Raw genomic sequence first — 71653 nt, 5'->3', positions numbered from 1 at the left:
CCCCAGATAGCAAGGACGTGTTGGGCCAACACATGGTATTAGGGTTGGCCCAATGTTGGTTGATCACGTTGGCCCAGCTTGGATCTGCTCATCGGGTTAACATTGGCCCACTATGTTGGTAAAATGTTGGGCCATTGTCGAGTCCCTACCTCGGGCCAACCTGAATTCTGCAATTGGCCTAACGGTACCTTTGCGTTTGGGCCAACATCGGTCTTTCAATGTTGGTCCAGTGTTCGATATTCGTTGGGCCACAGTAGCCCCTAGCATGTTGGTTATGTTGGCGGGAGGTTGGGCCAACCTTAAAGTTGTCGATGGACCAACGTTAGTTTTAATGTTTTGCCCCCCCCCCCACACCAATGCTGAAGAGCGAAGTTGGGCCAACCTTAAAGTTGCCATTGGACCAACGTTAGTTTAACAGTTTGCCCCCCCCCCCCCGACCACTGTGAATAAGACAAACATTTCTCATAAGTTTGACCTGCAGGCCCAGGTACTCAAGAGTTCATTTTCCAAAATAAAAATATAACAAACTGAATAAAGTAGGTCACTGAAAACATAACAGTTGAGAACACTTTGATCTTTTTAAAGAATCTTTAATATAAATGGAGACCAAGAAAGTGTACTCCCAAGTATGTAAGAGAAAAATGCAACATTTATGTATTTGTTTACCTTAATGGTTTTATAAACTTCTTGCTACAACACTTTAATTATTAACTTCTTGTACTATTGACAAACATAAATCTGATTAAGTTAGGCTACAGATGAAAGGCATTTTTCAGAGTAAACAAAAGGTAAATTAATTGGTCTTTTGTCAACAAAAACTTGGATCTCTAATGTGCATAAAAGCCAGCCACTGACATGTCATAACACTATTAATTTGACATAATTTCTAATGGACATGCAAATGCTGTAATAATGAACTTTCATTATCAAACTCAAGCAACATAATTTCTGTTGTTTTAACCAACATACTTAAAAAGTTGGGCTCAAAAGTCGCTCTTTTAACACAAAAAGTGAAAACACTTGTTATCAAAACAACCTTGCTTTTAAGTTGGTCCCTCACAACAATCCTTTAGATTATTTTTAAAATCCTTCAGAGTGTACCTTGTGCATAAAAGCCAGCCGCTGACATGTCACACCATTAATCTGACACTGTGAGAATGCAAATAGCTATGAATTTTTATTTTCAAACTCAAGCAAAATAACTTTTTTTAACCAACATGCATATGGGTTAATGACGACCACAAGACCACATGGCACAAAACAATCTTTGCTTGTTCCACTTGAAAACACGTGTCCATCTGTATGGGATTTTTTTCACGACAAAAAAGTAAATATAAAAATAAAATAAAAGCTTCTTTTTTTCTAACATTACATTTGAAACTCAAGTTGGGCTCATTAGAAAAGTAGTACAAAAAACGTGAATGCACTCGTGATCAAGGCAACCTTGCTATTGAGTCCCTGATTACCATTAATGATTATGAGTTCAATCAACTTCAAACATCGAAACAAGATGTGTATAGTACAAGCTTGATGTAGTGACATACAATAGTAGAAGATTTTACATTCTCTAAGAGTGTATTATAATTCCTCACTGATCTGAACCAAAATCTCTAGCTGCATGCAGGCTCCCTGGTTTTCATCGATCAGGGACGGTCATGTTCATCACTGGAACCATAGTCTTCAGTAGATTCCTGGCTGACATTTTCGGAAGGACTAACGCTGGCCTGACGTGCTCTTCTCGCCCTTCCACCATCACGGTCTTTGGCATAGCGAAACCAATCTTTTATGATGGAATCTATCTCAGCATTTGTCGCAGATCTGACGGCTGGATTTCTGCGAACAGCTCCTGAATTAATTTGAGAAAATTTGAAAACAGGTTAACTGAAATAAAATATATACGAACAAGTGATACGCAGGGCCCAATTTCATAGAGCTGCTTAAGCAGAACAAATTGCTTAAACAATTTCTGCTAAGCAACAACAAACAGGATACCAGTCCCATTTGCTACATTTTAAATGATATTTCAGCTGGTAAACTTTTTCCTTGTAAGCATAATTTTGTTTTGCTTAGCTAGTTTCTATGCTTAAGCAGCTCTATGAAATTGGGCCCAGATCGTGTTGCCCGTTTATTGTGGTCAATCCCAATTAAGTTTTGTGCCCTTAGAAAATGTTAAATTTTATGCATTTTCTTTTAAATGAGCTAAAATAATTCCTCAAAGTTCTCTGACCTGCAATTTTGGAACCCCCAACCAAGGATCATTCCATCAAAGTACATTCAAATCCATAAGACTCTGCTGACAAAGCATTCAACCAATAACCTCTGAATGTAGCCCTTCAACAAACCAGGGCTCCCTGTATCCAAGTCTCATCTCACATAGATGGTCATACTGTCATACGGCTACAGTGATACAGAATTTAGGTCTGTGTCTCACAAAACTTGGCTACCCAAAAACGAATTAAAATTTACACAGTCAGTTTCCCTTGTGGTTATATTGCTTATTACACACAAATTGTATTAGTTTACAAGATTGTCCACAATTATAAGTCATACGTGATCTTTCAATGTGGGTAGTTTGGTAAACTAATTAAACTGTTATCATCTCTTAGACTTAGTTTTCGAGTTATATTTTCAAGTATGTTTGTTCTATATTTTCATTTTCTGACCCAACTTGCGCTTTGTGTGGCTGTTAATACTTACGATGTACAACATTCACCAGACGAAGTTTACAGAAGGCCTCCTTTGTGCCTTTTCCAATCCAATTAAACTGCTTTGCAAGGTCATTGGTCAATATGCAGACAAGAATTCGTCTGACCGTACTGCCAAGATTCTCTCCACCAATATTGGATAAGTAAGTGACCTTTAAAAAATTTGAAAACAAAAATCAGCAGATAGACAATAGTAATGATCCTGCCGTAGTGGATAACAGTGGATAATAACAATTCAGCATGCTTTCTACATTAGCGTTAATCCAAGGAGACATCAGTTTTACTGTCAACTTTCTATTCCTACGTAAAGAGTTGTGTGTGGAAACATTTTTGCATCCTAATGATAAATGCTTGGTAAAATAATTATATGCTTTCCAAAACAAAAACGTTCCGCAAGAAGTAGTTAGTAGTGTAAAAGAATTAAGAGTTTGTTTCCAAAACGCAATAAATGACAACTGTTATTTTTGTTTTTGGTAAAATGATGATGGTTGTTTTATTCGAAGAAAAAAAAAAGTAACCACAAACATGATTTAGAAACTCAGGCGATTTTACAAATTGTGTTTTATCATCCAATTAATCTATGGAAAAGAAAACAAAATTATCTTTCTTTCTGTTTTTGAAATATTGAATCTGAGCATTTTTTTGTGATTTGTTTTCTAATGGAAATTAACTCTTTGAATGTTTCCAGCATTTTGCCATGAAAAACAAAAAAACTTACCAAAAGCTTCTCCTTCTCGAAATTTTGAAGGAGGGCCTCCAGGTCTCTCACATCCCTCAACAATTTCAAGGGAAAAGTCAATCCTTCTGGCAAACCACCATTATCTAACTCCTGTTGTGACGTATTGAGTTTTCTCAGTATTTGAATGAGCAGGGTTCGGTTTTCTGTAGTTATCATGGTTGCCTTTTCTATCAGGGTCAGCAGTTTCTTCTCAGTTGCTGATGAAAATAGTATAATGAGTGCCTAACCATTATTGTATTATAAGACATTTTTATATTGTATTAAAAGACATTTTCATGGGAACAAGTGCTTTTACCATGGGTATGAGTGGGAGCACATGGGCTTCATAATATGATTGGAAATTAGTGTATGTACACACAGGACTTTCCATCGAGTGCAGGTTGGTTAAAAAAATACCAATAATAGGCCTAATACACGGTTTTTATATAGCGCTTTTTCATGGGGTGTCTCAAAGCGCTTCCGACATTATTACCCCTGGTCACTGGGCCTTAAATCATTCCTTAAACCATCTCAGCTCCCTGGGGAGTATACAGCCTGTGCGACAATTATATGCGCTACATGGCTAAACCAATGACAAGAACCATCTCTGCCCTCACAGGTACCCATTTACCCCTGGGTGGAGAGAAGCAAAGTTTATTAAATATTCACCCATTTTCTGAAATTCCCGGTAATCTGTTTTACCCTGTGTTGGTGTGTTAACCATGGTCCTGAACAAGTTATGGGTTTAGCTTAACCTGTGGATATCAATATGGCCCATCATAAATAGCATGTACAAAACTGGATTGTCCAAGGGAGCTTCAAGACACATTGGCGCGAACCAACACAATGAATGCATGCAAAGCTGTTCACTTTTGACAGTATTTTCTTAACAAGTGCTTAGTACAAGTAGAGCTCAACCGCTAAGTAAAAACAAAGTCTCTGGAATTTCAGAAAGTGGATGAAAAACCCCTTCAACAGGTTTGCATGTGTGACAGGTGTAGAAAAAACTTTGTTCAGTTACCCTTCCACTGTTTATTTCCAATTTAATCTCTTCCAGCACCCTGTACAAGTTAATTTCTAGGAATGTTCTGTAAGACAGAAGTTTTCCACCTTTTATTGCTGTACATTGAATCACTGGTCTTGCTTTTGGTCAACGCTTTGTAATCAATACAGTTGTTTTTTTAATTATTTTTTTAATGAGGAAACCTACAATTTGAGTCGCTGTCCTACTTTTTGCATTTCCTTGTGTCTTTACCCTATTCTATCCTTAGATTAATTGAGTTTTTCTGAAGTGAGTTTCCCCAACGTTTAGTTTTATTTACTTTATTCAAGTGATCCATTTTCTGGGTTACACATGCATTCATTGTGTTGGTTCGCGCCAATGTGTCTTGAAGCTCCCTTGGCCATCCAGTGTTGTACATGCTAATTATGATGGGCCATATTGAGATTCACAGGTTAAGCTAAACCCATAACTTTGTTCAGGACCTGCAGACCATGGTTAACACACAACACAGGTTACAAGCTTTTTAAAACCATCCTGTATGAGTACACATACAATACAATCTGTTTTTCCCCTTTTAGTAATAGTAGAAATAACACCACCCTGCCAGTCACAAAGAGTGAAGTACTTATTCAAAATACCTGTGCAAGCTGATGAGGACCGACTCAAACCCCCCGAAGACCCCGAAGACCCCGAGGGTGACCCCGAAAGGATGAGGCTTGGTGGTGGACATGGCAATTCTGATGGGCTGTTGTTAGATGTGGAATTCACACTGCGACGTGGCTGAATTGCAGTAACAATTTCTTCATCTGATGATGCATCCTGCTGATAGCGTGGGTTTGGCCTGATGATGTTTGTTTTTTGTGTGGTGAAAAAAGGAAACAATAAGCACTCATCAAGCTCAGAAATTCAGAATACAAAACTTTGTCATATTCATCAAGATAAAGAGTGAAGGCTTTCTAACATTATGGGATTTTCCAGAAATTACAAGAGTCACAGTTACAAGATAGCACGTTTAATTTATTTGACAAACATATTCCCAAGATGAAGGGGAAACCCCGTCAGTTGAGACACCAAGTCTTGTTAGCAAGCAAATTTCAGAGTGACACATTTTTTATTTTTTTTTAAGATTCTTCTTTTGCAATGTTTCCTTGGTTCATGAGTTACACTGCGAACTACCTTGTGCAATATCAGCTAATGAAATACATGTATATACAGCAAATTATTAGGGGTTCGTGCATCGCAGTTTTTTTAAATATTAAGGCCGAGACCTGGAACCCCTAAGTTTTCTAAAGGAAAGAACTGACTTTGTTAATTATTTAATAATTATTATTATTTTTTTTTTTATCCTTTCCTGTAATTGACGGTTGTCCGCTGTTGGTTTGGTCAATAAATATATAATATAATTGTGATTAAAAATAATAATAAAAAAAAAAAAAAATTAAAAAATATTCTGGACATGCCTTTAAGTTCCCTTATTCTATGCAGAACTGATTCTATGGATTTTACAATGGGCGGTTCAACATGATATCGATCACTACAAACCTCATAATTCTCTTGGGTGGCACTTCCGTTTCCATATCAGTTCCAATGTCTGATGTGTCTTGTGCCTGGCGCACTTTAGCCATGCCTTTCTCATAAGAGGCTGGGAAAATGAAAGAATTTCGGAAAATTAAGCCTGAAAATTTGTGAAAATGTTATTGTATAGTAACCAGCTTTGTAAAGTCTCTGTGCAGTTTTTCTGTGAACTAAATGTATTATATTAATAAATATCTTGGACAGAATTATAGATTCTGATTGGTCAAACCTGATCACATGGGGGTATGTAAACAGGTGATATAAAGACTGGCTCTGGACACTAGAGAACAAATGGGCCCCAAACCTGCATACATTGTGTACAACTAGTAGTTTACCATGTTTACTGCACACACACGCATACGTGCTGAAAATGTAATTTGTGCGCGTATAAACCTACATTTCCAGATATGGTGTTGTTTACAATCAGCAGAGCTCACAGTTGATTGTATCCCTTGAACATAAGTACAACAAAAAGGCAAAGCAAAATTGTCAAATGTTGACCATTTTAACAAATTGTTTCACAAAAAGGTATATATTAATGGAAGTCTTCACTACATGGTTTATAACCTTGGTTAATGGACCGCGCCCCAAGCTCGGTCCGTTAACAGTGGCCAGTTACCAACCCGGTAGCTATCAGGTGACTCTAAAATGTTGACAGCGGGCACTTATACCACAAGCCTTATCATGTCAACATCAACAAACGACATAAATCATATTTAGACATTAGGAACAAGAGTATGTTTTCAGAAATCTAGTTTTAATTGCCATCAACTCAAGTTAGCTACATATGGTTTGGCAAATTTTGTTAAGTTTCAAACAACACACCTGTTTTATACAGCACACGACAGGGGAACCGCTCATAATCATTGCTTGGTGGCTCGCACCTCTGTACAGCTCTGTCAATTCTGCCTTGTGTCTTGAATTTTGCAGGCCACTTGACAATGTTGTCTTCGTCCGTCAGCCAGCTCTCAGCAACTAGGGCCACAGTGCCCTCAATCTTGAACTCAACAACTGCGTACATTTCCCTGGAAATCAACTTTGGTTAAAAAGCAAGTGTTTTTTCTGTGAAAAATGGGGGTCGCTTTCAGTGAAACAGAAATTCTTGAAACCATGTTCTTTTAGACAATGAAAAACAAAAAAATAAGGTTAAGTCCCTTTTGATACAATAGACTTGTGCTATTAGTTTTACTTTTCTATATTTAGATACTCTAGGTTGCCACAAATATCATTTTAGAGAAAATTTTTCATTTGTTAACTTGCTTTCGTTGCTTAGTAGACAAAATGAATTTCATGCAACTAAGATCCGAGTGTCAAGCTGTCAACCATCAAGACTTTTGTTTTTACCAAACTTGATGAGTCAGAGCTATAACCAAGTACCCTCCTTTACATGGCAACATGGTGAATTTACACTTAATTTCTGATACTGAGCATGTATGGAGCACACCATCAAGGATAGCAACTCTGTGTATTCCTAGGCATCCAGAGGGTAGGGGATAGTCAAAAAAATTGTCTACAGATTTGAACACCTCGTACACAACAGTGACTTTGTCATTCAACAAAATATTTCGAACAACACCTAGACTGTCTTTCACTTTTATGCAGCTATCACTGGGTGATGATGAAATACTGTATGAATCAAGACGCAGTTCGGTATACTGCCGACAGTGGTTAGTGTTAGGTGGCAAAGGACCATTCATGTGCTCTTTCTTGCAGTCAGCTTTGGTTGTTTTCTGCCCACATGAACATGTTTGTCTTGGGGACGACTTTTCCTCTGAGAGACGTCGAATTACCTGTTGAAGGGGTGAGGATGGTTTTCTGATGAGTCGTTTTAACCGATGAAGGAAATTCTCGTATGGGAAACTTGAAATGTTATCAAGTGAGCCAAATTTGTTCGCCTCATGTGCCAAATGGAGTAGACCATGCACATTATATACCAGTTGATCTCTGCCATATATGCATTCAACCTGTTTGACAAATGTAAGAAGAAGCTGTTGTGCATAATCACAGTATAGTTGACACAGAGCAGGATTCAACAAAATGTGCATGGCTACAGAAAGAATAAGGAAATGCCTGTACACTTCAGTTTTAACATGCTCTTTCAAGACCAGTATTCCAGTATAAAGCAAGAATTGGCGAAACTCGGTTGCCTTCCATCGGTCAATTTCCTTAAGTGACCTTGGACGTCTCGCAAATTCTTTAGGGATGTTATTTCTGACAGCAATCAAAGCATCTGAAATTCCATTTATTTTACAGCTCTGCATTCTGCATCTCAAGGGACCTTTAATTAACAGGCGAAGTAATCGTTTGGTCACCCCCAAACACACCAAATGCATATAATCTAATGGAAAGGCAGACACCAATCCTAAACCAGTCTCCTGTAATGGACAACGTCTATGGTGATGATCCTCATCTACCATGTCAACAAACTCTGCATCTGTTCTCAGCCTGACATCAAACTTGGGATATATGACTTTTTTCAGCCATTCACCCTCTATCCAACACTTATCGCAACCATGGTAACCAGTGCATAATTTAACACATTTCACATATGCTCTTGCTGGAGCATCACAAATGACTGAAGAAACTTCAACAAAGAAATGCCTTCCATCAAAATGAAAACCATCATTCTTTAATTTAATAACTTCTTCTTTGAAATCATGTAGGTACTGGGCAAGGTTGGAGGGTTTGGTTTGCCCAACAAATAATGCAATGATAAAAGGCTCTCTACAGCTCTGCAAGCAACCTAAAATTGGCCAGAACTGCGTACTACTGCTTCTAAAAAGGGGGAGACCGTCAATATTGATTTGCAGCTTCAAAGGAGTTTCTGTGACTGAAGTGAATTCAGGATGCGAACTAAATCTGTTTTTGATATTCTCCTCAATACCAAAGTAATGATACTGCCCACCTGCCATATGTTTTACAGTGTATGAAGTCTGGGTTCGCAAAAGAGTTCTTGGATCTTTCGGCATTGAAGGAAAGTAAGGGATAAGGACATTTTGCAATGAGCTCAGAGCCGACATTGGAATTTGAAATGTCTTTGCCCACTCAGCAATGTCACTGATTATCTGTTTTCCTGCTACATCGTCAAGCTCATAGTCACTTTCTCCTGCACTATTATCACTTGATGAATGCAAATCAAAATCAATCACGTTACTTTCAATGTGGACTTCAGAGTGAGTTGATGGCTCCACTGAATTCGCATCATCAGTGACCTGTGACAAAATTTCTGATTCGTTTCTTGATGCAGTAACTTGAGTAAGTGTAGAAGAGTCCAAAATATCTGAATCATACTGAGCTTCTGAGTGACAAGAAATAAACTCAGTGTCATCAATTATGTCTTGTATGTGTTCTGCAATTCTTCCCTTTAGTTTTCGCCTTTTTGTCCAATATGATGCCCTTATCATTGTGAGTTTTTTCCTGTTAACATAAATGTATTCATTTATTTTTGTTTTTTGGTTGTGTTTGTTTGTTTATTTATCAATTTATTAATTAATTAGGCTAATTAGTTTATTATTATTATTATTATTATTGTGGGGGGGGGGGGGGGGGGAATGTATATCAACATTGAGTGTTTTTACACCCTGTACAATACCAAAATTTGCCCAGTTTATATAATTCACTGATGCCCAAGAATTCTCAGGGCTTTACTAAACCAACATGGCCAATGCCTAGGGTTAAGTGTAACGTTGCTTGGTACGTTTCCTGATGATGCCTTGCCAAGGACTCAATTAACAAAATAACTCAGTATTAATTAGATGTGCTGTACATTATTTTAAGCACTGTAACTGGGCCGCAACAAGTCTAATGGTAGACAGAAATAAGCAACAATAAAACAATCCGTCACGTTTGAAAAAATGGTAAGGAAATTCGGCAACTTACTAAATCAGATTTCTGGACACATTTTTGTTTAGGCCTACAGCAAAAAAAACACTTGCATGTAAACAGTTAAAAACCTAGAAGGAATTTTATGGATTATGTGACGGCCAATAATAGCCTTCCTTTTTTATGTTACGCTGTTCAGAGTACGTTTTTGAGTACTAAACCAAGTCTTGCCAAGTGGTAGGCCAATCGTTTTCGGTTTTGGAATAGTTCGAAAAGCCCCAATTTAATTTTATTTAGTGGTTATGAAAATGAACATGGTTTCAAGATTCACTTATTTTAAATGTTCACAGAACGTACCTTTTCAGACTTTTAACGTGAATGTAGACTCGACCAGGAAAATGCGTAAGCTTGAGGCCTGCGTTGTAATTGTATGTACAAAAAACGACCATCCCATATGCCACACAGTACACACACAACTACAACTACAACGCGCACTGATATGTGCACGAGTCCAACTAGCTGCTGCACACAGCGTGTGAGTTTTGGCGCGCTTTAGCTGGCTTGTTGCCAATAATTGTAGCAATTTTGTTTAAGCCCCGGCGGGCGTACGCATTGAGTTGTATTGCAAAAATTAATGGAGCCACAACGTGGCCCGTGTTTCTATGGGTCGCCATTGCTCCGAAAGTGTGTTTCATCACGGGTCAACACTGTGCCAACTGTTCCTCAACCGTCATCCGATAGTGCACCACTACAGGGCCAACGAATAACTATCACAGGCCCAATTAACTTGGTGGTACCAATTTAATGTGTTTGGTCAACATGGGCCAACATTTAGCCAATAATAATTTAATGTAACGGGCCAACATTGTTCCAATTTATAACCACATCCGATCGTGCACCACTATATAGGGCCACGAACAGCTATCACAGGACCAACGTGGTACCAATATTGAATGTGTGTGCTCAACATACGCCAACATTGAGCCAAAAATAATTTCATGTAGGCCTAATGGGCCAACATTGTGCCAATTTTCCCCATAACCTCATCCGATAGTGCGCCACTATAGGGCCAACGAATAGCTATCACAGGCCCAACGTGGCACCAATACTGGAATGTGTGTGTGATCAACATGGGCCAACATTGAGCCAATAATAATTTCATGTGTAACGGGCCAATTTCCCCATAACCTCATCCGATAGTGCGCCACTAGGGCCAACGAATAGCTATCACAGGCCCAACGTGGTGGCACCAATACTGGAATGTGTGTGTGATCAACATGGGCCAACATTGAGCCAATAATAATTTCAAGTTAAACGGGCCAACATTGTGCCAATTTTCCCCATAACCTCATCCGATAGTGCGCCACTATAGGGCCAACGAATAGCTATCACAGGCCCAACGTGGCACCAATACTCTGGAATGTGTGTGATCAACATGGGCCAACATTGAGCCAATAATAATTTCATGTAACGGGCCAACATTGTGCCAATTTTCCCCATAACCTCATCCGATATTGCGCCACTGTAGGGCCAACGAATAACTATCACAGGCCCAACGTGGTACCGATGTGGTGTACGTTGATGATGACGGCCCAATATTGGGCCGATTATAAAACAACGCCGACATAGGGCCAACCTTATTGGGACGTTGTCGGGCCATCGTAAGCTAATCGACCCAACCATTTGCCAATATATCATATGCTGAGCCAACATTGGCCCAACATGTGCTTGCTATCTGGGGTTGCTCTTCAGCTATTTCACATCGCATCAAGCTTCTCAGGTGTCAATATGCAACTACATGCACACTTCATGTGCAGCTTGTACCAATTCCCATGCACCTACAAGTGCATGAAGTGCGGCCACTTTTTACAGTGTACCTGTAGCTCTTGGTCATAACTCATCACTGGATGTGCTCATACCAGCGCAGTCTACCTCATCTGACCACTCCCTCAACGTTAACGATACCTAGACGTGCTCTTAGTTCATACAGGGGCACTACATCAGAAATCTGGGCTGATCAAATCAAACGCACCATAGCTTTGTTATTTTGGGGAAGAAGAGAGATATTCTCACCAGTAGTACTGGCCATGTTTCACTAGCATAGAACTGTTTAACACTCATCATACAATATGAACGCTGTATGTTATTAATTTAATAGGTGCCCGTGACTACAGACATGAAGTTCAAGATGATGACATTGATGCAGTTGATGATGGCATCTGTGTGTCTGTTCCCGAAAATGGATGCACTGCCGAATTTGAGGAAGTTGCTCAAACACTTATGATGGAGAATGGTTTGACTATGCCAGAAACACCTGCGGATGCTGTCGCTCTTTTCGCGGAGTTAAAAGTACTCATAAGTGACGGAATGTAAATTGCCACCGTTGCAATTGCGCCTTAGAAAACATGTGTTTTGTTCCTATTTACCAAGTCTCCAATTCTGTCTAGAAATTGTGTTAATGATTTGAATGAATGTGTACTTATTGATTTTTTGTTGTTGATTTACTGTTTATTAGCCTTGGTTCATATATAGCTTGCAACTTGTCATAGGCAAATTTTTGGCTACCCTGAAAGACTTAATATTTTAATTAAAATTTGTACATATTTGTATGGTAATGAGAAAGTTACAAGATTTCAGTTGAACCACGTACGGAAAGGGCAAATTTGCCTGTGTGACAGGTTACAAAATTGCACATAAATATTTCAAGTAAGTTGGGAAATGTTATGATAGGAATAGTTTTGATGTTTATGTAGAAATAGCTCATATTCTTAAAATTTAATAACTCATAATAGTAATAGTAATAAACGAAAATGACTTTTAGACCATTAGATTGGGCTCGGCATTTTTATAAGGTAATCTCTAATTTCAAAAACATGCAATACAAAACACAACTATTCAAATACGGAATTTGTTTTATCATCTTCAATTGTTAAACGGGTACGGTAAAAGAGTAGACTCAACATGCTCAAAATGTAAAGGATAATTTGTTTGGTTCACAATTGTAATTGTTACTTGGGTGACATTATTAGTTTTCTTCCCGAGCAGATTGCCAAACAATTCTCATACTAACTTGTCTAATTACCGTGATCTATTGATACATGTACTCTGACATGATTGATACATGTACTTCTGACAAGCAAAGGCTTTCATAAGAAAGTAATTGACCTTATGTGAACCTTTTCATATGTTGTGTCTTCAATAAATGTTGGAGTTTTCACTCCAGTCTTCTTGTGTACAAAGGATATCATTGAGATAATCTGTCAATTTACATCAATTGTGTTATTCCATGCAATAACTGGGTACCTTCAGTGTAAAAAAATACAAAGCAAACTTTTTGACTCACAACAACACAAGCCTTCAATTAAGACATATATTCATGGACAAAATTGTTGTCAAGATGCGACAAACGCCCGCACCGTGAAATTCATGGGTTTGCTGATGGACAGTGGTCAAGATGGCAGCCTAAGATACAAGGTGAAACATAATTTACCATGACATCTTCATTAAGTTTACATACATGTTCGTAATAAACTTTGTTTATGAACACTTTTCTAGTAAATGAATAAAAGCTACATAGAGCACAAAACAAAAGAATGAAAGGAGGACTGATGGTCAGCACTACCTGTGAAAAATATATTTTAAAATAAATAGTAAAAAAACAAACACACACAAGTGACACTTCTATCGACAAACAATGTTACTGTACAGTGTCAACTATTCCATCTGATATGCCTTTTAAACAACGGCATGCAAAAAACCTACGACCCCTTGTCCCATATCAAATTGAAACCAATCCCAAATTGGTGGTTCCATGGTATAAATACCCAGAATTGTTTGCCCTTGTGTACCCCCTCCCTGGTAATGGAAATTTCCACTTATGCCACTAAAACATGGCCTTATGTTCAATTGTTTATAAAGGTTCTGTTTGTAGCATGTTTTTATAAGTGTACCTTGATCCAAAGAGAGCCAATTAAAGGTTATGTGTACCACCCGTGATAAATGACTACCAGTGGACAACTCGTTCATTAACAACAAATGATTAAATACAAATAATATCCCTACACTGTGACAATTAAAAAAAGCACCTTCAGGTTTGGCAAGAGGTTTGAGCTTGGAAAACTTTATGGGTTGAAAAAATACTGTTGTATGGGTTCTATTAATGAAGTGTACAAAATTTGGCTCATAATCCAGCATGTAACGATTTTTCAAAAAATTGCCTCTGAAAGGTTAACAAATAACAATGAAATAGCATTGGCACTGGAAGTGGCAGTGGCAAAAGGCTATAAATTGTCAAACAAGTAAATCACTATAAAAGCAGGATATACCTGGTTATTGTCCAAGACTAGTATCCTCACTTAGTGTATCCCAACATATGCACACAAGAAACCTGTGAAAATTCAGGCTCAATCAGTTATTAAATGTTTGCTGAAATACAAAGCATTTATGGTATTATGCTACAACTCATAATTTTTTAACAATAATTCAGTTTGAAAAATCATGTTTTGCATTCCTGTGTATTTTTTAATTTTTGATTTCCTGTACCCAAAATAGTCTTCAGGAACGCCTACAAAACTAGGTCACTTGTTGAAATGGCTGGATTGTTAACGTTTTGTCATGTCATCATTACATAATATTCACTCATGATTATATTTTATGTAATGCATGTAACATCCTGTTGAGAATCGATCCATGTCAGCAAGTGACCTAACTATGTAGGCGTTCCTGAAAATACAGAGGAATCGCTACATGATTTTTAACAACTGAATTATTCTACACAAATTATAAGTTGTTACATAAAAGCATAAACTATTTGTATTTTAGCAAACCTTTTAATTTGAAAACTTTAATAACTTTAATAAAGGAAAACACAATTCTGTGGGTGAAGATTATCTCTGTCTAAAACGAAAAAATTCAAGGGGAGCCATTTCTGACAATATTTTATTCTATCAAAAGCTCTCCAGTGATTTTTTTATTTTAATGGTCATTAAGTTTGTGGAGTAATTAACAAAGGTACACCCTGCCTTTAAGCCAAAAAGCACTTACGCTGTATAAAGTGGATTTTTCTATGTGCTTATACTTGGCCAAATCCCTTGCTGTTTAGGATGGCTACAAACATTGCTTTTTGGAATGTCGAGTATGACAAAAAATGCACAGGAAGGGTCAGTGTGAGTGCGCAACTGGAAAACATCTACACCTTTGGTTGGCTAATGGTGAAGTGAGTACATAACAGTCATGAGTGAACTTCACTCTTGGTTTTGATGGCAAGCCCAGTGGTGGGTAGGTTGGAGATCCAGTCATGAAGTACAAGAAGTCGCCCAATCCAACATCTCTTCCTTCACAAGTGATGGTTCCTTAATAGAGAGAAAATGGATGAAACATACAGAAATTAGGACTAAAACCTAATAAAGAATGTAGTTTATCCAGTGAAGAAGTGATAGCATCCATACACAGCTTAGACCTGCTCTAATGTCCTGCAAGGGGCTTATTTTCTATATAATGAGTGAATATCAAAGTTAAAGTTTGTACTCTGCGTACGCAGAGCCACCATGCAGGCTTGTGGGGGTAATTCCTTGTTGAGCAACGTGTGCAAATATTTCAATTTACTGTAATTTATCTTATTATTAATAGTTGTACATGTACTTTGTTTTCTCAGCGCGTTCTAAGTCATGTACTGTCTTTATTTTTACTGTCCAGTCTTGTGATTATCCATGGTTGTGGCAATCTTTGGTTTGTACACTACGTTGTCAGGGCATAAACTCAGTGCTTCCTTTTTTAAAAAGGCTCCTCTTTTCTTTTGAAAGAGTAAAGGAAATGATATATAATATGTTACTAAAAACGATGTTTTTAGCCCACAAGTACCTTCATCTGAAAAATCCTCTAGGAACTGGATAAAATAGGCAAACACATCAACCTCCAGTTTGTGACGATTGCCACCTTCAACCGAGTACTCTGGTTCATCCATGTCATCAATGAAATCATCAGGGGTTGGCATGAACACGTTTCCACTACACATCAAAGATCTCCCAGCTTCATAGTTAGACTTGAAGAAGTCTAAGATACCATATAGTTCAAGACCCTCCATAAACTGATGTAGCTCGGCATTGACCTTCAAAACAAGATCATGTGACCCTTACCAAATAAGGCAGATTAGACTTGTGTCAGTCCACACAATCTCGTCACATAGGCCCAAGCTAAGCTTGAACTGACCCCAGTTCAAACCAGCTTAAAACCCGAAACGAGATGTGTGACCGGCACCAGTCTACTCTGAAAACTAAACTTTTTTTAAAATTATTTTAATTTTTTTAACAAAACTTTACTTAAAAAAAAACCTTGCTTACAAAACTAACTTTGGCAACCTCATTAAATATGCACAGTTCTGAATACATGTTTCTTATTTACACATCAGAAAGCACTCTTTAGAAAAATACAATTTACTTACTTCTTATTGTAGAGGTACGGAGATAACCCCCTGCCACTTGAGGGAGTCCTTGGCCCTGGTCCCCTCTTTATTTAAAAAAAGGAATTGCTGAGTCCAATCATTCATCAGTCAACAGACGCTTCTTCAGTATTTGATCTTCTGATTTTCTTTATTTGCATCCACAAACCATTGATACAAAAAGACCGCTTGTGTACAAGGACAGGAGAATACAATATATAAATAGACTAGTTACATGTACATGTAGTACATTTAATACATAAGTACAGGCAGTGTGTACTGTAACTCAGAGTACATGAGCCTCAATGGCAACGCCATTACTATGCGTATAACCATTGTTCTGTGTATACGTGTACATGTACATGTAGTTTCATATCACAGCAAATAAAAATGTCTCTTGATAGTGATACGACCCTCATTGTTCTGACAGTGAAAATGCACCTTTTAAATCGGTTTAAAACGTAATATAAAACTCACCAGATAATCTGACGGTCTATGATAAAATACTGACAAGGCTGAAGATGAAGAACACGGGGAAAAAAGCAGATTCTTGGCTTGATAATAGCCCGAGTCCAAAACACATCTCACTGCCTTGTTTCCGAAGAGAAAAGAGAACTTGGCCGTGGGCCAAACCGTATCACTTCCGGCGTAATTGTTACGCTGACCACAAAACTTAATTTATTTTACATTCACACCCCCAAGAATCATACATTTGTCGTTAGATTAAGTTCCATTATTCACAGTCTGAATATGGAACAACTTTTAAATACAATATCTTGATAAAAGTAGTTATTTCAAGAAAACGTTGCACTTTTTTAGTGTTGCGAAAAGAAACTTCTTTATGACGGTATATAAGTATCAAGAGGCCCAGCCCGCGAAAATGATGACTTAGCGGGAAACACCGCCCTCTACTGACATTAAATAAAGTTGCAAATAATAATGGGTCCATTTCCCCACATTATAACCGAAAATAACACATTTCTTTACTTAACAACTCTGGCAAGTAGATAAAGCCCTGCAAATTTAAAACTTGTATAAAAGGCACTTTGGTTTTTCTTCACTCAACTTGTGGCATCAATAAAACATAAACATTTCTGACTTGAAAACGAATAATAAGGCACATTGGTTTCTCACTTACTTCAATTTGGCTGATTTTTGGCTGATTAAAAAATATACACAAAATTAAGTACTGTTCTCTGGTAATCACTATTTTACAAAATCACGGTGGAAAATCACTTATTTACAAAATCAAACTGAGAATCACTGTCTGAACAAAATCAAGGTGGAAGAATCACATAATATACAAAATTAAGGCGGAAGAATCACAAAATATACAAAATTAAGGTGGAAAAAATCACTTATATGCAAAATCAAAATGAGAATCACTATTTAAACAAAATCACGGAGGAAGAATCACATTATAATCAAAAATTTACAGATTGCACATTATTATACATTGGAAATATGATTTTAAGAAATACTTACATTTAACAAAACTTTGGCCCTACACGTACGAAAAATAAATCCATAGCAGCATTCATAGGCGATCTCTGTGCCTTCCTCAATTGGGTTGTCCACGCCACCGTCCAAAACCGCTGTCTCTAACCGCTCATTTGTGTCCATTCGTCTTTCCACGACTCGGTTCTTGTAAACCGTCTCCACAATTGTCTTCACATGAATAGTCACCAATCTGCGGATCTTCCCTGGGGGTGGGGGCATCTCACAGTCAGCAGGTGACTCCAACGGGGGCATTGATGATTCCGATGAAGATGAAGAGGCTGATGGGGAGGCGGGCCGAGGCGCACTCATTGCCAACATTCCCCTTGGTTTCCCTCCTCTGCGGATGATGTTGCTGGGGGCAGGGGACGCTTCCACAGTGCCCTCTAGCGCTGCGATAGGGCAGGGCGACAACGAGAGGACTGCTGCCTCCTTGTCTGATGGCACCACTGGTGCTCCTGGCACTTGGGCTACACCTACTCTAGGGGCCGCACTCTCTTCTTGGTGGACTATCGAGGCCACTTCCCCCAGTTCATCTTTGTGGAATCGCTGGTAGTGTTTCACCATGGTTGGGCGACATGTGGCCTTGTATCCCCGGCATTGCTGGCATACTAAATATTTGACCGGCCCATGGACGGTTCTGATGTGCCCCAACAGGGCCTCATTGTGCTGGAACTCCTCTTGGCACTCCCGGCACTTGAACGCTCTCTTGCGTTTCCGGTCAGCCTTCTCTGTAAATCTGTGGATCAACCAACATAACAATGTTAATCACTTTTAATACAATCTTGATCATACTATACCCGATACCTGGCGGGTAACCTATGTGCCCTCCTGGGGAACTTATGACTAGACCCAATCTCACTTTCCGCCTCCTCAATCTGAGCGGTTCCCTCTAAATCTATCAAGTTATCTTCCTCAACTAGAGGATTCCTCTCTTCTGGCCCTTCGCCCTGTGGCATCTCTTCCTCAACTGGAGGATTTCTCTCGATACACTCTGGCATCTCTTCCTCAACTGAAGGATTTCTCTCGATACACTCTGGCATCTCTTCCTCAACTGGAGGATTTCTCTCGATACACTCTGGCATCTCTTCCTCAACTGGAGGATTTCTCTCGATACACTCTGTGTTCCAGGGTACCAGCTCCTCTCCTTGGTACTGTTTCAGCCTATCGATATGCACCACTTTAAACTTCCCATTCCGACGCCGCTGTATTCGCACAGTGACATCAGACAACTTCTTTACGATAAGCCACGGTCCCTCCCTTCTCAGTTGGAGCTTGGGGGACATTTGTTTTCTCCTAGTCGAATTGACCAACCAAACAAAATCTCCCTCCTTGAGATCTTTTTGGTGGCTCTCCTATCGTAATTCCGCTTTTGTCTGCGCACGCTCTTCCCGAGACATTCTCTAGCCCTCTCATGGGCACTCTGCATATCACTTCGCAAACTTGCTGCATAGTCTGTGTTAGTCTCAAACTCGGTCTCGGGACAACCTGTACTTAAGTGTAAGTTTTTTTAAGGGTCATGCAGGTGTGAAAGATGGGGGTCGGCGGAATCCAATTACATTTTGCAACTTTGATGTACTATGAAGACTATTTACAAAAATGATATTAAAAAAATCTGCAGTACCCCCCTGGAAAATAATGGTACCTCCTAAAAATGAGCCCAAAATCATGTACAAGAAAGAGCTTAAAAACAGTTTTACGTCAAATTTACAGAAGGTACTTCAGAAAAACTAAGCAATCTATTGATCTCAAACAAAAATAATTTTAATGTGCATACCTTTGTGCTTGCATACACAACAGTACAGATGGTTACTACTTTAGCAACATTTTTTTTCTGTTACACCAAATTACTCCATTTTGCAAAATTTCAAAAAAGGGAAAACATTGATTTTTTGCCCTTTTTTGAATCAAATATTTTCTATATTCAGGCTAATTTCCAAACGTCCTTGATAAAAACATATTGCACACCCTTCAGCAACAGCTCTATGCTTTCAAAAGTGTGGGTTTTTATTTATTCCTTGAGTGAGAGGTCTTGAAGTATTTGCCATTTTGTGTTTTGTCAAGTTTGCAACAAGTTAGACTTTCCTTTAAAAAAAACATGATTTTAAAATAAATTTCATTTATTTTGCAATCAAGTTGAACAGTTAGGATAAAGTAAAATACAAAAATGGACCTTGACCATGACATGTTTAATGGTGCTTTAAAGCTATATCTATGGGTAAACAATTGCTTTATAATTACTAGTACCGCGGGGTAGGCCATTGAAGTTTGTTGCTATAAACCATTACAGTCTATTTCTTCTTCTGTTTTATCCTTTTTTTTATCACCTCAACTGAAATTAATCACAGTTAATATTCAGTTTAACTTATTTTTTGGAGAAACACTAGAATTGTGTTTGTGATAGATGTCAAGGCTTGCAAACCACACTTAATGATATCAAGCGTAAAGCTGAAGCCTACACAATGCCTGAAGTATAGATAGATTCCGAGTTCTTCATGAATTTTCACTACTTATAGTCGGACATACTTTCTTGGAAAAGATACCTTTTGAGAATAGTAAACCAAGAACTTGGGAAACAAAATGTTCTCAGTCAACTTGGAAATGATGGTGCCTTGATTATTATGGACTGGGCCATGAAATACCTGCCACAGAGATATAGGGAAAAAATGACAGATTTTTATGAGAAGTGTGGCATTAGCTGGCACGTCAGCTGCGTCATCACAAAGAAGGAGGATGGTTCTGATTTTGATGTCAATTGTTATGTACACATCTTTGAAAGCTGCATTCAGGATTGGTATACAGTGGCAAACATAATTGAAAATCTGCTAAAGACCGCAAAGAAAGATAACACCAACATCGGAAAAGTATTTCTCCGCAGTGATAACGCCGGGTGTTATGATAATGCTCACTGCTAGCATTGCCCAGTATTCCTGAGAGTGTTGGCCTAAAGCATAGAGGAAGGACAGAGATATGCCGCTTTGACTTTTCAGATGCACAATCTGGTAAAGACATTTGTGACCAGAAGATATCACCTATGAAATCACATATGCAATTCTGGGTAAATGAAAAGCATGACATTACAAAGGCAGAACAGATGAAGGAAGCTCTAGACTCCCATAGTGGCATCAAATGATGCCAAACTGCTGTTTGTCAAACCAACTTACAGAGACAAGAGGGGAGTGGCAAGTGGGAACGAATAAGTCTGCTGAATAACTTTGAATTCCGCGATAAGGAAATTCGTGCATGGAAGGCATATGAAATAGGAACTGGTAAAGACTTCGAAATAGAAGCAATGGGAAACAATTCCGAGGGAACACATCCCTTCAGATTTTGAGCCACCACGAGAGTTGGGAACCATGCCAAGGACATCGATGCCAGGCAGGACAGGTAGATCAAACCTGTTTTCTTGTTAAGAACCAGGTTGCTACCTATGCTTTCGAACACCTCAAGAAGTAAATATCCACATGGATACTGGAGTTCATGTAAAAAAACTTGAGCAGGAATCAACGTACGATCGCATAAGAAAGCAGTGGGCGGACAAAGATTCAGTGCCTCTGATACCAGCAGCTGAGAAAGAGTCTAGCACCAGCTCAGGTACTGCAGCTTGATCAGCTGGGAAAATGATAATACAGAACATGTGATGGGCATTGAAAGGTCCAAGAAAGGGATCAGCTTTGTCTGAAAATGTCAATTTTTTTCTGACTGATCAGTTCAACGCAGGTATAAGAACTGGGCACAAAGCCGATGTCATGCAAGTTGCAAAAGTCATGAAAACCTTGAAAAATATTAACGGTCAGTTTGTTTTCCTTCCCGCAGAATGGCGGACTGCAAAACAAATTTCAAGTTTTTGAAAAGTGTTTATGACGATTAGCAAGGACCAAAATACAAAAGGCTTATAATTAACAGAGTACAGTGTATTATCAAAAGTAACTGTTTTTATATTTTTTTCCAATGTAAATGAATCAGAAATATAAAAAGGTATAACAGGTCAAATTGATTTATTTATGTCATATGTCTCAAAAGTGTTATAGATCAGAAGTTTGAAATGCTATTACAACTGCAACTGTTTCTGATATCGTCACAGCGTCTATACCATTGCATGCATTCACTGACTTGTGAATGTGAAAGTAGAATAGGTTCTCCCTTGAGTAAAAACACCCCACTAATATTTATAATGTACATTTGTCATTACAATAATTTGTTAACTTAAAAAATGGCCCTGAACGTTTTTCTTGAACATACAATTAAATTGCGTAACATATTTTGTTGTTGCTGTACAGGGTGGCCCAATCTTAAGCTAATATTATTAACAAAAACAAATAAAGATTGTCTAACGCTCACAGACTCGCTTTGACCCTTAACATATGACGTCAGCATAAATATTAAGGAGGGCGTATTGTGCACAATTAGATAAACCACGTGGTTGGGAGGGTTAAAACCCCATCAAGGAATGGAATGTTCCAAATTCGTTAAAATGTATTTTTTTATCAAAGAACAATGATGCTTTGTATCTATTTAGTTATTAGAACTCAAAAGTGTCAATAAAAAGGAAGCGGTAACTCAATTTAAACTGGAAAACACTATTTGTTGCTTCCAAATAAGGGTAAATATAACCCATATACAAAATTCCCTACCTCAAAAATTTTGAAAAAACCCAAATGTTCAACTTAATATCCTTCAAGTACACAACATAACCTCTTACAAATGTGAGTTTCAATGTTGAAAGAAAGTACATTCAATTCAAATTTCAGTAATTTCGGAAGTTTTGCGTAATTTTTATGCCATTTTCAAAATTCACTAGCAAAATTCCTAAACCTAACAAGCAAATTCAAGAAATGCTATGTTATTATATATAAAACACTACAGACATGACCCAAGAATTGTAAAAATCGGTTGGGTTTAGAGCACTTTTCTGTAAAGATAGAATTTAGGGTAATTTCAGTAAAAAACACTATTTTCTTTGCATTGGAGGTGTCCAAATTCAGGGGGGTCTCGCCCAAGCTAACAGAGGGGTGCCATGAATTGTTTAACGTTGCCAATGGGGAACCATTCACCCCCCTTGATGATCCCCAAAATATAATTGAAATTCGCCGACCTTCATCTTTCAACTTTTTAAACAGCCTGCATGAACCTTAAAAAATCTTACACTTAAGTCCACCGGTAAACTAACTTCTCTCCCCAACATGATGATGTTGGGAGACTCCCCTGTGGAGTCATGTGGGGTGCACCTGTATGCAAAAGTCGCATAGGGGAGGAATTTGTCCCAATCCTTCTGCTTCCCATGCGGACTAATGAGAACTGATACCATGTTCACTAACGTCTTGTTAAAACGCTCGACCATCCCGTCGTTCTTGTCTTAGTTATACCTAGTGTCCGACACATTTCTCCGAACACTTCTGACTCAAAATTTGTGCCCTGGTCGGAATGGAGCTCTTGGGGCACTCCGTAACGACACACAAATTCTTGCACCAACTTATGTGCTACTGTACTCGCAGTTGCATCTGGCAACGGAAACGCTTCCGTCCATTTTGTACAGTAATCCCTGATAACTAGGACCCATTGGTTTCCACTATCTGTCAAATCTATTGCCACTCTCTCCATGGGGACTCCTACTCGATACTGCTGCAAGGGAGCAATCCCTTTCTTTGCAGGGGACTTCCTTCTAACACACATGTCACAACTCCTTATGAAAGAGCGTACATCTGTGGGCATACCTGACCAGAAGTATCTGAACTTCAACTTGGCCAAGGTTTTTGTCATGCCCAAGTGCCCACTAAGCTGTCCACCATGCACTTCTTCCAGTATCTCTTTCCTCAAACTCTTAGGCACCAGTAGCCGCCACCTTACTACTTTGCCATCATCTCCTATAAACCAACCCATCTCTAACATCTAATTGGTTCCAATAGGACCAATACAACTTATGGGCCTTCGTCAAGTGGGAGATCGCCCTCCACTCCGGACGGTCTTTGCCCGCCTCTTTGGCACTTAAGACCCAACTTATGGTCTCATCTTCCACTTGTGCTTTCCTTCGAGCCTCTACTGGGATACTCGGTTGGGCTGCTATGCCCCTAACCTCAGACATTACTGACGTCTCCTCTAACTCTTCCGTTTCTACATCTTCCTCTCGGCCACACTGCTTACAGGGGCGCCTTGACAACCCATCCGCGTTGCCATACTTCCTTTCCAGCTCTATGCTGAATCTCCATGTCGTACTCGGATATTACTTCGAGCCAACGTGCCATCTGCCCTTCTGGGTTCTTAAAGTTAAGAATCCACCTTAAGGCGCTGTGGTCAGTTCTGACTGTAACCTTCCTGCCATACAAGTACTGTTTGAAATGCTTTAGGTACACTACTACAGCCAACAACTCTCTGCGGGTGACACAATAGTTTCTCTCGGGCTTGCTCAGCTTGCGGCTAGCATAAGCCAAAACTTTTTCCTCACCCTCTTGCACTTGACTCAACACCGCCCCAATGCCATCTCCACTAGCATCTGTATCTAGTATAAAGTCTCCTTCTGGCATGGGGTACGTCAGTATCGGGGATGTTTGGAGTCTACCCTTGAGTTCATCAAATGCACTCTGGCATAACTCACTCCACTGAAACATTCTTGACTTCTCTGTCAAAGCATGCAGGGGGCTAGCTATCCCTGCAAAACCCCGGATGAACTTTCTGTAATAGGAGGCAAGCCCTAAGAAACTCCTCACATCCCTCACACTCTTCGGTACAGGCCAATCTCTAATGGTCTGTATCTTGTTCGGATCGGTCGCTACACCCTCAGGCGTCACTATACGACCCAAGTAGGTCACCGACTTGGCTTTAACTTCAGCCCTGCCTGCCTGAGTCTACCGAACACTACTTTCAGTCTCTCTATCATCTCTGGTACTGTCTTACCAAAGACAATTATGTCGTCCAAATAGATCAACAGGATTTCCCACTGCAACCCAGTCATGACCTTCTCCACAAGTCTCTCAAATGTTGCCGGGGCATTACAAAGCCCGAATGGCATACATTTCCATCTGTACAGTCCATTTCTCACCACAAACGATGACTTTTGACTGGCGTCGTCATCTAAGGCAACCTGCCAGTACCCTGAAGCCAAGTCGAGTGTAGAGAACCACTTGGCACCACTTAATGCAACAAATGTTTCATCTATGCGAGGAACTGGATAAGCATCTTTTATGATGACCGAGTTTAACTTTCTGTAGTCTACACAGAACCGCTTGGTCCCATCTTTCTTGCTTACCAGCACCACATTTGCTGCCCAAGGACTGTCCGAGGGTTCAATCACTTCTCTTTCCTCTAGGTCAATGACCTGTCTCTGTAACTCTCCTTGTACAATCTCAGGGTGCCTTCGTGGTCTCTCTTTCACTGGTGGTGCGTTCCCCGTGGATATGTGATGTTTCACAATATCCGTTCTACCGATATCTTGATCACCAGTTGAGAACACATCTTGAAACTCTGCCAAGCACCCCTTGACTCAATCATGGAACTCGCCCTTAACTTTGTCTGTACTCCTTTCATACAAGTCTAGTAAATGTGTAGACAAACTCTGTTTCACCTCACTAGACTCGCTTGCCTTGTCTTCGATTTGCTCGGGGTCTACAATGGAAATTAATCCCACGGTGGTGCCTTTTTTAGCAACTCTTTTCTCTTTGCCTGGGTTAAATAGCCGCAATGGAACAATCTGGTTCCCTGACTCCACTAGGGACCTTGCCAAAACCAAGCCTCTCTGAGCGAGATCTCCACCTCCCTCTAACGGCTCAACTATGGCAGGCCCAGCAAACTCTCCTTCTCTCCTAGCAATAATGCCTGGTACTACTGCCTCATGCCCGGAAGGAATAATGGTTGTCTCTGCAATTACAATTCTCCCTATGAATGGTACTCCAGCGCTACTGGTGCATTGAACTCTTTCACCATTTATTCTCCACTCTTTTGTGTTGAAATCCAGATTACCCCCTGTGGGCAAAATGAAATCCATCCCTAAAATTCTGGAGTACTTCATCTCTGTAAAGATTACTCTTACTGGGTGTGTGGTTCGTCCAACTTAAACATCAACCCATGCTCTCCCCAGCACTGACAGAGCACTTCCATCCACCTGTCTAACCTGTACATTCTCTGTCTCTAAGACGGGTCTCTGTTCTCTGGGTATCTCATAATACACTTTACTACTGATTAGGGATCAGTTGCTCCAGTGTCAATCAAAAAATGACACTTTGTATTTCTTATTACACCATCTACAAATAAGCCATAGCGGGGACTACAGTGCGAATTGGGTAGTGTAACTACCTTTTCCACCTCAGATTTCTGCCGTTTCTCTTCTATGACTTCTTCGTAACCACTATGGCGTCTCTTTGCTGGCCCACCTAAACTTCCAGCCTGCCCACGGGCACTTCGATCGGCTGACTCTCGTTTCCCTGCTGCTTATATTCTCTTTTGGGTGCACGACAATTTTTAGCAAAATGGCCTTGCTTTCCACAGTTATAGCACTTCCACTCTTCACGCTTTGGCGCCTTGCAGTCTCTCGCAACGTGCCATTGCTTATCACAATTAAAGCATTTCCTAACGCCACTTTGCGCACTCTCTGTCTCAACCGGGGCACCTTGGCCCTGCACTTGCTTTGTTAACTCTGTTAACAATCCGACCAAATTCTTCATATCTTTCTCGATCTCTTGGAACCTCTGGTCCACTCCCGCATCGGCCACTCTAGCCAATTTCACTGGTCTTCCATCCAGATTTCTCTGTTGTTCCACTTTTTCAAAATTCTCTGTTTCCAATGCAGCTTGAATGGCCTCATCTAAATTCTTTGGTCGGGCTCTGTTTATGCCCTCCCGAATAGACCTACTTTCGACCGTATCTAGGAAATGGTTCTTTGCCAAACGATCACGCGACTCCCCCTGTATCTCGGGGTACGCTTGGACTGTTAGCATGTGTATGGCTTGACCCAACTCTTGCAAAGACTCCTTTGGTCCTTGCCGGCGATGCCTCAACTCGACCAAGTAAATTTCGCTCTGGCGACCTGGCCCAAATCGCCTCTCTAGTGTCTTCACTGGCCCACTATATGTCTGTTTCTGACCAGTTGGCATTTCACCTAGCAACCTGAGGGCATTTCCTTGCAAACCCGCTACCAAATAGCTAGCAGCTTGCTCTTCGTTCCACTGGTTCAACAGTCGACATAACTCAAAGTGCCTGAAATACTCATTCCATAACACTTTTCCACTGTATCTATCAGGAGTAATATTTGGGCGCCGATTGGGCGCCACAAACCCCTTCTCTTCTTTCTCATTTCCTACCATCACTCGGGGTCCCCTTGACTCCGGCAAAGGCCCCACTGGGTTCTCTAGACCTTCCACTGTTCTATTGGCGTCTGGCCCAACTCTATTCTCCGTGAGAGGAAGACTGTCTTCCACAACTGTTCTTTGTCCTTTTTTCGGTGGCCATGGCCCTGCTAAGGAACTCTGGAGAACTGCCCCTTTGTGTGCCCACTCCACTAGTGGCGAAACGCAGCAATTCACTATGCGTTTTTTTCGGGGAGGCCATCCTCGCTCTATTTCCTCCTCCGTCAGTGCCCCTCTTGCCTGACAGAAAAGACTCTAACTCCTCTATCGCACAGTTGTCCGGTACAATCTCTGGCTGGAGAATGCCTGCACTACTCTTTAGCGGTGTACTTTGCCCAAACGACACTCTTTTCCCCTCCTGTGGGCCAATCTCAGGTGTCTGTCTGAACACAGGGGAACTTGTTTCTCCCTGGAAAAAATAACCTGAACTTGCTAATGGCAAGCGGAATTCGATTTCTGAATCGACCATAACTTCTTGAACACTGTCTCCCTGACCTCTACGGGGAGATTTCACATTCTCTTTCATGGCCGCCTCTAATTTCCTAGCCATGAGTTCTCTGTCCCACTGCAGAAACTGGGCTTGTAATCTAAGCCTCTGCAGCTCACTCTCAACACTCGCCACACTTGCAGTGTTACCTCTATTCATCTCTGTACACTGATCCGCAGAAATTTCACTCTTAGGTTGCTCTCCAAACCTCAGAAATTTCTCTCTTACTCCCACTCTTATCTCTAAGAAAATATCCAACTCTACTTCTACAGCAACTTGATCTAAACAGTACCAATCATCCCACTTCTGACACCGTTTGTGGCGGGTCTCCCGCGAGACTATTCAAAATTTAGGAGTCCAGGGATAAGTCCAACCTCTTGGCCGAAAATTCCCCTTATCCCGAATCCAAATTGTACCTAAGACCCGGGGAATCCTTCGAGCAGTCTCGGGCTAAGGATGCAGGCTCGTTTGGGTGGAAATCTACAGCCCAATCGGTTACTGTTTGTCTGTTGCACTGGGACAGGGTTGGATATATTTCTACTGGGGGTGGGAGAACATAATAATAATGTGACTATAACACAGTTCTGAACTCTTAAATTGCCCCTGGGCAATCTTCTTTAATGCCTCCTGGGCGACTCACTTTCTCATGATTAAATAGTTGAGAATACAGTTCTTCTCGTTCTATCCTTTATAAACGAGTCCTTTTATCTCTTCTAACAATCAGGTTTTCTCGGGTGCCTTCCTCGCTAGTCCATCCAAAATGCAGTCGCAAATTCAGCAATCAAAATGCACGCGCAAGCACGCCGACTATTTTGCCGAGTCTCTAATCAAGTCTCCAAATTAGCTAGACTACTCAACCGGTAATGAACGGCTACTCGTCAACCCAGAGGGTCAACTCACGGTTGATCTTTGTGATCGACGCTGGGCCATCCAAGTTCTCTGCGAACTCAACTACCAGCTGCCACTTCGTCACAACTATTCTGAAAAGGATACTCAAAATCTCAGCAACTTAATCGTAAGCAAACAATTCACGCAGCAATTAAATCAATACCGACACGATATACTGGACCGCAACGGAACAATGCAAACGGAACCGAGACATAAGATCGGAGACAGCACGCAATGAGAGTTTCGCTGGATAAAAATAGCAAGTAACTCACCCAAATTCTGGCTGGAAATAGCGTCCAAACACAAAGATCAAATAATTTCTCAGCACAAAACCAATCCCGTATTTCGCCGGCCAAAAGGACAAACTTTCTTACTCTGTTCCCAAAAGACACTATTTCAACGCTAATCCCCAAAAACACTTGTTGCTTGATCGATTGCCAAAGACACTCTGACGGATTCCTAGGCAGCAGCCCGAAAAAACCATGCCGCCGTGCGTGCACGATCGCCCCGCATGGACACTCAGACCCCGCCCAACCACCCCGTGATTGGCCGCGGCCTGCGTGTCCCTGCCCAGCGACAAGCCCGCTGCTACCAGAGTGGTCACCAAGACTTACTTATTGCAGAAGTACAACGCTGGATAAAGGTTGTTTTTGCGTCAGGATAATAACAACCAAAAATCAACGTTGACCCAACATCAGTCTTCTAACGTTGATTTAACGTAATGCTTTTGGCGTATGTACAACGTTGGGTAAAGGTTGTTTTTGCCTCTGGATAATAACCAAAAATCAATATTGATCCAACATCAGTCTACCATTGTTGTATCAACGTAATGTTTTTGATGTATGTGCAACATAAAGGTTGTTTTTGCGTCTGGATATAACAACCAAAATTAATGTTGATCCAACATGTATATGTTGTACGGAGCCCGAGAGGGGACAGTTGAAGAAAAAAATATGCAGGGGCTAATTCGTTCCCACGGTTTAGTAATCCGTTCGAACGAATTAATAATCCGTTCAAACAAATTAATAGTGCTCACTCATGCGGAACAGCTGAGGATCGATTTGGTAAAAATTAAAAAGCTATGACCTTGATTTACCTACACTTAGTGACAGATTTTGAAAAACTAAAAAAAAAATCCATGGGATACATTTTCCAAAATGTATACTTTTTTGTGAAACACCCTGTACTTTGTACTATTTTCATGAAGTATTGAAATGAATTCAAGTTTCAACTGAATTGAACTCGGTGTATAGATGTATACCATAATCACACAATCTTGTTCAGAAATGAAATAACACAAGAATTAGCAAACCAACCTAACAATAATATCCAAGTTAGACCCACTGACATAAAACCAACAGACAAAATGAGAGCAGTATCACAATATTCATCTTAATTTGTTAGAAATCCGACTCCATTTGATTAAAACGCTACTTCATCTTTTTTTATAATTTTACAATAACCAATATAGAAATTCTACACAAAACCTCATTAAAAATCACTTGTACTGGATGTACACATTTTGGAAGAGTGTAAGCACAACCCAAAGGCATTTAAACAACACTTTTGGTAGGTTTTTATATTAAGTTTTATTTAATTTAAATGGACAATTATAAATGTACTACTTTAGCTTAATAATTAATAGTGAGGGATGCAGTACTGTTTATTTGTTTCATTCTTAATTTAGTTGTGGAGCAAAATGTTGAGACATAAAAACAGTCAATACATTGATAAGATATGAGATAGACATCTTTCTCTTACTTATCAATGTTTTTTTTAGGGAAAACACAAGTTGTACAACACCTGCATTTACTTTTAAAAACACTTGGTACGTTGACCAGTATGACTTGGCGGGTTTCTTAAAAAGTCCTCGTTTGTAAAACTTCAAAATTTTGAAAAACCCACTACGGCCCCTAAAATTATGTCAAAATTCTTGTTAAGCACATAATTTTTTTATTATTTTTTTTCATAACAAGTGTTACAACGCCAAGGGTAATCTAGCTTGAAGAGCATGCTCCCTGGCTAAAATATATAATGCACATATGGACAATGCTTTAACGTTATGTCAAAAACCATATGTCTTACGCTTCCAAAGTTTCCTGTCCTTTAAATTAACAGTGCAAACATGCACAAGAGTACTCCTTGTGTCAAAAAACGTTTGCAAAAGTTGTTTGATGGTTACCAATCACAGTTTCAAAACTAAACAGACTGTACGAAATTGGTGCTTGTGTTGCTCTCTGTGTGACCACACACCGGATGTTACTTTAAAACCTGTGGGGGGGGGGGGGCAAAAAGATAATACAAATGTAAATATATTAATGAGGCAACTCAAATCAGATCAAGGGCATGTAGCATACTTGTGGACAACAGAAATTGCCAACAATTGCAATTCAATAAAACGGGCCTTTACTAACTCAAACGAACAGTTGAGAATGGGATGCAGAAAAACAAGTGAACAGAATGGGTCAGTTCAAGTTGGCTATAAACGGTAATCTTCAAAACTGTGTGGCATTTCAATCTTGCACAGAGGCCTTCGATTACAATAGCCATTCATTATAATGATCAAGGGTATAGTTGTGCTGGGCGAATAGTGAAATTTTGGTATTCAGACACCGCTGGCCAACTATCCGAAATTAACCGGATATTCGAATAGGTTTTTCGCCGCTAGAGGGCGCTATTTAAAATAAAAGAATAATTAAAAAAAATTAAACATATTTTTTTTTTCCCACTAGAGGGCTCTGTTCGTTTGTGAATGAGATCTTATGGGTGGGTTGACAATAGTTTTAGACAGTGTCACTCAGTTTCTTTTGATTGTGATTGACTCTACGTGAAGGAAAACTTTCGTAATCTTTGAACAAATTACATCAGAAATGTCATTGTTTTTAACTCTTCACGGAGGTGAGCATAGTTTAATACTTAATTTATGCTGTTTTAATAAAATTTATGCTGTCTTAATAGAAGTTTCATAAGGATTCAGACAAAACATTCCTATCAGTTGTCGCCCAACGTCCGTGGATAATCGGATATTAAAGAATATCCGGTTACTTGGCTGTAATAACAGAACCATCCGGTTTATAAATAGGTATGGATAGGAAAACCTATTCGCCATTAACCAGATATTCAAATAATTCGCCCAGGCCTAGGGTATAGGATACTTTTGGACAACAGTAATAAATTGCCATCAATTTAAATTCAACCAAACTAGCTTAACTAGACATTAGGTGTGTGTTTGTGTGAACAAACACAAAGCTGTTCCGTGTTGTTTTGCTTTGATTATGTGGTTCAATGACCAAGGAGTTATAATGTTTAGTAGTTCTTGAGATATGGTCCCACTTCCGGTTGACCCAGAAGTAGGGGTCAACACGAGGTCCAGATGTTTCACTATTATGCCTAAGGAGTCTATAACTGAAAAAAAAAAAAACAATTGGTTGTGTAGTATGGTCCCACTTAGAGGTCAAGTTGGGGTCAAAGTTTATTTTTAATGCCTAAGGAGTCTGTAACTAAAAAAAGATCTAAATCGATTGTGTAGTTCTAAAAATATGGTCCCACTTCCGGTTGGCCCAGAAGTAGAGGTCAAGTTGGGGTCACAGTTTTTCAAACCAAAAAATTTATGCCTAAGGAGTCCTAAACTGAAAAAAGTTTGAAAATCTGTTGTTTAGTACTTGAGATATGGTCCCACTTCCGGTTGACCCGGAAGTAGAGGTCAACTTGAGGTCAACTTGAGGTCACAGTCAAAGATTTCCTAATTAAATATGCAAATGATGGTCACATGGTTAATTATTTAAGAATTTTAATTTTTTTTTTACATTAGGAATTAAGCTTATATTCTAAGCTTCATTTGATACATGATTTAACTTTTGACCGTATGGTTTAGAAGATTAAGAATAAACAAACAACGTGTACAAATGCTATGGGGTATTAGGCGGAAACAAAGAATAACAATAATAATAAAAATAATACAAATCTCGACAAAAACAATACCTGTATTGATGGTAGGTCCGAATAGCTAATAAAAATCTCGACGAAAACAATACCTGTTCCGACGGTAGGTCTGAACAGCTAAAAACTGCTTTGGTAATGAGCATTGAAGAGTTGTTGACAGTATAAAACATTGTGAGAAACGGCTCCCTCTGAAGTAGCATACATTTTGAGAAAGAGGCAATTTCTCACTAAAATGTAGTCTTTTTATTCTTTTCTGAAACCACACAGATTCTTCAACAAGTGTATTTTTTATATCTCATTTTCTCGCAACTTCCATGACCTATTTAGCTCAAATTTTCACAGGCTTGTTATTTTATGCTTATGTTGGGATGTGTGACATTTCAATATCGCACTGAGGCCTCTGCTCAAGAAGTGGATGCAGAGGTTGGTTCAAATCCCACCAGAGCAGCCTATGAGCTTTGTTTTTCCACAGGACGGTAAAAGTACGTTTACTGGTATAGAGTGTCTATCATGCATTTTATGTGGGTAAAGCCAAATCAGTGAATCCGTGATTATCCCCCCAAAACTCAAAAAATTCCTCCAGGAGGCAATTTTTTACCATGAAGAGGACGACTGCACAGACACCAATGAGAGCCGCGGCAACAGCCCATCCAAATAATCCACTCTTACGCTTCTTCCCCAGAATCCATCGCATCATGTTTAGCTTCCCAGTGGTGTAAGGTGGATACCTCATGCTATAGGAAAGAGAAATGACATAGTCTTAGTGGTAGAGTTATTTTGTTTACATTTTATATAAACATTTGATAAAACATTCTTGGCGAGGAATATTAATAGGACTTCCATCAGTTCCTTCAAACAATGTCTCAGTAACATCAATGGAGTCATGTTTATCAAGCTCAGGACTCGGACTCTGCTTATGATACTTTCCTTTCTATATTCTCCTCTCACTATATTTCTCCTTTTCCTCACACTCTCAAAACGGTTAGGACTAAAAAGATAACCAAGCCATGGATTACTCAGTCTATCGTGAGCTCTTGTCACTTCAAAAATAGGCTGCTAAAAATGCTTTCTCAAAATCCGACTATAGCTAATGAGCAGCGTTGTAAAATCTATCGCAATAAGCTTACTGCCACCATACGCCTCGCCAAAAAAAGATACAACGCCGACAAGCTTGACCATACCAAAAATGATCTCAAAGGTATATGGCTAGAGATCAATGGCATCTTTGGCAAACAGAAGAAAACCAACCTTCCTAGCGAGTTTATGGATGGTGATAATCCTGTGTCCAGTCCGCGTGAAATTGTCGACACTTTCAACAACTTCTTTACTAACATTGGCTCTTCCTTGGCTAACAATATCTCCCCTACTAATACTCACTACACTGAATCCTTGCACAATCCTAATGCCTCCCCTTTTAAAAAAACAATTCCTACGAACAAAGAGGAAATTATTAAGGTTGGCAGCGAGCTGAAAAGCGGCAACAGTTGTGGTTTTGATGGAATTTGCTCAACCGTGGTTAAATCTGTTCTTCCTTTCATTGCTGAACCTCTTAGCTACATCTTTAATCTGTCTTTTCTAACTGCTTCTGTTCCTCTCAACCTTAAAGTCGCTAAGATCATTCCTATTCTTAAAACCGGCAATAAGCAGCAATTCAGCAACTACAGGCATATTTCCATCCTATCTTGTCTTTCTAAAATCTTAGAGCAGCTTGTCTACAATCGTCTTTCTCAGTTCCTTTCCCACCATCGTATTCTTTTCGATCAGCAATATGGCTTTAGATTAAAACACTCTACCGACAAACTTGTCGACAAAATTACCAATGCGTCCAGCGTTCATTGATCTTTCCAAAGCTTTCGACGCACTCGATCACTCTATTTTTCTTTCCAAACTAAACTACTATGGTATCAGGGGTGTCCCGCTTCAATAGTTTGCTGATTACCTTTCTAACAGGTACCAGTACACTGGGTGCCTCAAGGCTCTATCCTTGGGCCACTGCTTGACTACTCAACCAGATCTCGTAATAACCTGTTTCTTCCTTTCACCCGCACCCTGTACTCTAGCAACACCCTTCGATTCACTGGTCCACTTCTTTGGAATACTATCTCTAGCAATTTAAGAACAATGCCGTCCGTGGGTTGATTTAAGATCTCTTAGAAAAGAGTTCTGCTCTCCCACTATGTAACATTGCTTTTCTCTCCACTTATTTATTTTCTTTTGTCGTCTTTAGTTAGCCTGGTTTAACATTCTTTGTATTTTGTATTGTCATTGTGTAATTGTCTTGCCCTTGTTTCTTCTTCGATGTTTATTAGTTTGTTTGTTTGTGTGTTTTCGTGTCTGTATAAAGGCTGTTGTCTACAAGCCACGGCTTATCTAACAGCCTCATGCTCTCACTCCTGTCTTGTACATAGTTAATTCCTAGTTATTAATTTATTATTTGCTTTTAGATGATATTGTTTTTTTGTATAGTTTAATGCACTTTAGATTTGTTAAATTTCTATGTACTGTTTAATTCTCACAGTTGTTTTTTTTCCAACAAGAGTATGGAATAAACGTTTATTGAATTGCATATCATGGCGGCAAAAGTTAGATATTTAACACATGAAATTGTACCCGTTCCATCATGCCAACAGTGCTTACCTTTAAAGGAAATTACAGAATTGGTTTTTGCTAACAAAACAGTTGCTGGCAGTGTAAGCACTTTATGTAATCCACCATATACATAAACTGACAAACCTGTAGAGGTTTGAGATCGATCGGCCATCTGGGTCACGAGAGAATAGTGAAAAACCGATTACAAATTTTGCATTGCATCGATGCTAAAATAAAAATGAATAAAATGCTCACTGAGCGATAAACTCCAAACGCGAAGTTAGATTATTTATTTCTCATCAAATATGACATTCAGACAGAAATATTTCAAGGGATGTTTTCTACTATCGTCATTAGACCATGTAAGTTTTATGTAAATCTGTGATCTTCACGATTTTTGTTTGTTACCAATTCTGTAACGTTCTTTAAAGGCAGTGAACACTACTTGTAATTAATCAAAATCTATATAAGCATAAAACCTTACTTGGTAACAACTAACGGGGAGCTGTTGATAGTATAAAACATTGTGAGAAACGGCTCCCTCTGAAGTAACTTAGTTTTTGAGAAAAGGCAGTTTTCTAAGAATTTGATTTTAAGCCTCAAAATTTGATTTTGAGGTCTTGAAATCAAGCATCTGAAAGCACACAACATCGTAACAAGGGTGTTTTTTCTTTCATTAATTTCTCGCAACTTTGACAATTAATTGAGCTCGAAATTTCACAGGTTGTTATTTTATGCGTATGTTGAGATACACAGAGTGAGAAGACTGGTTTTTGAAAGTTACCACTAGTGTCCAGTGTCTTTAAAAAGGTTAAGAGAGAAGAAGCAACAAGTATTTTACTTGCGTATGTTTTGTAAAAGGGAAGGTGTATGTTTGGTTATCGCCCTTAAAATGAATGACAATACACAAACATTTGGTCAGAAGAAATGGAAATATTGCACTTAAAAGCAAACTGGTTGATAGGCCATAAAATTTGAATTTGTATTACACATGGATATTCCTATCAAAGATTATTCTTCCTGCATGGTCATATTTTGTTCTGGCTTGTTCGGCAATATCTCAATAACACCACCACCTTTAAAAGAAACCTTCACATGTTAGTGTATTGTATTTTATCTTCAAGTACGCGCTAATCCTCCAATCAGATTGGCAGAATGGAGTGGTGATAAAAACCTATATTGCACAGCTAATATCACTACCATGCGTATTGTGTGTTCTATGTCACGCGCCAAGTTTGATTGAAGATAAATACGTTATCACACACGCGCTCGTGGAAATACAGAAAAAGTAGCGCGTCTGCGTCCCATATCCGACTCGGCATGCGGCCTCATTGGATATGGGACGCAGAAGCGCTATATTTTTCCGTATTCCACTCGCGCTTGTGTGATAACTTATAATATCTACATCCATATAGGATTAAAACAATTGAAGTACTTTGCCTTCATATAGAAAGAATATATAATCCCTACATGAATACAATGCTTACCTCAATTATATGAAGTTAGCAGAATTTGTGATCATGTTTTAAGTTTCATCCCTAGCAACAATAGGTTTTTGCTTTCCTGCAGAACTTTTAACATAAGCCTTTTTGAGGTATGGCGGACATGATACGTGCGCGTCACACGCCGCGACTGATGCCACGCTCACCATGTTGGTGGTGATTGGCGTGTAAAAGCCGCGTGGCCTAAAATGTGCACTTCAGTGAATAACATACGTTCTATTTCTATGGTCAATACGCACAAATTTACAACTTTACAGTGTTGTAGCATTGTGTCCGCCATACCTCAAAAAGGCTTTTTCACTTCACATTGGTTGAATGGAACAAAGAGATGTAAATATCATCATTCAATGAATGAAATAAATGGCACAGTGACTAGGGGTATTAATGTACGAGCACAATGAGCGTCACTGAATGATAGATTTAAGCATTATATAAGAAGCCACTGTTATTATTGAAGTTGAAATGTTATTGTGTGTCCTACCTGAGAAGTTTGTCCATTCCTGGGTTAGCATTTACACATGCGCGCTTGTGTGAGAAAGTATCAAAGGAGAACTTGCCATGGTAACATCCCATTCCACTGGCACCAATACCACCAAACGGTAGAGTGGTCACTGTAAATAAAAGCACAATTTCAATCATAAGTCTTCTTGAATTGTGATCTTATCCAAGTGCACAAATCAGTAATCAAATAAATCACTTATATACGAATCATAATCTCGACACAAGCACAACAACCATATTCTATACTAAGTGTTCATGTTTGGTAATCCGTAACTGACAAATTGTTGTTGCTTACTTTCATAAGGATTGTTAATGTGTATTAACTGTGCTGAACTACATGTAGGCAAGGGAAACCATGTACAGTATATACAAAGAGCGATTAATTAAACACCCAATTCTTACAGGCGCCCCAGAGTTGCGCCGAACCAAAGTCTGAATTAAGTACATGAAAAGTTTGACTTATGAGACGGGTATGAGCTACGGTGTTGGCTGAGCTACTAGAGGAAGTCGAAAAATCGACTGTTGCAGTGCCAAAATTTACATTACAAGAACAACATTTCTTGTAATGTAAGTTTTAGCTTAAGTTTGCCTGTCTGAAACAAATACTTATTTGGTGCAACCAAGAGTCGCTCCTGGTCTATATGGTTTGGAGCAACTCTAGCGCACCTGTCTGAAGCGTGTGTAACACAGACATAATAGATTTGCAAGTTATATTAAAGTACTGATTGAATTGTATTACATCCTGCATGCAGCAAGACGTCATTAGATACGAGCCCACCACTCGTTGTCTCGTCAGTAAAACGCTTGATGACAGCTTTGCTGTTGGACATGACGTACAGTGCTAGGGGTTTCGACCTATGATTATGGAAAACAAAACAAAATAAAGTTTGAATAAATGTAACAGACAAAAACTAAGCCAGAGTTTAATGCCTGATGAGCTCTTTACACTGTGATGTACTTATGTAAAACTAGTTGAAATGGTGTTGGCTAAATAGCATTTACAGATAGGGCAGAAGTTGTGATTATGATGCATTTTGGGGCAGTTTGCAACTAAGCTATTTACATGTAGGCTATGCATGACATACATGTGCATCCCCAGTTATCGCATACTATCCCAGAATGCATTGCTATTTCCTATTTATAGTGTAAAGGGGTCTATGGGATGTTCCAAAGTTGGATGAAGTTACAATGGTAGGACTTGCATGTCTTTTGACAAAACTTAGCTGTAATAACTATGATAAGACCCAATCTTTAAAAAGAGAGACAGGAGGGTGACGCTTGCAAAGTCATTTTCATGGATATAAAACAGATTTGTTTTTATAAGCTCTATATTAAAACAAGATAAAGCCATATTAATGTTGGTTTTTAATGCAAATGCAAGTTTTACATGTATTTTTAAGATAAGCAAAATCTCAACGTAACAAAATCAAAGAAACAAAATACACACCTTTCAATAGTTCGAGATAAGACAACTGAATGTTTTATATTAACATGTAATCTTGTAGCAAACTTGACAACCTGTATAACCTTTTAATTCACAACCTACTCCTTATAGCTGATGTATTTCTTTTAGTAAACTGATGAGAAAGTCAGAGTATCAGAGCAGGTGAAGTAAGACAAAGAAATAAAAACAACTTCCATCTTATACCAAGGTGAGTATCTCACCCATGCAAGTTAGGTAGCACAGCAGAGCTACAAAGCTTAAAGTATGCGCCTTATTTATTAATGAGAATGTAAAGAATGGAAAAAACATGGAAGAAAAACAAAGAGTATTAATAGATAACAAATATAAAGTAAATGCTAAGCAGTTCATGTGTGTGAGTATTTGATAAATCAGTGCAGTTCATTTGATATTGTGTATCTATATCTACTTGATTGTAACCAATAGTAGATTAACAACATTTGTTTAAATGATGCAAAGTTAACCAATAAATGTTTTTAGTGTCAGATTGACAAGCATGACCAATTATTTAGCTTGTCATTTCACTTGTACGCTAGTCTGTACTTAAAAGATGTTTTTCAATACTGATCAGCAAGACCACTTGGTTGTTTTAACTGGCATTAAGCCAGTGAATTATTGTTAACGGCACTGGACACTATGGTAATTACTAAAAAACACCTGTTAGCATAAAAACTTACTTAGTAACAAGGGAGAGCTGATGATAGTATAAAACATTGTGAGAAACGTCTCCCTCTGCAGTACAGAGGTTTTGAGAAACAAATATTTCTCACTAGAAATTTTGATTTGAATTTGAGATCTCAGCTGAGGTCTCGAATTCAAGCATATAAAACAACAGCAGTTTTTTCTTCCATTATATCCTCTTGCACCTTGGGTGTCCAGTGCCTTTATTAAGGTGGAAACTGCAAAGAGTTGTTCATTGATATGAAACAGCATCAAATTCATACACTGGTTTGCCTATATTCGACTTTGCCTTACTCGATGGCAATACTCACTTGCTGTTAATAAAGTCAATGGCTTCATCCATATTATGCACATTGAAGATTGGAAGTACAGGCCCAAAGATCTATCAAACAAAGAAAAATAACAAATATTGTGTTAAAGATCAGGATCAAGATCATTATGGACAGATATTGTAAGACTTGTGTCCATATAAACTTATCCAAACTTCAATAGATCCTTTTAACCAGGTGAAGACGATCCTTAACAAGCCCCGTTTCACTCGCTTGCAACGAGGCAGGTGCACTCAATATAGGGATAATAACACGCTCATTACAGCCCTCGTTTCCTCTGCGAGCATCGATGGCAATTTAGGGGCTGCACTTTGTACAAGCGTATCTCCTGTCCGCCATTTTGTGTGTCAAAGCTTGCACAAAAGAATGGTACACATGTTTACATACCTCCGAACAATGCACGTCTACCATTTTCTGCTTTTGTGAGAGTCCATTCCTTTTGTCTGCATTTTGACACACAAAGTTGCAGACAGGACATGCGCGTATGTTTGCTGCGTGTTGTGAATAAGGTCAGTACCTAATGTACGTATATGTGAACAAGATGGTAGATGTGAAGCTTCATACGTAGGTCACTTGGACATGTTGGATGCAGTTAACTATTGCACATAATCTCAAATTCCTGTTTAATTGTAGTGGCTGTGTTTAGATCCAAGGATGATGCAAGGTTGCATCAACTTTATGCATGTACATGTGCATATACACCAATCACACTTCTTAGCGATACTGGAACCATTTTCACCAAATACAGGACTCATCACACATCCTTGTCTGGGACATTGTATTATAAAAATATTATCAGTAGATATGCAAGAGTTAATATATTTGCTTGAATTAGTTTGTAATTTTTTTTTCTTCAATTAGCATAGGTTTGTTCCCCCTTATAATCTTTAGCAAGATAAGCAACTTTCCATTACACTATTATCACTGTAAACTTTTAAATACGGTAACTGGCTTCATATTATTTAATGTTCACCTTGTCAAAATTGTGCAGCGCGAACAAGAAGAGGTGACAACTAATCATCAACAAGTCTATACTGATTTTGTCATCCAGGACGAAAACTTAACCATATTAAACATACCTCTTCGAGCATAACAGGGTCACTATCCTTTACATCGGTTATTATAGTTGGAGCAATATAGCGCTGAGATGCATCACTATCACCACCTATTGCTATCTTGCTGTTTTTAGTCAGGCTGAGAACTCGCCTAAGTTATACAACAGGGTTAATACTGTTAGGGTCAATTGCTACTAATAAAGCAGAAGACGAAAGAAAATGTAAAATTGGGTAGAATCACCAACAGCTATACACACTATAGCTACATTATACAGGCATCATGCATCAAGTCCTGAAGGTAGCACTGACTAAAGCCCGGTTCATATTTCCTGCGATTGCGAAGTGAGTTTGACATGAATTTGATGTCACAACTATCCTTTCACAGTGATATTCGCAAGTGAGATTAGCAGAGCTGAACTGCTGTGAATAATCATTGTAAATTTTGTGACATCAACATTTGCTTCGCATTTGCGTTTGCATGAAGTATGAACCGGGGCTTAACTTATCACAAGTGAACATAAAAAACTGCATTAGCTTTCATGGCAACAACAACATGTACTTAATCAGATGCAATGAAGGGGACATGCCAAGTAAATGTTTTACAAGAAAAGTAACTTGTGAATAAATCTATTACCAAAAGGACCAGTCAGTAATTACTAGATGCTCTTAAAGCCATTGGACACTTTTTGAACAGGATTTTTTGGGCTGAACAAAGAATTGACTAGAGTGGGATTCGAACCAACGACCTCCGGATTAACGTGCCGGCGCTCTACCAACTGAGCTATCTAGCCCTATATTGGCGGTGTCCCTATTTTGTCAATATCTTTGTTCGGGGGTGCCAGTCAGAAGCCATACAACCGTTAACTGCCGTGTAGCCAGGGATCACATCCAAATTACGATGTGACTTTTTGTTTCAGATACCAATATAAACCACAAGGGAAACTGACTGGGTAAATTTGTAGTCAATTCTTTGTTCAACCCCAAAAATCATTTACAAATTTACCCAGTCAGTTTCCCTTGTGGTTTATATTGATACTTTTTGAACAGAACAAAAATTAAAAGTTCACAGATTTAACAATAACTTCAAGGGTTTACAGAAGTTAATGGTAAAAGACTTCCCTTGAAATATTATTTAAATAAATGCTTTACTTTTTGAGGAAACATTAAAACAATTATCATTTCACAATATCGAGAATAAAGGATTTATTTTAAACACATGTCATGACCCAGCGAAACGCTCAGAAACTACGGTGGGTACATGCGTATTTGTTGCAAGCCATGTGATTGGTTCTGGACCAATAACATTGCACAATTAGTTACCAATGTATACTAATAAGAATTTGACTGGTCAGGGTATGGAAGCTGCATCAAGATCAGCAACAGATTGGCGTAAACTTGCAATGACCACTGCAGCGCAATTCACACCGCCGGACTGGCGAGAGAGAGAAACTTCTTTTAACAAGATTTAACTCCCTACTTGGTTGTAGACTTCTTGGTTATCTTGGTTGGTGGTTGTCCACTGTTATATCGAGACAAAGGTGAAGAAACAGCTGATAGCTTTTTAGTTCATAATTTCAGGTATAGCAAAAGGCCTGCAATGATGACATTCCCCCACATAAAGAGACAACTTACACATGGATTTTCAGCCAAATTATTGTTACTTACTGAAAATGTCTGTCGCTAACCATTCGCCCATAGTCCGGGGAAGTCTTAGGGTCCTGTGCAGATGAAACATTAAACATACCAATTAAGAAAAAGACATTGACATCAGCAAAACTTAATCTGTGTACACGGTTGTATTGTTTGAAATCAGGGATGAAACAACAAGCAGGCCACAGAGGCCAGAAATATCCTAGCAGCAAAGGGCCAAATTGTAAGATCGTTTACAAAATGAAAACCAGGTTAAACCGAATGCGTGAAGCACATCAGTCAAATGGAAATCACAATATAAGCAAAGTTCAACACTGAGTAAACTACGAATCCGTTCTTCTGATTGTAATATAACAATTGGCAATCATCGTTTATGTAAATGGAAAGGTTTCACCGATAATTATGATTGGATTGCTGTTTAGCGGTGAAACTTAAAGCCATTGGACCCATCCGGTAAACACTATTGTCCAAGGCCCACACTTCGTGTATCACAACTTGTATATCAAATAACAAACCTGTGAAAATTTAGGCTCAATCGGTCATCGGAGTCTGGAGAAAATAACGGGAAAACCCACCCGTGTATCAGCGCGTTTCGCCGTGTCATGACATGTGTTTAAAATAAATCCGTAATTCTCGCTAACGAGAATTGATATTGTTTTACTGTTTTCTCAAAAAGTAAAGCCTTTCATGGAATAATATTTCAAGAGAAGTCTTACACCACTACCTTCTGTAAACCCTGTAAGTTATTTGTAAATCTGTGATTTTTTTTTTTTTCTGTACCGAAAGGGTCCAATGGCTTTAAGAGGGTGAAGCACTCATGTTTGTAGTGTTCTGATCTAAACAAAGAAAACCAGTCATGGAAACGGAAGGAAGAGATGCAAAACTCTTGCACAGCGGTTCTCAAAGAGTGTTACGCTCAATTCATGGAGAGCAGGGTTCTCCACATGCGGTTTTGTCCTGGTGCTGCGTCCGGACAGAATTCTCAAAATACCAAATACCAAATCAATATTGCGCCCGGACAAAACATTTCGAAAAACACTTCACGACGAACATAAACCACCGTTCAATGCACTGTACCACCTACCTTTTCTGTGTGCAGCGACTGGTACCCTGAAGACGACTATTTCGTAATGGCATTTCGCATGCATTTTTCTCTGTGTCGCAGGGCATCCTGACTACATTTTTGACAACAGCGTGGTATTTAGACTTGGTTTCAAGTCTGTGATCATGCAGTCCTGATATATTATTGGATGAAACAGCGCCCTCTCGTAATTAAACATCTGTCATGAGAGCGAGTTAGAGCGTGATAGCAAATCTACGGCGGGACTCTGCGTGGCTGATGCAGATGAATTATCGCACTCTCAGACTTGAAATCAAGTTTACGTGGTATAAGGCACCGATCAGAGATCGAAAAATACCCAGACACAAATCTGAAACTTGATTTTTTTTTCAGGGCAATCGTGCACAAAGTGGTTTTGTTCGTGCTGTTTGTGCAATTTGGGAGCCGTTTCTCACAATGTTTCATACTATCAACCTCTCCCCATTACTCGTTACCAAGTGAGGTTTTATGCTGATAATTATTTTTGAGTAATTACCAATAGTGTCCACTGCCTTTGATTGCTGTAATCAGTTGACCCCATAATAATTAACTCACCTCTCCGTAGAACTCCTTAATTGTTTCCACTATTGCACTAAGCAACTTGTCATTCATTGAGCGTTTACACATCACATAGTCAGGTGCAATACACGTCTGTCCAGCATTCATAAACTTCCCCCACAACAAGCGACGAGCAACAGTGTTTATGTCCACATCGTCGTCAATAAAGCAGGGACTGAAACATAAAAACAATTCAAAAAAAGACAATATTCAGTATCAATTGGAGACTTTTGGGACGCTTGGTGGCAGCAGACTAACACAAGAACTACGTAAACAATGGAAATTTAACAGGTAAGTCTGCTGCCACCTAGCGTCCCAAAGTCTCCCATTGAATATCTAATATTTTATTATAAAAAAAAAAAAACAACATATGTGTAGGTTTCAGGAAAGGTTCCAAGCAAACACAAGCCAAGTCTTCCTAAACCAATACAAAGTGTAAATTGTCTGCGCACGATGATCAGCTTAATTGTTTTCCCTTATGCAGTACCAATAATAACAATAGTGGCTTCTTATTAGGCCCTATACAATGAGCACTCAAGTCCATCACTAGGTGACACTAATGACGCTCCAAGATACATTTTTTCCCCTACAAGGTATGTGGACGCTTTTAGTACATTATGAGACATTTTTCCCTTTACATATAGCGCCATGGGTTAGTTTACATTGTGCTTGAGACAATATGCTGCCAATCAGACTGCAAACACCGAAAACCTCTACTCTTTTCAATAAGTCCACCGTGTTCTTTTACTTGCACTACACAACACACAGGATCAACAGCTTTTGTCCAACTGGACGAAGCAATAAATGGTTAAGTGTCTTGCTTAAAGGTCTGGGTACAAAACACAATGTCCAAAGATTTACGATAAACATACACAGTTAGAAGATAACGATGGTAGAAAGCTTCCCTTAAAATATGATTTGCTGAGGTGCTGTAGTCTTTAAGAAATGAGTAAAACAAGTCACAAAATGAGACGAAAATAAGACGTCATTGAGTAGAAAATTATTTTTAGCATGTAAAACGTATTTTCGTAACATTGTTTACTCATTGCTCAAAAACTAGGTACAGCACCTCGGCAAATAATATTTTAAGGTAAGCTTTCTACTATCATTATCTGGGGACATTGTGTTTTGTGTTACAAAAACGTACCCAAATCCTTTAAGGACACAAGTATCACAACAGGGACTCTAAGTGCTCTTAACCAGTCCAGTGAAATGTGGTTACTCAACATCTCTGTTTAATAAGATGGTAACCTCCTTCCCATGCCTCTACATTAAAAACAATGGCTCACCTTTTTCCTCCCAATTCAAGAGTAACTTGAGTAAGATGTTTGGCCGCAGCCTCCATGACGATCCTCCCTACCACACCGCTACCAGTGTATAATATATGGTCAAATCTCTCCTTCAAGAGATCTGTGGTTACTTCAACCCCACCATTCACAACTTGAACACAATCCTACAATGACAAAAGAAATGCAGCTAGTAATTAACCTTACTACTATCTGTCTGATCAAAATCACCCACACTGCTTTGAATGAAACTGGGTGTGGTACAGACTAAGTTGACGAGTCTTTATAAGATGAGGGCTCCAGCCTAAGCCTGAGCCTGATATTGGGTGCGTTCGTTTAGCTTCCCTGGGTCGACCCCGGCGTGTGGCGTTTTTTTTTTCCCAGGACGAACATGTGCAGATAATTACCCACGTTTGTCCTGGAAAAAAAAAAACACACACCGGGGTCGACCCAGGGAAGCTAAACGAACGCACCCACAGACTCCAAGACTCAAAATACGCAAAGCTAGCCGGTCTTAAACATCTCTGGTTGTGTCTTTATCAACCGTTTAAACACCCCCCACGTGACGCGCTCTCAACCAATAGGAAAAGCGAAACTGTCTGGGGTATTTATGAATAGCCAATCATCAAAGTTGCCGATTTCACTCTGGGGTATGATAAATAACTTTAATATTTCAACTTTCTCAAAGAAGTAACATGTAGATGTTGAACTTGAGGATAAAAACCACAAGAATACAGAGCTTGTAGCTCAAAATCTTAACTGGACAAGATGTTTTTTGCAAGTTCTGCAGTCTCAAGACAAAAGTTTAACTGCTCAATTTGAACAAGCACAGAACAAAGATATGTCTCATTTATTTTTAAGGGCAAGTTTTATTCAATACTCAACAAAATTTAATTTTTTATCAGACTGAAAGTCTGATCAGACTGAAAGTCAATATTGAACAAAAACATTGCCAGACTTATTGATTCATGAGCTTACTGGCCCAGATCTGAAATCAATGGCCTTGGGGACTTATGCATGGAGTGCTTCAGTGTAAAGTCTATCAGGTAGGCCTACAAATGTGTTTTTATGTTGGTGTTACAGAAAATTGATGAATACTAATGGAATATAAAAACCAGTATTTAAAGCCAACGGTCACATATACATGTATGCAGTACATTATTATTATTACATGTACTGTAAAGAACGTTTTTCATTCAAGTTTGACAGATTTGGCTACATAAAGGTAAAAACAGAAGAAAAAGCAGTTCAGAAAGAGCGCTGACTCCTTTGAACAATCGAAACTCAGGCCCAGAGTAAAAAAGAGAAGTGCTTCCCAAACATGTTATGCCCACTGCCTTGATTAGGTTTATTATTTTGGGTCAGAGTCTGTGATACACACCAAGCCAGCCATGTTAATGCAGACATGATTTTATTCCTACTCTAGTCTGATTTAATATTTGTTTTTACCCTTTAAATCATCTGAAAATATGTGATTCAATAGGGATACAGCCTACACCATGTGTACATATATGTATGTGTGTTAGCTCTAATTGTACTCAACAATGTTGGTATTCTTTTTTTCCCAAGGACCAGGTAATGTGCCTAATTCTATTGCAGATATTAAAGACACTGGACACTATTGGTAATTGGCAAAGACCAGTCGTCTCACTTTGTGTATCTCAACATATGCACAAAATAACAAACCTGTGAAAATTTTAGCTTGATTGGTCGTCAGAGTCGCGAGATAACTATGAAAGAAAAAACACCCTTGTCACATGAAGTTGTGTGCTTTCAGATACTTGATTTCAATTTCTAAACTTGAGGTCTCGAAATCAAATTCGTGGAAAATTACTTCTTTCTCGAAAACTACATCACTTCAGAGGAAGCCGTTTCTCACAATGTTTTATACTATCAACCTCTCCCCATTACTCGTCACCAAGAAAGGTTATATGCTGATAATTATTGTGAGTACTGTCCGTTACCTTTAAGCACTAGGATTAACCTTTGTAACTGTTATCACATTTTTGTACACACAGTTCGCTAACCTAAGCATCATTATTATCTCGCTAACCTAAGCACAAGAAGTATGGAGTAGTTTTTAAATACTTCCAATATTTACTTCTCCAAAATGGTGTGAAGCATTTAAAAAACAAGTTTTGAGAGAGAATTAAAACATCACTTTATTTGGTTAGTCACAATCACATAGTTTGTTGCTCTTATTTGGATGCCTTGATAATTTACAAAATGTCCAAACTTGCTTTCACACAAAAGGCTCAAGGATACATGTACTGCAACGCATTTGTAACTAATTTTTGTATAACTTAAGATTTTGTAATCTAAGTCTAAACCCTTTGTACAGAACTGTCTAGTTTAAATCTTCTGAGAAGGACTTGATGAATAGTGTATGCTTAACTTACATTATCCAAGTATTGAGGCACTACTTTAGCCAGTACTGTTGCAAATTCTTGTGCAATCTCAGATGGCTTAATGATGACAGTGTTACCTACAAGACAACAAAATAAATAAGAGCCAACATTAAAGGTAGTGGACATCATTGGTTATTACTCAAAATAATAATTAGCATAAAAAAATTGCTTGGTAACGAGTGAGCTGTTAATAGCTGAAACATTTCGGGAAATGGCTCCCTCTGCAGTAACGTAGTTTCCGAGAAAGAAGTAATTTTTCATGAATTTGATTCTGAGACTTCAGAATTAGATTTTGAGATCTCTAAATCAAGCATCACACAACTTCCTTCGACATGGGGTAATCTATCATTATTATCTCACTAAAAAGACTGGTCTTTTACAATTACCTCAGTGTCCAGTGTCTGAGAAGGGAAGGTATACGCCTACGTTTGACAATCACATTGAAAATTAATGGCAATAGAAACTTGTGGTTAGAATCCTTCACCAGCTTTCAACTGTAAAAAGCATTTTAAGGAACATTATTCTTCCAACATGGACATTATCGTTCCCTATTTTACGGCAATATTATCTCAAAGCGTGACATTTTGAAATGACACTTTCACTTGTTAGTTTTATTTATGGTTATAAACCAAACAAACTATTCCAAAAACCAAAGTTGATAGAATCCTGAATTAAATGATCTTGAACGCTTAATTTATGCCTTGCGACCTGAACGCAGCAAGCCATCCATTGGATGGTCTAGGAAAGATTCTTGATAGCTTTGGACACAAAAATGCCAGTCACCCGTCGTACTGCTTACCTAAATTTGGCCAGAGTAAAGGCACCTTTCATGATGTCACGGTCTATAGAGAGCTCTTTGAGTGCATTCAACTCATGCATGTCAAGTTAAGTCAACATTCATTTAATACTACTAGGCAAAATAATAAGCACAGAAGATGGATGAAAAGTGGTTAATCTACATGTTGTAACTAAGCATGTTCCAAATAAGGAGAGTACAAGTATGAGGCCGTCAGACAAACTACAAACAAGGAGACAAGACAAACAGTTAACGAGAAAACATTTACAAAAATAATACTGCCAATCCTGACTTCTGTAAATGTTTTCTCATTTAAAATTGGTTGCTATAATGACAAAAGTATGCTGGACTGACCATAAAAGAGAGCTATATGTACATGTATGCATGTTGAGTGCGCGCGTGTAACAGGTGCACTTGTATAAACTGACGCTGAGCTCATGCGCGTATTTTAATGCACAAAGAACAGCTATCGTCCAATCATTTGCATCCTTTGACCCCAGTGAAGGGGCTGAACAGATCATTATTTAAAAGAGTCACTGGTCTCAAAGATCAGTAATGTGATAAACACACGAAAGAGATGGGAACCATCAAAAGCTCAATTATGGCCCCTGAATATGTCTGAAAGTACCGCCGAGAGAACAGTCATAAACTTTGGACAATTATAGCTGTTTAATTCCCTAAAAAAGGTATTTATTAATGGGAATAACAGTGTTCGGACCCGGTCTTCACTGCGTGGTAATGACCTTGGTTGGTGGCTAACAGTGTTCGGACCCGGTCTTCACTGTGTGGTAATGACCTAGGTTGGTGGCTGGCGCTGTTAACGGACCGAGCCGACGGCTCGGTCCGTTAACAGCACCAGCCACCAACCTGGTCATTACCACGCAGTGAAAACCGGGTACTCAAACTGTTATTCCCTAAGTAATACATGTGCACTGCATAAAGTTAGCTGCCTGTATTTTTTGTGCATACAAAATATTAAATAATAGTAATAATAATTGGGAGGCTAATAATCCTAACTCCCAGCTAATAGCTGAATTGCGAAGGATGAGAAGCAGGCATGCAAGGGCGCCTTTGGCAGCCAGCCACATCAACCCATTATGACCATGGAGCACAGCAGAGATTGAACGTATTTGTTTTTTTTCCGAGGGAGGAAAACTGGATGGTCTGGTAAACCCATTTGGTTCAGCAGAAAACCAACTCACAACTCAACTCACATAATGGCCGGGTTTCGAACCAGGGTCACCTTGGTTAGAGGCGAGCGCTTTACGCAAAAGCCAACCATGCCCAAAAATGTATTGTTAATTTGATCGTGTATTTTGTCAAAATGCGGTTATAAATATGTAGAGTGGCGTCACCCATCAGTGTTTGCCTTTTGTTTATACTAACCTGAGGTCTAGTTGTTTATTTTGCAGAAGGTAAGACATTTTATCATTGAATGTACCAAATATTGTATAAAGTATTTGACATACCTGCAGCAATAACTCCCACCAGTGGCAGCACAGTCAATTGGAATGGATAGTTCCAGGCACCAATGATTAGCACCACTCCATAGGGCTGGTGTTGTATGTATGCTGGAGTGCCCATCATGTGTAGCGGTCTCTCAACCTAAAGAACAAAACAAAAGTTGCTCTCAAACACAAACAACAGCCACCATTGGTACACAAAAGCCACATATATTTCTTCCTCATTAAGGCCGAATCACAATGCAGCGATAACGAAAATGATAACGATCACGACGCAAAGAGAACGTATTGTATTGGTTGAATTGCTCCACGCAGAATACGCACAAGCTCATTCAACCAATAGAATGCATTCTCTTTGCATCGTTTTCTTTATCAGTCTCGTTATCGCTGCAGTGGGACCGGGCCTTTACTTAGTGTCAGTGCGCAAAGATGCAATGAAGTGATCTAACATTCTGGCTTATGTGGCGTTCAAGTCAATCTGTCAGATATTTTTAAAGAGACCATTCAAAACAGTGGCAGCTTTACCCTGCTGTGAAGACAGGCTCTTTACACTGTTATAGCCTAGTTCAACAGCTACACAAACTATTTTCTTAGCAACACATTTTCCTTCTCTCTATTTGATTCCATGGTTCAATGTTATAAACCATTATGCTCTTAAATGTAATTGTATAAATAATAATAATAATAACATTTATAGAGTGCTAAATACAGAACAGATGGGTTTTAAGTTGAGATTTGAAAGTGTCCAATGAAGGAGCTGCTTGAATGTGGATGGGTAGCTTGTTCCAAAGTGTTGGAGCTATGACTGAAAGAGAGTGGATAAATACTTCATAAACGTAACTTCTAGAAGTGGATTTAGTTGGCAACTTTAAAAGGTGTGAATGGTTTAGCTTTACATGCCAGAGAACAAAGAATCATTTTGTTGTTTCACTTTTCTTCCAGCTTAGAACTATTTTGAATCATGGTATATTATGTGGAGTTGTTGATTACATGTACAATGTACAAACACTAACTGTAGCGAACTAGGAAGTACAACCATGTACATGTATACCGTCTTCTCCTGAAGACGAAGCTGAGTACATTGTTCGAAACCTTGAGACCACACCGGGTTTTTTCAGAGCCAAAACACTCCCTAAAAGAGTATTATACATGGTTTTATGCGCAAGTTTACTATTAAGGGAATAAAAGGGTAGCGACGTTCTTAAACGGCTGTTTAAAAACGGCAAGGTGGCGGATGTTTGATAAAGACCCGAGCTGAAGACGAGGACTTTTATCACACGCCACGACCCTGCAAGATTTTAAAAAGCCGCTTAAGAACGAGTCACTATCCTTACTCCAATTTATAAACGCCAATTTGGAATAAAAGGATGATAAAGGAAGAAACTCTGTAAAAACATATCTGTTTTCTGACGCATAACTCTGCTGTACGTGTGGTGCATTTTTATGAGACAGTTTTCAGATTGTGCGCGTAATGCATCCTCGTATCCATGGGCTAAAATGGGCTAAAATGGGCTAAAATGGTGCGGGGAGTTCAATCATCCCTGGATCGAGGTTGTTGGTTAACCCACACAAATAAAAATAAAAAAGCAACCGGTTATAAACAGTTCCAGCTGGTCAACATCAACTGTTTAAACACCTGAGCACATGATACGCTCTCCACCAATAGGAATAGCGATACTGTCTGGGGTATTAATGAATCAGTATTCATAAATACCTCAGACAGTTTCGCTATTCCAAGTGGTGGAGAGCACGCCACGTGGGGGTGTTTAAACAGTTGAGTATGACAAGTTGGAGCTCTGTTTATAAACGGTTGTTTTTGGATACTACGCGTTAGTCTTGGTGCGCTGTGTGTGAAAGGAAACAAGAATCGTCTTGCAACAAGACTACGTGCACGAACTGATCCGAAAACTGTCGTCTCAGTCATAACATTGCAACAAGCACAAACACAGCTCATGCACATCGGAAAACGTATGATTTTCAGAATTTCTTACTTGATTACACCTTTTAACCAAAATAGCATTTACAATGGAAATAAAATAGTGACTAGTTCTTAAACTGCCGTTTAAAACCTTGCAGGGTCATTGCCGTGCGATGCCGTGCGATGAAGGCCCCCGTCTTCGGCTCGGGCCTTAATCACACAGCAACGATCCTGGCGGTTTTATAATAACTCATAGCTACCCTTTTATTCCCTTACTTCTCATTCTTCACACAACACAATGCAAAGCTTCAAACACCATTTACTAACTATAGCATTTACCTGTTGTGGTTTTGCCCAGTTATCCAGGTTATTCAGCGCATCGATGATATCATTCTTGGCAAAGTCTATCTCATAAGAAACACTCTCAAACTCAGGCTGGAGTAGAATATAAAGAAGAAACACAATTTACAATGATTAAATGCTACTGGACACTGTACCTAATACTTCTTGTTGAGGCTAGTTGCATAATAGAGGGATATTTTTCCTCAGGGGTCGCGCTAATCCCGTATGGGAACAAAAATGGCAGATGAATTTCAACATTTCCAAGTGCTACGCCATGCAAATCACCCACAAGAAAAACAAAATCGACGCATCATACAATTTGGGAGACACGCATCATACAATTTGGGAGACTCAACACTAGAAAAAATCATCAACCACACATATCTAGGGGTAGAATTAAACAACAAGTTAAGCTGGGCCAGTCACATCCAGAAAGCTACCTCAAAAGCAAATTGTATCCTCAGTCTTTTGCGCAGAAATCTTTACAGCTGTTCGTCCAAGGTCAAAGAAAGAGCCTACAAGACACTGGTAAGACCACGCCTAGAGTACTGCTCAGCAATATGGGATCCTCCTACAAAAATCAGTTGGAAGGGGTTCAACTGCGATCTGCCAGATTCGTCCTTAACAATAACAATAGAAAAGATAGCGTCAGCAACCTGATATCACAACTCGACTGGGAACAACTTGAACACCGGCGGGCCATCCAACGCTTGTCACTCCGTTACAAATCCGTTCACAAGCTTATTGCCATAGACACTGATTCATACCAGACCAAATTGCACACGGGAAGGGTTGGAACTAGACAACAGGCTGCAACTGCCTTTATCAAGCCTTCTGCAAACAAAGACTGTTACAAATTCTCCTTCCTCCCAAGATCCTTTGTAGAATGGAACAAACTACCACAGGATATTCGCGACGCACCAACTATTAGTATTTTTAAGAGTAAACTTCAAGCTATGGATATGGGTAACATCATCAGGGGGGGCTCACTTCATGTAAATCATTGCTGCGCAGTCACCTGCACGTGTACATCCCGATATGTGCAGATTGTGCAGTAATCCACCAGAACCAGAACCAGAACAACTCACGAACCCTTACGACAACTCACAACAACAATTTTTAAATGCACTTTAACAGAACATTTGAACAGAAGTCAACCGTTAAATATGTTAAATATATACACAAGAGTCATATGCACATAAATCGTTTTCAAACTGTTGAAAAAATTGTGTTTTTAATTGTAAAAAAAGAAGATTTTTTTACCAGAATTTAGTAACGAACAGTAATATCCGCCATGTTGTCTTTCAACGCACTTGGACGATTCTATTACACCGCAGGGGTGATATAATATGCAAGATGATTATTTACCATTTGTTACGTATCTCATGGACTTTAAAACAATATTATATTTAAGTTTCCCCTTTTAACTTCAAATTCCAGAGTGGCGGCTTAGTTACTAACTAAAAAGAAAAAATCAGCAGCTAAAACCAAAACGAAAAAATAAAACTCAGCCCTCAGAAGTTACCTTGCCCCTGCAGTGTAATAGAATTGTCCAAGTACGTCGAAAGACAACATGGCGAATATTACCGTTACTAAATTCGGGGTAAAAGAACACCTTTTTTACAATTAAAAATACTATGTTTTCAACAGTTTGAAAGTGATTTAGATGCATATGACTCTTGTGCACATATTAAACGGTTGAATTATGTTCAAATGTTCTGTTAAAATGCATTTAAAAATTGTTGTCGTGAGTTGTCGTGAGTTGTCGTGAGTTGTCGGTATTTAGTGCGACTGTTCCTGGGTACTATAGACGGTGTGACCTCTGACGTCATTCGGAAAATAACATGATTCGCACGCATACCGCCGGGCAAAATTTGTGTTTTGGCAGCCAGCTAAAAAGTGTACATGCAATCTGACCATGACTACGCGTCTTTTTGCCCGGCGAAACAGAGTTTTGTCAACATATAGGGCGGTTTAAATGTAAATATAGGTCACATCGTCTCTAGGCTAACTTTATGAGAAAAATATAAACTTGATTTGAAAGTTTCAAAGAGTACCAAGACAACAACCAGAGGTATTGAAGAAAATTTGCTCTATATCTATAATCTGTGATTTACCACAACTGATTATGGATGAAAAGATCAAAACATAGCCTCGTTTCGAACCCATAGTCTTGATTATTCAGTTTTGCCATCCATTAACAATTATGTTCAATCTTAAGTGAAAGACACATGATTTGATTTTTTGGTCCTCATTGGGTTCATGCGCAGGAGCCTTCAGAAGGAACTTGTCATTTAATAACGGGAGGGGGGAGGGGCAAGAATTTAGAGGTTTATCTATAACGGCCCTGTCATCTCCTGAATACATGGCATAAGAAAATAAATCGAGGGAAGTTGTTTGTTTTTGTTTTCAAAGTGTGGCATGCCAGTAACATTTGGATCCCTATTACTCAACAAAATATGAAGAAAATTATGTTTACAAATTTCTAGAAACCGCTTAATCATGGTATGCAAATGAAGCCATTTCTGTAATCCCTGATATAAACACACTGTACAACATTGTTTAAGGCCATGACACGTATGACGAAATGCTACTTGGTATGACACGTACATTGTACGTATGATACTCACTGTACACTAATGCGGCTTCCCCCCCCCCCTCTCTAAAACTTTCTTCTTTTTTCATTGAATCCATGTTAGTTGAAGCTCTAAATAAGGGAATCAATGTGTGGGGAAGAGGTTTTCAACTAGTGGTTTGGTTCTTGATAATTTTACCGAAACGAAGCTCTGTGTCACGCCCATGTTTTAACACTTTTTACTGGTCATAAACAAAGGTTTATACACAACCACAAGATGTGCTCTCCACCAATAGGAATAGCGAAACTGTGTGAGGTATTTATGAATACTATTTCAGTGCAAAAAAGCAGGCTCTATACAATGGTAAAAGACTAAACAAATTACCAAAAATAATGCATGAGCTTCTGTCCCATACAACTACTTCATGCGAGGCAGAGGAGTTTCAATAGCAAAGTAAATTTATCTGGGTATTAGTATATCTTGGGAATGACTAGAATGGTCGGCATTTACAGATAACCTTGCATTATTAAATCTTGCAACAATAAGACTTGCATCTGAGTTAACTTGGTCCGATTGAGTACAAATTAGGATTCACAGGGCAGTAAGATTTGATTAGAGTTCCAACTTCTTAAATTAACAAACAACAATAATTTCCTTTTTTTTAAGGTAACTGGTTCACTTGTGCATTTAATTGTATTAAGGGATACTATCAGCAGAATTGATTGGACAGTCTGTTTTCCATTTGGCATGGACGAAAGGTTGCTGGCTGACTTTATTCAATGAAGATTTTTTTCAATAAAAACTTTTAGTGTAATCACTTTGAAGGTAACCTCGTTTTATTAGATCCTGTAACAAAGGCTTACAGCATAATTTTCTTGATCGAGTTCAAACTGTGTTTCACCCGGCAATACAATTTGATTAAAAGTCTTACTTGTTAAATTAACAAACAATAAATTTCCTTTTTAATGCTCATATTCTGCATTTCATTTAACAAGGTATACTAACCGCATTATTGATGGGAAAATAAGGCTCTTTTGGAAGCACAGAAATAACAATTAAAATTAATACACAAATTGGTAGACAGACCAGTATGCAGCTACATGTACCACTGGGCCAGCTGACAAGCTCGGTACAAATTCCAATTTCAATGCAAGAATGACTGGCAAAACTGGGCTAGAGGACGAGATAATCGCTTCAGATAACTGCTTGCTTATGATAAGAATACTATGTAAACAGTCTTCATTGCGTAAACATGTATTTTTAGGAATTAGAGTAGGAAAGTTTGCTTGGAGTTGTCTTTAAATTGCTGCTTATTTTTGAAGTATTGTGTACCCATCCAATCATACCTCATACTATGTTGCTTGTTTGATGTACATTATTGTATTATTGTTTTGTATGACAGCAGTGAAATAAATGTACTGAATAATAAAAAAGCTTGCTTTGTCCGGTTACACACCTATAATCTGACACCCCTAAGTTCCGACATCACTCTGTTCCGACAATTCAGCCTATATTCCGACACCCCTACATGATATGTTCCGACACCCCTATTTTCCGACACCCCTATATTCCGACACCCCTATATTCAGACACCCCTTTATTCCGACACCCCTATGTTCTGACACCCCTATGTTCCAACAACTGAGCCTATATTCCGACACCCCTATATTCCGACACCCCTACACCCCTATATTCTGACACCCCTATGTTCCAACAACTGAACCTATATTCCGACACCCCTATGTTCCGATACCCTTATATTCCGACACCCCTATGTTCCGACACCCCTTTGTTCCGACACCCCTATGTTCCGACACCCCTATGTTCCGACACCCGTATGTCTCGACACCCCTATGTTCCGACACTCCTATATTCCGACACCCCTATGTTCCGACACCCCTATGTTCCGACAAGTTGTTTTCGCACATTAATTATTACTCTGTTGATCAATAACAAAAACACAACTTGTTGTTCGGCCGGGATAAGGTTTGAACATTCATAAGATGAATTTGTACTGTTTTGAAAAGTGATAGAATCAAATTAAGATAACCAAATCACCCATGCATTTCATTTTTTTAAGGTTATAAAACACGAGTGCGGCTCCCTGAGCTAATTAGCTGGCAATAAAATTCTTGGTACATTGCTATTGTTAGATGCGTGTCCGTCTTGATAACATTTCATAAGCCTTCAATTAATAAAATTCCAACCCTCTCCTGCGTTCATTGCGCCGATGTGTAATTTCTTTCTCCCCCCCCCAAAAAAAAAATGAATAAAATAAAAATTAAACAATTAATTATAATAAATAAGTAAGTCCTACAACCCCCTCCGTTACTCAGTCCTCTTCTAAAGAAACCAAAGTTGCTATTTCTTAATAGCAGAATAACACTTTTTAACTCTATTGGGGACTACATAAAGATAGGTTACCGGTACCAGTACAGACTAAATTGCGGTCAGGTGTAATTTCGTTAAGTCGCACCGTTTTTCTTAAACAAAAATGGCTAACACAAAATATTGGTGCAGCCTGCAGGTTGTCGGAACATAGGGGTGTCGGAACATAGGGGTGTCGGAATAAACAATGTAGGGGGGTGTCGGAACATACATGTAGGGGTGTCGTAATATAGGGGTGTCGGAACATTGGGGTGTCGGAATATAGAGCAGTCCATATCAACAGTCAATGTCCAAAACTTAAGATCAGCAAAAACAATTTTTTAGGGAGTTTTGTTTTTTTCTGCTGATCATCTGACAATGTAAAAAACAATATCCACAATGCTAAGAAACATGTATTGTGCGTTTTTACTTGGCCCTAATTGTATTCAGATTGAAGGGCAGTGGACACTATACTCAAAATAATAGTTAGCATAAAACCTTACTTGGTAACGAGTAATGGGGAGCTGTTAGTAGTATATAACACCGTGGGGTAAGCTGTTAAAGATGGACTATAACGGATTATTGATATAGCCTATATTACTATTTTTGTACAAGAAATGTAAAATAAGGACTGATATTTTAGTAGTATTCAATAAAACCTTTTCCTTCATGCGAAAAAAACACGAATTCGCGCGGCGTACTCCGACCCAGAAAACTCAGTTTCGGCAAAAGCCGGTGACCCACGAACCATTCATACACAGTGTGTGACGTCACACCACGTACCGAAGCTCTGTACACAGTGTGTCAGGTCGATCGTGCGCGTGCATTTTTATATATACTGTACATATACATTGAATGCGGAATAACATCGGATACTATAGGCTGCATTTTTTCGACACAAAAAAACAGCTAAAATGTCAGATGGCAGCGAGTATTGGGAAAACCACAGTATAGATGAGGAAAAGGCATTTCAGGGAGGCACTTCAGAGGAAAGTGAGGGCTCTAGCGATGAGGGGAGCTCACCGGACGAGAGAGAAGCCGAAGACGTGTTACGAGTACATGTAGTTAACCAGCCCGGGGACGATGATCGTCAGGCCGAAGACGATGAGCCAAACCCTGATGATCGACGGCTAAAGACAGACTGGTAAGGCCACAAAACGTTTCATGAATTATACTGAATGATGCTTCGTTTGATCAGTTTATTTCTGCTGCCAAAAATAGTTGAAGGCTATCCTTGTTGACTAAATGAAAACATGAACGAACATGATGGACAAGGTTTATTGTTTACCTCCATTTGCGTTATAATACATGTATGTGAACAACAAATGCACTTAGTCAGTAGAAATGTGAGGGGAGGGGTAATTTTGTCTTGCGTTTTATAACTTATTGGCAAAATTCATACATTATCAATTTAAACTGACATTGTAGATAAGCTTTGTTGTTGTTTTTCTCCACCAAGTAAGTGCGTGGTGGTTGACACATGTGGATCAACACAAATATCTCACAGCATTCATTACATACATTACATACATGTACATGTACATGTACATGTATGTAACTGTTACTTTGGATTATGATTGCCTTCTGGCATGGGTATAGTTTTAAAGCAATTCAGGTACACACATACAATATCGACACTTCACCATGCAAACCACAAATCTGTTGTTAATAATTTTGTATGAATTCTTTTGTTAATAATTTTGTATGAATTCTTTTGTTTTGTTTTACAGAAAATATTGCAATGTTGAATATCAGCAAGTGGTGAGCTTAGGACTATCTTGGCCGTTCAACCGCTGCCACTGACATGACTGACATCATGTTTGATGGCAGCAACACGAATGATGTTTCCAAACCTCATGTACAGAACAGTGGAAGGATTTTCGTATCCACCAACGGGTTTATTTGTCTTCAGTCGTAACAATTTTCCTTGTTATAATGATCCGGAGGGAGTGACAAATAATTTTGTAAGCCATAATAATTTACGCATACATATACCTGTATATTATTTCATTTTGTGTCTTTCAGAGGCGTGGGTGGTTCAAATTGATTAATTTAATTTGAACCACCCACTCCTCTGAAAGACACAAAATGTAAATTACTCTGGCTTATAAAATTAGGTGTGTGGTTCAAATTGATTAATTTAGCACTTGTGTGCAATAAACTTGTCCCCCGTTGTCAACAATACACTATGATTAACATGGTAACAACATTCAACTTGGTTAGCAGAAATATAAAAACAAAACAAAAAAAGAGAAGCCTACATGTACACTTCCATAATAACGACAACACTCAAAATGTATGTATTTGCAAACAACAATAGTTTATTTTTGAGTTTAAAATATCAAAATTGATATCGAAAAGTGATAGCGAAATCATCTGAACATTCCGTCTTCAAACAAAGTTAACCCCCCCCCCTAAAAAAAACAACCTAAGCCATGTTATGTACCTAGTTAGCTGTGGTTCTCTTTGTAAATTGTAAATTAAGTTGTACATTAAAAGAATATAATAAAATCATTGTGTACAGACCATGTCATTCTGTTTTTAAATAAAGTTGATTCCTGGTTATACCCCCCCCCAAAAAGAAAAAAAAAAAAAAAAAAAAAAAAAAAAAACATCAATGTGTACATGCTAGGGCCCAATTTTCTGTAAACAAAGAATCAACACTTGCGGAAGCAGGAAATTCTGTGCTTACATCAAGCGTGTTTCACAGGTTACCAGGAAATTTTGGCTTTTGCGGGTCATGGGTGCATATACTTGGTTTATACCAGGCATTCTACGCTTACAAAGTAAGTGCAGAAATTTAGCCTTTGGACATAAGCAGTGAACGGTGATCATAGTGCAGAATTTGGTGGTGAACAGATCCATGAAACTGGGCACAGGTCATTGTTTCTTCAAACAAAGTTGATTCTACTACCTTTGAACCCCCCCCCCTACAAAAAAAAAACACACTTAAAATCAATGTGTACAAGCTAGGGCCCAATTTCATGGATCTGCTTACTGTCAACAAAGAATCGGCACTTGCTGAAGCAGGAAATTCTGTGCTTACGTCAAGCGTGTTTCGCAGGTTACCAGTGAATTTTGGCTTTTGCGGGTCATGGGTGCATACTTGGTTATACCAGGCATTCTACCTCCAACCACCCCCCCTCCCCAAAATCTAGTACATAACTGTTCAGGTACAGATCGGGGGGGGGGGGGGCTTGCGATTCAACACCCCATCCCCTCCACCCCCTCTCCCCACCGCCCCCCACCATGAACAGTTTTCAAAAGGGGCAGCTGAAAAACTAAAAATGAAGAAATCATCTGATCCACTGAAAATGTGCATGCATAGGCCTACTACTTACCGAAAGTGCTATTGAGAATCTTAGGTCTCCATTTCTAGTTCTGGCTAGCATGTCTCCGTCCTGCATTGTTTTTGTCCTGCATTTTCATTGTAGTGTAGAGCTGCGAGTTATTTCTATACAAAAAATATAAAAAACAAAAAATAAATAAAAAAATAAAAAAACTAGTGCTGAAAAAGAACTGGCCTTATTTTACAAATTCAAATATTATAGTAAACACTCCATGTAATTAACCGTGCCAAGCCAATAAACAACAATAGGAAAACTTCACACTAAACTTCTCTGGATTTGGTAATTCCTGAATTAGGAAAACAAAAGTCTGAATGACCATGGATGGGCAATTATATGATTGGGAGTTTTGAACATATTTTTGAGCTGTGCCTTAAACAAAAAAAAGCGAACAATTCTTAGGCAGCTTTGGCAAAAACAATGTCCAGCAATCCATCATAGACCAATATAAATACATGTCAGCAAGGCCAATAAACTGTTAACTGTAACAGTCAACTTTTTAAATGGATTAATATAGTATTCACACATGGTTGAGCATGAACATGCTAAAAAGTGTAAACCAGGGCATAAACATGCCAAAAGCACTTGGGTGGCTACATGGATGTACATGTACATTACATCACTCAACAGAGTCAATACACTATGTAGCTATTTTATGGTAGTCGGGTCAGATTCAGAGCATGCACATCGTGTCATTTGACAACAAGATGATTGTTCCTTGCATGAAAAGGGTAGAGATTGTTTACTATTTTTCTTATTACAATTACATGTACATGTATTGGGCCTGAATTAATAATGGAGATAGTTTCTCAGTAGTAGATTTTTTTATATTATTAACAAGCACTTACCAGGCTTTTCTCCCTCTTTTTTCTGTAATGCCACTTGATTCTTTTGTTGTTCCACGGCCACGGCAGAGGGACCCCGCCGACGTCATAGCATGCACAAGCAGCACTGGCTGGGGCCTGGTGGTAGAAGATCCCCCTGAATTCTCTCGATGTTTAGAGCTTTAAATTTCGGAATCGATCCAGGCTTCTTACACAAATTTTGAAACTTCTAGTGCATCCACAAACAACCAAATAGTCGGCAGTATTTATAGCTGATACACTAGAAACAAAAAGCTTCGCAGCATACACGCACGCCTATAGTGTGGATGAAACCGCATACACAACACACGAAGTAACATGGCGTAATCTTTGTTTACTCTCGTTGCTTCATGGGTAATACGTAACAATTTTTTGACCACGTTCATAATGTTCGCTGGTTTACAAATCCGCTTGGATTTCAGTGTTGGTTTAATAGCCGGGAACCAGTACAGGGCGGGAAATTTCGAAAACGAAGAATCAAGGTCAAATTTTTTCGGTCAAATTGTAGCAAAATTATTTGGAGAAAAGAATGACCACATTAATGAGTTGATAGCTGAACACAACATAAACAAGTTCTGATAGTGATTTTAATGTAGGAGTACCGTTAAAACAGATCTTTAATAGTATAAAACACTGTGAGAAACGACTCCCTCTGAAGTAACGAAGAAGTAATTTTCCACAAATTTGATTTCGAGACCTCATAATTAGATTTGAGGTCTCAAAATCAAGCATCTAAAAGCACACAACTTCGTGTGACAAGGGTGTTTTTTCTTTCAGTATTATCTTGCAAGTTGGTTCGACGATCAATAGAGCTCAAATTTTCACAGGTTTGTTATCTTATGGAATATGTTGAGACACACCAAGTGAGAAGACTGGTGCTTGACAATTACCAGTGTTCAGTGTCTTAAACCTCAAGAACATACCTTATTTAAGTCTTTACGCATAGCCTCCACAAAGTCTTGCTCTTTCTCTGTAATCATGCGAAGTAAGTCTTCTAAGAGTTTCCTACGACATTCCAAGGATCGAGTCTTGCCTGCTCTGAAGGCGTCATGGGCTCGCTTCACAACCTAACAAAAATAACATCAAGTATGTAATTAACAGGTTAATCACTCCCAATTTCACTCTAGTTCACTCTAGTTCACTCTAGGTCACCCACTTCTAGTTCAATGAAGGGGTTGACCATGAAGCAATTATTTTACTTTTGTGTTTATCTTACCAGGCCAATTTTACCTCACTTGAACCAACAGCAATTATTAAATGTGCCAAACAAAAAACATAATGGTTGCAAATTATGAATAACTTCAGCAGTGCTTATTCAATCTTCTGCAATCTTGCTCTTTCAATCTTCTGCGATCTTGCTGTCTCAATCTTCTGCGATCTTGCTCTGAGGGTTTGTGTGAAAGGTACACATTATAATATACGAAAGTTACTATTACAAAAAAATCCATGAATACGTAGGCGACTAGATAAAGCCTCAGTCTGACATGTAATCTAATATTAATAAACTGAGTTACCCCGTCTTCTTTACATTAAGTGCCCTGAAATCGTTTTCACCAAACTCTTCTTAACTTAGGATTAATCTTAAGCTTAGGACAAGTAAAGTTCCGCATCCAAAGACATAGGATGCATTGAACCCATCCTAACGTACGAGGGGAAATTGGCTGGCATAGGGTTTATGAATGCTGTACAATGTTATGTACAACACAATGGAGAGGCCATGGCCCATGTTGCCCTATGGGCCTTGGTGCCCCATCAAAAGTTTCCTATACATGTATAATTTTTTTTCCAAATCTGTGTCCAATGGCAAAATGAAAATGGACTTGCCCTCTTAAAGATAAAAATCCATCGGATTGACATTCCGTAAGAATGCGCACTTGAAGCCATTGAGCACCAACAGACCGATCCATTAAGTATTCACCAATCCCAACCCGTGGCAAAACCAATAGTCTGACAAAGAAAGTCTGACATGAGTGCGCATAATACATTCTTGGCGCATACGTCAGAGCTGTGCACACGGGCATTGGACAGAGGTTCACGTGTTCTTGCTCACAAGTGCGGAGCCTGTGTATTCTGACGGCATTTGAAATCAGGTTTTTGCGGAACCATTGATTAAGCTTAAGCTGTAGGGTAGTCCTGGACCGACAAGCAAATTATAATAACCACTACAAAGTAATAATTTAAAATTACCACGGGTGCTTCAGCGGTTGACATTGTGTTTCCCTGTATAGATGGTGTCTTACTACACTGAAGTTTAGTCTGAAGGTAAAAAAAATTAACACATTAATGCGAACCTCGGACTGTTTCAATGCTTTAAAGGCAGTGGACACTATTGGTATTTACTCAAATAATTATCAGCATAAAACCTTACATGGTAACGGGTAATGGGGAGAGGTTGATGGTATAAAACATTGTGAGAAACGGCTCCCTCTGAAGTGACGTAGTTTTCGAGAAAGAATTAATTTTCCACGAATTTGATTTTGAGACCTCAAGTTCAAATACATCGATACCAACAGCTTCCAGATTCTATACAAAACATACATAAGACCGAACTTGGAATACTGTGTCCAATCCTGGTGCCCATGGCTGGAAAAAGATAAGCTTATTTTGGAAAAAGTTCAAAAGAGGGCCACCAAGTTGGTCCCAGCCCTAAAGGAGCTCCCATATGAAGAAAGACTGCAAGCTCTAGATCTGTATTCCCTGGAGAAAAGAGAAAGAGGAGACCTTATAGAGACCTTCAAGATATTATAAGGTCTCGATAAGGTGGACAGCAGAAAACTCTTCAGAACATCAGACATAACCACAACGAGAGGTCACTCTCTCAAGCTCTTCAAGCCATCCCTGAAGAAAAACATTGGATGCGGGAAAAATGTCTTCACCCAAAGAGTAATAAACATATGGAATTCCCTTCCACAAGCTATAGTGGATGCCAAAACTTTTGTTAGATTCAAGTCAAAACTGGATACTCACTGGAAGGAGGAAAAGATAGGATATGGGGTCACAAAGGCTATGCCTAATTAATATACCCATTAAAACCATAAGTAGTAAGTAGTACGTAGAATTTGAGGTCTCGAAATCGAGCATCTGAAAACTAAACTTCTATGACAAAGGTGTCTTTTCTTTTATTATTATCTCGCAACTACGACGACCGATTCAGCTCAAATTTTCACAGGTTAGTTATTTTATGTGTGATGATACACCAAGTAAGAAGACTGGTTATTGACAATTACCAACAGTGTCCACTGCCTTTAAGATCACTCCAAAACTGTATCAATCCCATCAGTGTGTCCAGTGTAGGAGTTGTAGAGAGCATAAAATAGTTGCATAGAAGTACAGACCATCCTCACTCATCCTTCTTCAATTGTTCTTTTGGATAACTTTCCGTATGGCGCCACCACTTTTTCACTCATTTTTACAAAAAAGGATATATTATCAATCAGGTAAATAAGTTCCTATATTATTTTATATCGAATGAAAAAGTGGTGGCGCCATACGGAAACTTTTCCGTTCTTTTATTAAAAGTAAAAAAATGACACGATTGCGACTCGTTGAATTACACTTACAACGTCAGGATCAAATGAACTGGGACCTCGTGCATAGTAATACAAGTGTTGTGGCAGGATAAAGAAATTTTTCCTGCACATGCTAAAGAACATTCATTCATACTGGGCTGGACGTCAAGTAACATGGAGGTGGCATGGATCTAGACGAGCCGGTTGTCTGTTAAGTGTTATTTTATTATTATTACTGTGTTTGTGTTTGATCACAATATCACTATGATCACATCAGCAAAACTTTAGTAGTTTTTTTTTTTAAGTGATTTTTTACTGATTGTGATCATACAGAAAGAACAAACAAAATGCAATGAAAAAAAACAAAAAAAACAAGTGAAGTTCAGTCAACAAAACAAAATACAGTTATTCTTATTTCTAATCTTACAGTTACACTTTATGTTCTGAATCCACCAAAATTGAGTTTGGGATGCCGACGTCGCCCGATGGCCAGGACGACAGACAGTGGTGTGGTGAGCTACCTTCTTTACAACTCGGAGGGGGAAGACCGTCACTCAAGCACTCTACTGCTAGTTTGTTTCAGACAGCACACTTCGTTTCCGCCACAACTTGATACCAACCTCCATGCATGCTCTATCTACTCTGTAATCCCAGGGGTACTTTAATCCCAGAATAAACCGAGTGTTAGTGTTACGTCATCATCATGGCATGATGCTCTTGATGGTCGATTTGCTGGTACTCGGAGTCGAAGGAGCAAAGTTCAGTGACATACTGAACACAATGAGACAGAGCCTAGCTATGCACACACACAGTAGGGGTTGACAATGGATGGGCATGATGGGGGAGACAAACTTTTCTGCACGTCATTTTGTTAATAAACAGCCAGGGAAGGCTTTGCACCAAGCTGAAGCTAGCGGCGAATTCCCAGCCGCGAATTCCCAGCCGCGAATGCCAGCCGCGAATTCTCAATTTACGGCCGAAAAGTCCAGCCGCTAATTCGAGTCGCCGCGCCAGCCGCGCTTTTCCCGTTTCACGAAGCGACAACATTTCCTAAGTTGTTCACCCACACTTTGGCCACTGTTTCTTTAGTTTGGTAAATTCATGGCAATTTTGAATATTGGTTTTGTAAAATTTCGTTCATTATAACAAAATTGAGGCCAAATTAGGGTAAGATAATTGATTGTTTAATGCTTTATTCGATCCATCAATCTTTAATAGTAACGTAGTCGACTCTCTGCAGTTGTTTTGAAAAAGACAAACGTTAAACCAAAGTACCGTACGTAATTAACAAATAATTTAATCATTAAGACCATTTCATAACACATCTAAATATTCCGTTGAGCTATTTAGAACAACAAATTTGTTCCTAGTTTTACCATTTTAATATATTGTGAGGGGTTTGTCTCTTTTGAAGGGAATTTTTACTAACTAAATCAACGTACTTAGTCACTTTAAAACAAAATGTACCTCACATAATTGACAAATAATTAATTTTGAGTGTTTGATCATTAAGACCATTTCATAACACATTAAAATATTCCGTTGCAGCTAATTACACCAACTAATTAGTTCTTAAATAAAACACTTTATATGTTGTGGGTTTTGTCTCATTTGAAGGGAATTTTTATCAAAGAAATAATGTAAGTAGTCACTTTAAAACAAAATGTACCTCACATAACTAACAAATTGTTACTTTTTAGTGATTAATCATTAAGACCATTTCATAACACATCGAAAAATTCCGTTGCAGCTAATTAGACCAACGAATTGGTGCCTAATTAAACCACTCTGTATGTTGTGGGTTTTGTCTCATTTGAAGGGAATTTTTAGACTGAAAAAATAGCATAAGTAGTCACTTTAAAACAAAATGTACCTCATATAATTAACAAATTGTTAGTTTTTAATATTGAATTATTATGACCATTTCATAACACATTAAAATATTCCGTTGCAGCTAATTACACAAACTAATTAGTTCTTAAATAAAACACTTTATATGTTGTGGGTTTTGTCTCATTTGAAGGGAATTTTTATCAAAGAAATAATGTAAGTAGTCACTTTAAAACAAAATGTACCTCACATAACTAACAAATATTGTTACTTTTTAGTGTTTGATCATTAAGACCATTTCATAACACATTGAAATATTCCGTTGAAGCTAATTACACAAACTAATTAGTTCTTAAACAAACCACTTTATATGTTGTGGGTTTTGTCTCATTTGAAGGGAATTTTTTGACTAAAAAATAGTGTAAGTAGTCACTTTAAAACAAAATGTACTACACATAATTAACAAATTGTTACTTTTTAGTGTTTAAACATTAAGACCATCACATAACACATCGAAATATTCCGTTGCAGCTAATTACACCATCTAATTGGTGCCTAATTAAACCACTTTATGTGTTGTGGGTTTTGTCTCATTTGAAGGGAATTTTTAATCAAAGAAAAAACGTAAGTAGTCACTTTAAAACAAAATGTACCTCACATAACTAACAAATTGTTACTTTTTAGTGATTAATCATTAAGACCATTTCATAACACATCGAAAACTTCCGTTGCAGCTAATTAAACCACTCTTTATGTTGTGGGTTTTGTCTCATTTGAAGGGAATTTTTAGAATGAAAAAATAGCATAAGTAGATACTTTAAAACAAAATGTACCTCATATAATTAACAAATTGTTAGTTTTTAGTATTGAATTATTAAGACCATTTCATAACACATTGAAATATTCCGTTGCAGCTAACTAGACCATGTTATATAACACCCAAGCAGATCCTTGCCATTTGATTGGAGGATTGTCCGTCACGTGATTGCAAATAAAAGTACCATTGCACGCTGAGTCACTCATCGTATCCGAAAAGTACAATTGCACGCTGGCAGCGTGCAATGGTACTTTTCGGATGGAACGAAAAAGCTGAGTAAAAACATCACTACGTGCGCGTGTCTTTGGTAACGCAGCAGTGTTACGGCAAGGCATATTAGTAAAATTACTAGCATTCGGCTTCTACAATTAAAAATTGCAGGCCTACGCTTTGTTTGTTTTGAAAGTTGTATCTTTCAATCAAAATGACAAAGATCTACTTGGATGTTATATAAAACAAATAATGAGTGTTTTTCATTCGTGCAATGGTGCGAATAATATGTTCATTCGTTGAAAGCTGGAATGTTCCATTCAACTCGGCTCCGCCTCGTTGAACAGAACATTCCATCTTTCAACTCTTGAACATATTCGCACCATTGCACTCATAAACATTCATTATGTGTATATTATTAGTTCTTAAACAAACCACTTTATATGTTGTGGGTTTTGTCTCAATTGAAGGGAATTTTTATCAAATAAATAACGTAAGTGGTCACTTTAAAACAAAATGTACCTCACATAATTAACAAATAATTACTTTTCGGTGTTTAATTATTAACACCATTTCATAACACATCGAAAAATTCCGTTGCAGCTAATTAGACCAACGAGTTGGTGCCTAATTAAACCACTCTATATGTTGTGGTTTTTGTCATATTTGAAGGGAATTTTTAATTATAGAAATAACGTAAATAGCGCTTTAAAACAAACTGCACTTTACATATGGTTTACAAATGGTTAATTTTTACTATTATTTTAATCATTAAGACCACTTCAAAACACCACTGAATATTTCCTTAAATATAACTACTGTTACTTAATACTTTGAACTGGTAGCCTGGCTGCTCCTGGCAGATGGTCGTCAAACTAAGTTAAGGTGCGCAAGTAATTCAACGTAAACACACCCTGATTGGGTTGTTTCACTTTAATGTAATTCAATTGCGTAATGTGGTGTGGTCCGCTCAAACTGCATTCCATGAGACAAGTGATGAGTGATCTTAAGTGGTCAATGGCACCATGCTGTCTCTGGAGATGACCAAAGGGATTAAAGGAGTAACACTCTAACACCATTAAGGTTTTTAACAAATAAATAAAAGTGTAATTTTTATGATTGCAGCTTGATTACAGTATATTCATGTTTTTTGGTTATGTCCTTAAACACACATCGCAGTTTTGAATGACGATAACAATTACGTTATTATCCCTGAAGAATTGTGACTGAATACGTTTTTTATTAAAATTGGACGGTGACTGTAATGTTAAAAGTTTAGATACTAATTTGAAAGTTACAAACACACGAAACTCGCACGGCTGCGGTACCGGCTGCGGTACCTCCCGAATTTGAGTAAGAACAAAGACCTTCCTGTTAAAGAGATAATGTTGATAAATTACCCCTTCCTTTGGGGACCTTTTACACATACAATGTACACTCAAACAAATTTAATATTGATCCCATTAGTTTCAGTATTTAAACGCATCGATCATTATACAATTATTATGATGATGTAAACGGTCAAGTGCAAGGTGGGTAGGTGCATTTCTTGATGCTGCGAGTTGTCGAAATTTTGTCTTTACATTTTAACAACGAATGGAGTGTAAACATTTTATGTATTGATATTTAAAGGGCAATGAATACCCTATTACCTTTCAGATTTGGAAAAACAATTGTAATTTAAAACAACAAGTGTTATGGAGTAGTCTTAATGCGCAAACATTAACAAATATTTGGTATTTTTTATTTATTTTTGTGAAATTCTCTTTAAACGACTTTAAACCCAGACCATTATATAAAGTGGTGTCATTAGGAACTAATTATTTGGTGTAGTTAGCTGCAACGGAATAAATAAATAAATGCGTTGTTGAATGGTCTTAATGATTAAAGACCAACATTAAATACTTGCTAATTACGTGAAGTCGTATTACTTTAAAGCGACTACATTTATTTCGTTAGATTTCATTAAAGAAATATAAAACACATTCACATAAAATAAAGAAGTTCACGGCGGGCCTAATCAGCTACAAACAAACAAACAAAATCACAAAAAGGGTGTAGTTGTTCACTAATTAGTGGGTCAAATTTGCTGCAACGAAATATTAAGACGTTTTATTATGTTTTCTTAGTAATTAAACACTAACAATTCAATACTTGTTAATTATGTGTGCTACATATAGTTTTAAAGCGACTACACGTTATTTCTTTGATTAGAAAAATGCACTTCCTTTAAAAGAGACAAAACCCATACCGTTTAAAGTGGTTTATTTAAGAACTAATTAGCTGGTGTAATTAGCTGCAACGGAATATTTCAATGTGTTATGAAATGGTCTTAATGAGTAAACTGCAAAAGTTAATTATTTGTTAATTATGAGAGGTACATTTTGTTTTAAAGTGACTACTTAGCTATTTTGGGCTGGAAAAAATTTCCCTCCAAAAGAAACAAAACCCATAGCATATAAAGTGGTTTATTTAAGAACTAATTAGATGGTGTAATTAGCTGCAACGGAATATTTCAATGTGTTATGAAATGGTCTTAATGATTAAACACTAAAAAGTAACTATTTGCTAATTATGTGAGCTTCATTTTGTTTTAAAATGACCACTTACGTTATTTCTTTGATTAAAAATTCCCTTCAAATGAGACAAAACCCACAACATACAAAGTGTTTTATTTAAGAACTAATTACATGGTCTAATTAGCTGCAACGAAATATTTCGATGTGTTATGAAATGGTATTAATAATTAAACACTAAAAAGTAACAATTTGTTAATTATGTGAGGTACATTTTGTTTTAAAGTGACTACTTACACTATTTTTTAGTCTAAAAATTCCCTTCAAATGAGACAAAACCCACAACATACAAAGTGTTTTATTTAAGAACTAATTACATGGTCTAATTAGCTTCAACGAAATATTTCGATGTGTTATGAAATGGTATTAATAATTAAACACTAAAAAGTAACAATTTGTGACGCGCTCTAAACCAATGAGCAGGCAGAATACTTGCAAGGGGTGTTATAAAACACATTATGAAAAACGACTCCCTCTGAAGTAACATAGTTTTTGAGAAAGCGGTAATTTTTAACTCAAGTATTAAAATAGGTCTGAAGCTTTTTACTTAAATGTAGAATACTGGTCTAACCAACACACTAGTCCCGTGCCTTTAAGAGAGTAGCATCCAATTTATATTGTTCATGTGGTTGCTGGTCCCGGTAGTACAGTCCAAATGCAGCACAACCAAAGGTTTTAATGATATACAAAAACACACTTATTTTTATTATGCCAAAAAAAAACCGCAATACAAGGTTTTTAAAACTTGTATTGCGTTTTTTTTTTAAGCTGGCAGCAATCAAATTAATGACCGAGCCGGAGCAGTATGTTAATAAAAGAAAACGAGACAATAAAATTTATGTTGTTTTTCTTTTCGTTTTATACTTAAATAAATAGAACTTAAGAACTAATGAACGAAATTTTCACAAAACCAATAATTATTCAAAATTGCCATGAATTTACCAAACTAAAGAAACAGTGGCTAAAGTGGTGGGTGAACAACTTAGGAAATGTTGTCGCTTCGTGAAACGGGAAAAGCGCGGCTGGCGCGGCGACTCGAATTAGCGGCTGGACTTTTCGGCCGTAAATTGAGAATTCGCGGCTGGTATTCGCGGCTGGGAATTCGCGGCTGAGAATTCGCGGCTAGCTTCAGCTTGGTCCCACCACCACTGCATGCACTCTGGCTGCCTGTAGCCGAGGTAGTCCTCAAAACGTATTATTCCATAACATGTACATCGTATACATTACGCACACAGCAAACAATAATCGCAGTCAATGCGATGGAACGTCAAGGAGGCATAAATTCCGCATCAAGACACTGATTGTACTATCGCATCGATGCAGGTCTTAAAGAAACACGTTGCCTTGGGTCGGTCGATTTGGTCTTTGAAAGCGTTTGTAACCGTTTGTTATAAAATGCATATGGTTAGAAAGATGTTGTTAAAGTAGACTACAATGATTTGCACAAACATGCCTCGAAATTACGTGGTTTTCTTTATACCTCGTCGATTTACACGGTCGGCCATTTAACG

The 71653-nt window shown here is 38.4% G+C and overlaps 2 protein-coding genes across 5 annotated transcripts; both read right to left on the bottom strand.

Moving 5' to 3' along the window:
* Positions 1-991: 991 nt before the first annotated feature.
* Positions 992-7857, bottom strand: LOC117299072. The gene is made up of 7 exons (XM_033782488.1): positions 7792-7857; positions 6827-7026; positions 5969-6068; positions 5065-5267; positions 3424-3641; positions 2698-2857; positions 992-1846 (listed from the first exon to the last, which is right to left on the bottom strand). The coding sequence occupies exons 2-7, from the start codon at positions 7020-7022 to the stop codon at positions 1644-1646; spliced, it is 1080 nt and encodes a 359-aa protein (XP_033638379.1). The 5' UTR covers positions 7023-7026; positions 7792-7857; the 3' UTR covers positions 992-1643.
* A 20306-nt stretch (positions 7858-28163) lies between these two features.
* Positions 28164-65626, bottom strand: LOC117299232 (aldehyde dehydrogenase, dimeric NADP-preferring-like). 4 transcript variants are annotated; one of them, XM_033782705.1, is made up of 15 exons: positions 65143-65626; positions 63388-63456; positions 62124-62267; positions 52045-52140; positions 49794-49929; positions 47520-47605; positions 45124-45287; positions 43832-44009; positions 42193-42245; positions 40552-40678; positions 39455-39525; positions 37740-37855; positions 36981-37110; positions 33007-33142; positions 28164-30737 (listed from the first exon to the last, which is right to left on the bottom strand). In XM_033782705.1, the coding sequence occupies exons 2-15, from the start codon at positions 63409-63411 to the stop codon at positions 30726-30728; spliced, it is 1473 nt and encodes a 490-aa protein (XP_033638596.1). In that variant the 5' UTR covers positions 63412-63456; positions 65143-65626; the 3' UTR covers positions 28164-30725. The 4 variants fall into 4 exon arrangements, with proteins under 4 accessions (XP_033638596.1, XP_033638595.1, XP_033638597.1 ...); XM_033782704.1 differs by having other exon boundaries at positions 65137-65625; XM_033782706.1 differs by lacking the exons at positions 62124-62267; positions 63388-63456; positions 65143-65626 and adding exons at positions 60332-60444; positions 61186-61613.
* Positions 65627-71653: the final 6027 nt, after the last annotated feature.

This window comes from Asterias rubens, chromosome 14, assembly GCF_902459465.1.
Source record: "Asterias rubens chromosome 14, eAstRub1.3, whole genome shotgun sequence".
Lineage (NCBI taxonomy): Eukaryota > Metazoa > Echinodermata > Asteroidea > Forcipulatida > Asteriidae > Asterias > Asterias rubens.
Note: the sequence above shows the minus strand (reverse complement) of the source record. Positions and strands in the feature narration are given on the sequence as shown.

Excerpts from the sequence above, each read along its gene's own strand:
- LOC117299072 (XM_033782488.1), bottom strand. The coding sequence starts at position 7,022 with ATGTACGCAGTTGTTGAGTTCAAGATTGAGGGCACTGTGGCCCTAGTT. Across the intron at positions 6,069-6,826 it reads TCGTGTGCTGTATAAAACAG|CCTCTTATGAGAAAGGCATG; the intron begins GTGTGTTGTTTG and ends TCATTTTCCCAG. Across the intron at positions 5,268-5,968 it reads CCACCCAAGAGAATTATGAG|GCCAAACCCACGCTATCAGC; the intron begins GTTTGTAGTGAT and ends AAACATCATCAG.
- LOC117299232 (XM_033782705.1), bottom strand. The coding sequence starts at position 63,411 with ATGTCAACCGCTGAAGCACCCGTG. Across the intron at positions 42,246-43,831 it reads TTAAGGAGTTCTACGGAGAG|GACCCTAAGACTTCCCCGGA; the intron begins GTGAGTTAATTA and ends TCATCTGCACAG. Across the intron at positions 37,111-37,739 it reads CGTCTTGCTGCATGCAGGAT|TGACCACTCTACCGTTTGGT; the intron begins GTAATACAATTC and ends TTTTATTTACAG.